Genomic DNA, 72,089 nt, shown 5'->3' on the forward strand with positions numbered 1-72,089 from the left:
TCGGGTTTTTTGCTTTTCAAGGAAAAGCGCCCACAGGGAACCTCTAGGGCTCTAGTACCATAGGCAATACATGTGAGTGAAGTACCAAATCAAGCTGAGATTTCTCTTCCAGCTTAAGATTTTACAGTGTGGCACTTTGATTTTTTGTTTGTTCATTTTCAGCATTTTAATTTTGTAACTTTGGGGGGTCATATAACACTGATACACCTCCCCAGGCTCATCACACTAGTAAACTCCTTTTATAATACTTAAGCTAAAGGTCAATAGGGTCAAGCCCACTAGAAATCCCTAGTACATTTCACACAATGCTGCCTAAATCGGATTAAGAACCTAAGTAACCATTGATTATTAGGAAGGTATTCCCCATGGTATTAAGAGAAGATCTCTAACACCTAACTTGGTCAAACTAGCTTAGTTGGACTGCTTGATTTTTAAACCTAGACAAGTGATTATCACAAAAAATTACATTGAATTAAATGTTTGTTACTAAGTAAATGTGATGGATATTATCCTACCAATCACAATTAAGGCAGACAATCATAGATGCAAAAAAGATAAGGGGCAATGCTAATGGACAAGAAACACCTGTTTTTGTCGATGGTCGCGCTTGATTTGAAGAGTGAGTCGAGATAAAGATTCCATGAAGGTCCAAATCCTATCAATAACAACACGCTCCTGTACACACGAGGAAACAAAAGGAATACGTCCAGGAGGCACATTAGTGGGAAAAGGTACCAACACTTATTGAACACAACAAAAAACATAAGGAACCCTAACCTAATTATTTGCACTCCCCTAGAGAGTCAAGGGAATAGGATATTGTAGAGGTTGCGGGGGAAAACCCTAAGGCTAAACCCCTATCCTCGTCGTCGAGATAAACAAAGTCATCATCCATGAGACCATATGTGCCATCCGTGTAGTCCTGTAAATTTTCTTCTTCATCATAGGTGCCCATGTTTACTAAGAAGGTCACTAGACGCCTATAGTCATCTTGGTCAAAAGGGTAGGCTTGTGCAATGGGAGAAACACTCTCTACTAAGTATGGATCAGACGTGGTCAAGAGACGTATCAGCCATTCTAACTCCTCAAAATTCCTCTCACATGCTAGCGTACCTATCAAATCCCATTCACATGCAAGCACTGGAAAGACCATGTGAAATATTTGTGAAAAGTAATGAGGGTACCTCTCACCCAAGACAAGAGTGGATGACTCTAGCGTACTAGCCATATCTGTACACGCAAATAGATGATGGTTAGAGTGAAAATATTACAAGGGTCGTGTTCTTGTGCATAATTTGTTTTTATGAGTTGTGTTATGGCTCTTGCTCTTTTACTTTTTTATCTTGTTTTTGTGAGTATAAGGCTTTATATATACATTCCCTAAGATTGGAAGGTCAGGGATAAAGGTTGAGAGGGAAGCAAGTGAATGATGGATGTCCACAAACACTCCCCCCTTCCTTGGGTAGATCATACCGTTTGAAATGATGTCGTCACCCCTTTGAAACCAATTGTTCCAGTTGGTAATAGGTGAGGATTTTTGCCAGTAGTTTTCTATTACCCTAGGTGCCTCGTCAAGTTGCAAGGGTGGTAAGGTACTCTCCCAGGATCGAACTTGAAGTGGTTCATCAGGTGATTCTTGAACACTGGGAGGTGTGGATTCTTTTGTAGCTTCATGGAGGTCCACTACTATAGATGGAGGCTGTGTAGAAGCTTTTACCTCTATGGATGTATTACATGAGGAGCTAGAAGCTTCATGGAACTCCCCCCTTCCTGAGCTAGGTGGAATAAATTGGTTTTGCCTTGGAGCCCAAACTAGCTCTGGACTAGGTGTCTAGCATTCTGTGATCTTTCCCTTTCCACGGTCTGCCATTGGCTTTAGCGTTACACTGTTTGACTCATATGGGTTTGTTGTCGATAGGGAAGGACACATTTTACGTTTAGGTACCCAAATTTGCTCATTTCCATCATAGTAGCCTTGGGCTTCTAATAGTTGTTTTGGAATCCATCGTGATTTGGTCTTGACTCTCCTAGGGCGCGCTCTTGGTTTTCCGGGGAAATTTTTTCTTGGAATGGATAGGAGGGTTGAGGTAGTTGGAAGTAAGGCCTTGGGGACCCATTGATATGTACTCTTAGGTCGTGCAGGTTGAGTACTTGCAATATTACTGCTTGTTGCAACTACAAGTGTTGAAGTGCTAGGTTCATGGGTAGCTGGCAAAGACGAGTTAACCACCTTGGCTTGTGAATGTTGGCTATCCTTCAACTTTGCTAGAGTTTGCAACGTAGGTGACTTTGCTTGAATGATAGGGTTAAGAGTCGGTGGTCGCGTCGTGACACTACCAGTATCCCAATCAATAGTGCATTTGGTTGCCAACATCCACATGCGTCCCAAGTTTACGTTGCCTTCCATAGCTCCCGCGGGCATGACTAGAAACCTCTGCACTATGCTTCCATTGTCATAGACAACAGGGGTCTGAAGGACTCCAAGAATAGCAGTTTTCTTTTTATTAATTTCCTTGACTTGCATTGTACTCGGGGATAGGGTCGGTTTCCCTAATTGACACCAAACTCCATAGGACAACAAATTGTGTTTAGCTCCCGTATCTAATAAGGCATTGTATAGTACTTTCCCATAGGGGCTACTTAGCTCAATTGGGTATCGTAGGGGTGGCTCAGATTCTAATGAGTCGTCATCTGTGTCCTCGAAAAATGCTTGCGTGATTCCCATATTAGCCTCTCGTTGGCGTTTAAGACGTTGTTGTCGTTCTCGAGCCTCAACTCTTGCTTGGATTTTTTTAAGCTCTGCTTGTTCCTTGGCAGCCTTCTTTTGATGGATGGCTTGCAACTCTTCCTGGCTTAGAGGATCATAATATCTTTTGAATTTACTCCCATTAAGGAATCCAATGGTTTCAACTCCATCTAGAGTCTCCACACGAATGGTCCCTTGCGGGGTAATTTCACAAACTCGATATGGTCCCTTACCAGCGTATTTCAATTTCTTCTTTTCATTACGTACCCCGTACATAAGAACTTTATCACCAACCTTGATGTCTTTATCCTTTAAATGGCTATCAAACCACTTCTTTCTCCTATCCTTCTCCACTAGAGCATTTCGCACAGCTAATTGCCTTTCTTCATCTAGCCTTTCCAGGATATATAATCGCTCCACTAAGGGGTTACCATCCCAACCTTCTTGAGAAGCTACTCGAAGACTAGGAATGACAAACTCCCATGGCATAACTGCTTCTTGGCCATACACCATCTTAAACGGTGTGCAATTAATAGCAACTTTATACGCAGTACGATAAGCCCATAAAGCTGATGTAAGCTTTAGGTCCCAATCAGTGCGATGAGCCTCAACTGTCTTTGTCAAAATGGAGATGAGAGTTTTGTTGGTACTCTCAGCTTGGCCATTTGCTTGGGGATAATAGGGTGTAGACTTGTGGTGAGATATCATGAAGTTTGATGTGAGTTCTTTTATTACTTCATTTATAAAATGAGTTCCATTGTCACTCACAAGTTCAAAGGGGCATCCAAAACGTGTGATAATGTTCTCAAAGAGGAACTTAGCTGTTGTTTTTGCATCCGCCTTTCGTGTTGCTTTTGCTTCAGCCCATTTGGTTACATAGTCGGTAGCCACAATGATATATCGTGATTGCGTGTTACGTGCAGCCGGACTAATCGGTCCTACAAAGTCTAAGCCCCACTTTTCAAATGGTTGGGTTACCTTGATGGGATGTAGAGGCATCCTATCACTTCTTTGTGGCTTCTTGAAGTGTTGGCATTCATCACATCCCTTTGCAAAAAGTGATGCATCCTTAAACAGAGTGGGCCACCAATAGCCTGACTGTAAGATCTTTCAGGCAGTCAAGTTTCCTGAAAAGTGACCACCAGCTACGTCCATGTGTGCCTCTTGTAGAATATATAAATACTCATCCTCGCGGGCACAGTGTCTAAGAACATCATCTTTTCCTCTCTTATAGAGAGTTCCAGCCAGTAAGCAATAGGGTTCGCATTCCTTGATTAATTTTCGAGCTATATCTTTTCGCAGTTCTTTGGGTGGAAAACCATTAACTAAGAAGTTAACAATCTTTTCACTCCATTCAGGCATTGTCTCAACAATGAACAAAGGAGTATCAGGCAATTCATCATCAACCCCCGTAGGAGCTTCGCCATTAGGGATACGAGATAAATGATCCGCCATGACATGTTTCCTCCCAGGCCTCACAACAACGGTGAAGTCAAACTCAAGAAGAATTAACAACCATCGTGTAATTCGACCTGTGGAACACGGCTTGTTTACCAAATATAGCAATGCTTGATGATCAACATAAAACACAAACTTGGTAGCAAGAAGGTAATAGCGAAATTTCTTTACTGCGTAAATCATAGCTAGACCTTCGCGCTCTGTAGTAGTGTAGTTCATCTCGGCATCATTTAATTGGCGACTTGCAAAGCTAATAGGGTAGTCCAATTTATGTTCTCCTGGTTGAGTTATAACACACCCAATAGCAAAATTTGATGCATCAATATGCACATGAAAAGGTACATTCCAATCTGGTTTTCAATCTCCTCTTGTACAATTCTGGCGTACTTAGGATTCATCGGATAGGGTCGTTGCTGGACGGGTTTAGCAGTGTTGATCATGGGAATTGTATGTTGCACCACAGAAGGTGGAACGCCCTTGATGTCATGATATGTCCAAGCAAAGATATCCTTGTATTCCTTGAGGAGATCCTTAAGTACAGCCTCTTCAGTTTTGGTAAGGTCTTGAGCAATAAAGACTGGTTTAGACTCCTCACCTGGTTCTGCTAATTCTATCTCTTTAACTACCGTTGGACCATCATAGACTCCACTGCTTCCATTAGTAGGTATTCGTTGAAGGAGTACGAGCGAAAGTGCGACGCGAGAGAGAGTGCGAGAAGAAGAGCACGACGATATGGTGAACTCGCTCTACTGTAATGTGTAGAGCATAGTGAGTTCTTATTAGGTTTTTACAAAAGAATATGTGTACATACCTGGCAGCCCGCCCACTTACCTGGGTGACCACATTGGGCTTTATACCCCAACAACCTCCCACTTAAAGTCCAATGTGATACTTTAAGTGTGAGAGAAGCTACTATACAAGCTAATATACAAGAGATGTAGAGAAGTGATGTACTACCCTACACCTAACTGCTTGCAAAAATGCGCAAACCTCTCTAAGGGAAGTCCTTTTGTAAGTAGATCAGTAGGATCTTCTGTGGTGTGAACTTTGACAAGCTGAAGTTGCTTATCCTCAAGCATTTCCCTGATGAAATGATACTTCACATCCACATGCTTTGTTTTTGAGTGATAAACTGGATTGTGATCCAATTGTATAGCACTTTGACTATCACAATATAACACAGGCATCTCTTCTTTGATTCCCCAATCTGTTACTAGTCGATTAAGCCAAATTGATTCTTTGCATGCCTCTGATGCTGCAACATATTCAGCCTCTGTAGTAGACTGAGTAACACAATCTTGTAATCTAGAACGCAATGATACTGCTCCACCAGCCAATGTAAAGACATACCCTGACGTAGACCTTCGGTTGTCTAAGTCACCTGCATAATCTGAGTCTGTAAAACCCTTTACACTTAGCTCCTGACTCCCATAGCATATACGCATACTCTTTGTAGCTTTCAGGTATCTCAATATTCCTTTCACTGCCTCCCAATGTTTCTTGCCTGGGTTTGACATGTATCGACTTACTACTCCCACTGCAAATGCAATGTCTGGGCGAGTAGCAATCATTGCATGCATCAAACTACCCACTGCAGACGCATATGGAATCTTATCCATTTCAACCTGTTCTTCCTCAGACAGAGGACAATCTTGTTTGCTAAGTTTCACATATGGTGGCAATGGAACACTCAGTGCCTTTCCCTTCTCCATATTGAAACGTTGCAAAACCTTGTCAATATACTCTGTTTGAGATAACCAAATCAACTTCTTTGATCTGTCTCTCTCAATGCGCATACCAAGTATATGACTTGCCTCACCCATGTCTTTCATGTCAAACGATTTTGCCATCTTTGACTTCAAAGCTGAAATTTCTTCCAAGTGCTTGCCAGCAATCAACATGTCATCCACATACAAAATAAGGATCAGCCAACTACCATCCTTAGCCTTCTTTGTATATAGACAGTGATCGAACTCACTATGTTTGTAGCCTTGAGAAAGCATAAACTTGTGGAATTTATGGTACCATGCCCTCGGTGATTGTTTTAAGCCATAAAGACTCTTTAACAACTGGCATACCCAATCTTCCTTGCCTTTCTCAACAAACCCTTCTGGCTGCTGCATGTAAATTTCCACATCTAAATCACCATGCAAGAACGTTGTCTTGACATCCATTTGGTGCAACACCAAATCTAATATGGCAACCAATGCAAGAAAGCATCTCAATGTAGTCATCTTGACCACCGGAGAGAAGACTTCATCAAAGTCAATGCCTTGTTCTTGCTTAAAGCCCTTGGAAACAAGCCTTGCTTTGTACTTTGGCTGACTATCATGAGCGGTGATCTTATACCTGTAAACCCATTTACAGGGTAGAGCCTTTTTGCCCCGTGGTAATTTAACTAGCTTCCATGTCTGGTTTTTATGAAGAGCTGTCATCTCTGACTGCATGGCCAATTGCCAATTCCCGGAGTCCTTCATTTGCACTGCTTCCTTGTAACATGAAGGCTCATTGCAATCAGTCAACATGACATAATTCATAGATGGAACAAACCTATTAGGAGGTCACGTGACACGTCCAGATCTACGCACAATAGGTGGCTCAGGCTCAGCCACAACCTGTGGTTCCACTCTATCCTGTCCTTGCTCCTCCTGAGCCCTGACATTTTGTCTTGCACGTGCAGGTCCATCTTCTTGGAAGACAACTCTTCTAATCTCCTCAACCCTCTCTGGTTTAGAATGATATTTGGATTCATTAAAGTGAACATCATTGTTGCGGACAACCTTTCTGGATTCGGGATCCCAAAGTCTGTACCCCATCTCACCAGAATTACCATAGCCTAGAAAGATTCACTTTCTACTCTTTGGCTCAAGTTTGTTCCTAAATTCCTTTGGAACGTGAGTATATGCCTCACAGCCAAAGACTCTGAGATGCTTGTATGAGGGAATTTTGCCTGACCATACCATCTCTGGCACTGAATCCTTCTACAAAACCTTGCTAGGAGATCTATTTACAAGATGAACAGCTGTTGATACAGCTTCACCCCAAAACCCATTTGGCAGTTGTGCATTAGACAACATACTTCTGACCTTCTCTTGTATGGTCCTATTCATCCTCTCAGCAACACCATTTTGAGGAGGATTGTAAGGAGCAGTAAGTTCACGTTTTATACCTTTTGACTCACAAAAGTCCTGAAAGGCCTTTGAAACATACTCTCCACCATTGTCAGTCCGTAAGCATTTAAGCTTCTTGCCACTCTGATTCTCCACAAGTGTCACAAACATTTTGAAAACACTAAACGCTTCATCCTTGTGCTTGAGAAAGTAAACCCATACTTTCCTCGAGTAATCATCTATAAATGTCATAAAGTAAGAAGCTCCCCCTAGAGATAGGTTAGGCATAGGTCCACACAAATCACTATGAACAAGTGCCAATTGTGTATCTCTTCTATTGCTTCTATGCTTATGTGGCTGCTGTGTTTGCTTACCATACAGACAATGTTCACAGAATTCAAAATCATTAAATGAAAAGCCAGGCAACTGACCAGAACAAGACAAGATTTCCATTCCCTTCTTCGACATATGTCCTAACCGGCTATGCCACAAAGAAACGTTCGGCTGCTCGATTACATTGATTACATTTTTAGAGACATTTGATACATAAATCATGTAAAGTCCTCCAGACTTTACTCCATGTGCTACTGTCATAGAACCCTTGGATATCTTCAACATGTTCTGTCCAAAAGTGGTGACGTAGCTAGCATCATCAAGTAAACCTGTGTTGATCAAGCTCTTTGTAATTGCGGGAACATGTCTCACATTCTTCAGCGTGAAAGAAGAGCCATTATGAAACTTCAATTGAACATCTCCAACACCTAAGATCTCACATGTCTGCCCATTGCCTAGTCGAACATGATCTTTAGTGGTCACATAAGAAGTAAACGACTCCTTGCTTGGAGACACATGAAGTGATGCCCCTGAGTCTATAATCCAGTCACTCAGTGCATTTCCATCAGATGTTGTAAGAAGAGCTGAGTCCATTGTATTCTTCAAGAAGTAGATGTCTCCTGACACTAGACTGTCATCCTCTGCAACAATGTTTGTCACATTTATTTCTTGAATCTTCATTGAGGACTTGTTCTTCTCACCATGGTCTTCAGCTTTCTCTTTGGCTTTTTCTACTTTCCATTCTCTGCAGTCTCTTTTCATGTGACCCTTTTTGCCACAATGGTAGCATTCTATGTCACTCTTGCCTTTAGCACTGCGGGACTTGCTACGAGACTGATTCCTCTTTCCACCTTTGTACTTTTCTTTGGTCCTTCCCCTTACAACTAAGGCTGTTCCTTTGCCTTTGTCCATTGTCTTTCTATTGGTTTCTTCAGTAAGCAGACTTCCTTCTACACCTGCTATGTTCAAACCATCTGGAGGTGCAGAATTACTCAAAGCTGTGCGAAAAGTGTCCCAACTTTGCGGCAATGTGATCAACAGGAACATAGCTCTAACAGGTTCATCAAACTTGACACCTTGAGCTGACAACTGACTATAGATTGTGTTGAATTCATTCAGATGATTGGACATAGGTGTCCCTTCTTTCATCTTCAAGTCAACAAGCTTCTTAATCTAGTATATACACCTGTGAAGCTGCACTCTGCTTCTCATAAAGATCACTCAACTTTAACCATGCTTGATAAGCCGACATCTCGTCTGCTACATTGAAGTAAACGCTTTCTGCCAAAGTCAGCATAATGGTAGAAAGTGCCAATTCATCCATTTCGCTCCATTCATCTTCGTCCATATCTTCTGGTTTTATCCCCTTGAGCTTTATAGGTTTTATCTGCTTCTTTTGTACCAACACGTGCCAAATCTGCTTCTTCCACAATGGGAAATTGGTTCCATCCAGCTTCTTGATACTGTAAAGAGCAGTGTCCTGTGATCCAGCCATAGCTACGCTTCATAGTAGTTTACTTTCCTGGGAAAAATTCGACAGAGTTTCCCCTGTAAACTGACCTCTGAACCAATATCAACCTGTCAAATGAACCAAGAAAGCTTCAGATTCTGCATAAATTTTGGCAGAGTCTCCTTTGTAAAATGGCTCTGGTGTACTAAAAACAAACCAAAAAACAGCTTAAAAAACCACTGTCTCTCTAACACTGTAAGCTGTGGGTAAACCTGTCCTGCACCTGTATTGTCTGTGACTGTCCTGTCACTGTCCTGTAAGCATAGACTGCGATAATGCCTCAATGGTAGTAAAGCAAAGATGCAATCCCAACTGTCTAACTCACAGTCAATACATCCTAGTTGCCTATCTAAGGGTGCTCGAGGGATCGCTCCAAGACCTGTATCACCAAAAGGATCTCAACATTCGAGAATCCCCCAGCTCAATAAACCTCACTCGACCCTCAACAAAGGCTGCAGTAAATCTAACAGTACATAGACTTCCCACAAAGTCATACATCCACAAATTTCCCACTGTATGTTGTAACCGCTGCGGCGGTTGTTTGCTGCGTCACTCACAGCCATCAAACCCTCAACAGACATACATCATCTCTGACAATACATCCTATGTGGAAGTACCTGCAATGTCAAGATGAAATTTGGAATATCAAGCAGCAAACACAAGCTACCTGATGAACTAGTGGATGTCGCCTACAGTCTGTGTGTAGATGCGCCCGTGTCGTATGTGACACGCCTCCAAGAACTGTGAGCCGTCCTTCGATGTGTAGACAGCGACAAATCAACACTCTGGGAGTGTCGATATCCTCAGCACCTGCAGTCGTAGGCCGAAAACCCCAAATTTGCAGAGTCGGATCTGCACCCGCTGAGACCACGTAGTCGAAAATGGCCTGCGCAGAACTTTGTCGAAGCCAAACGGTGACCGAGATGACCTCAGAATGAAATTCTGAGGACACCAAGCTCTACGGGTCCTCCCACAAGATTTGGGGCCGTGTCTTCGCCTGTCGAATTTCACTCCAATCTGAGTTGGTGACTCTAGCCTCCTGCAGTGCTGCCCCGAGCCTCGATCTGAGCTATGATACCAGTTGAAGGAGTACGAGCGGAAGTGCGACGCGAGAGAGAGTGCGAGAAGAAGAGCACGACGATATGGTGAACTCGCTCTACTGTAATGTGTAGAGCATAGTGAGTTCTTATTAGGTTTTTACAAAAGAATACGTGTACATACCTGGCGGCCCGCCCACTTACCTGGGCGACCACATTGGGCTTTATACCCCAACATTCGTTGGGCTTTGGCATACACAACCTTTCGCTCCCCCGTGGTATAAGATTTAAAATGTTCAGGAGCCGTATGTAAGTCAGCAGGCTCTTGTCCTGACAGAGACCTTTCTTTTAGTTCTGCCTCCTTTTGTTGTTGAGCTAACTCTCGGTTTTGACGTCTTCTTATAGTTCGACTCAATTTCGGCTCTGTAACCTCCAATTGAGCGAGGTCAATGGGTCGCGGGCTGCACCACATGACACTCTGGAGATGTTCACCCCAATTGTCTACTAGCTTTCGATGAGCATCACATGCCCCTAGATAGCTAAGCCATTCTGCAGTAGATCTTTCCTTGTTTATCCTAGCTCTCACATTTACTCGATATCGTCGTCTCTTATATGACCTTTGTTTCTTGTTAAGGTTTTGATTTTGGTAAATGTTTGAACTCGACTCGCCTGATAGGTCTTCGCTTGTATCTTCTTCATTCTCATATGAATTACCATAGATGGTCGTACTAGGCCTTGAGTGTTCAGTTTCTATACTTGGTTCACTCGATGTTTCTTCAGGTTCTGAATCCATTTCTTCCTGAGATTCCGTTTCCGATGTGTATTGGCCTGAAGCCTTTGAGGAATCATCAATTTCACTCTCAGGTAGGTGTGCCTCTTTCTTATCATCGGATGTTACATGCGTTACACCTAACATGTTTACTAGTGCAATGTGTGGTATCTCTTCCCCATCTGGTGTTACCCAGGTTGTTCCTCTAGCTCCCCATGTATCTATAGTTGCCGCTAGGTGCACCCAATCGACATTGTCTGACTCAGCCATCCCGGGTAGGATATCCATATAAGGAGAGTTCTCCCCAATATCCGTGTCTTCGTTACATGTGTAACAATACTGTAATGGAGCTGAGTGAATTGTTGTGTGTGATCGATTATCAATGATGAATTTATTTCCTAGAGGATGCATTCAACCACTTAAAAGATCAACTCGAATGACAGAGTCTTGGAACTGTAAGTAGACGTGGTTTTTGGACCACTCATGCACCATTTTTGCTTCCCTCATGAATGGACGCCCTAAGATCATCTCAAATGACATAGGATGCTTGGAAAAATCCATAACAATGAAAGTCTGCCTTACCTTGTGTCCCAAGACCTTGATCCTGAGATCCTTTAGCATTCCAATAGGCGTAACAATAGATCCATTAGCCATTTTTACCACTACGCTTGTGGCTTCAAGGTGAGGTCGCCCCATAGACTCCCAACAACTCTTTGTCACCATGCTGACTCCCGCACCACCGTCAAGGACCCCCTTTACAGTTAATCCTTTAGTAGTGATTGGTAGAGTAGCATTAGATTCATCACCTTCAAAGTATTTCCCCAACTTGTTAACGTGTACTTCAATTACAGATGCATGTCCCACTACGTCAGATGGTGGTGCTAAATGTTCTTCATCATTCATTACCGAGTCAGGTTTGTTCATATGTGCAAACTGTGGTAATCCGGCCTGTAATTCTCCATTGAGGAAGGCTCGAAGAGCTGAGACTAGCTCGGGGTCTTTATATAGTTTGGACATGATGGTGGTTCTAACTTCTGAAGACATGAAATCCATCAATTTGGCAACATTTAATGGCATCTTGTGGGACGTAGGACCCTGACAAGAGAATGGTGAAGATGGAATCTCCACTTCCTCAAGGGGGTCGGGAATTCCCTCACCAAACATTCTCTCTAGTAGGAAAGGTGTGTGTCCACTTTCAGATGTCCTACCCTCACTCTCTTCCCGAATGATACTGGGTATAGCTAACGGCTTGTAGTTCTTGTGAGGTTGAACTTGTGTGGGAAACACTGTGTCCGACATCTGGATATGTTTGGGTTCAGGTTCTAATGTTCGTTGAGTTTCTTCCACCAAACCCCTCAGTTATTGGACTCGTTCAGTTTCCACTGTTGGGTTTGGATAGGTTTCAATATTTCTCTTGCAATCCTCATTTTTTGTCTCTCGTGGCTTATCTTGGGGGTTCGCAACTGGGTGGTTTAACTTTGAATACTCTTTTGGTGTCCGTCGTAATTCCCTCTCGTGATCCTCCTCACTGGATTTTTCCTTTGTAGTAACAGTTTTGGTCTCCGTGGTCTCTATCGAATCTGAGTCATCCTCAGGGTCATTCATATACACGGGATCCTCTCCTGTCCCTATGTTAGTCTTTGAACTAGGTTTTGAGCTAGAAGCATTAAGGGATTTCTTTCTTCGTGTTTTCTTCTTTCTCGCTCGGCCAATGGATGCAGCATCTCTCTCTTCGAGGATGTAATTTTGCTTTTGGAGCATCGACCGTGTGAGTGCATTCACTGGTGCTATGTTTATAGTTGGTGGTGTCCCATCAACAATCTCTATTAAGTTCAATGGTGTGATTTTCGGTGCATTTGGATTGTTAGGAAACTGTGCGATCAAATGATCTATGCCACAACGATTACAAGTGAGTATTGGCATTGCCAATGCACTCCCTTGACTTATTTGCATTAGTGCAGCATTATTTTGCATTCTAATGGGGCACTCAGCTACTCGATGTGGTCCACCACATTCGTAGCACTGAAGAGGTGGTCTCCTGGCAAAACTATTAATGTTTTGGCCTCTTGCTGCTAGCGCAGTAGCTTGATATACCGGTTTGATTTGTCCCCAATGGTCTTCCATATAGTACATGGGACACTCCTCAAGCATGTCGACTCCATAGGTGATACTAGAGTCTATGTTCTCTTCGCAATCTACATAAGTACTAGATGACTCGCAACCTATTTGGTTCATAGGTGTAACTCTTGGATGAGGGGGTTGCGGTCCTAGCACTGGAGGTGGCAACGGTGTGGTTTGGACCACATTTTGGGTTCTAGGGACCATGTGCTGTAATGGAAACTATTGCTCCATGGGTGGGGTAGGCATCAATGCAGGAACTCGAGGTGAGTCTTCCCAAGCTATAGGCGGTCTATTTTCCATGATGCGTTTAAGCATTAGGCAATCCTTCGCTTGATGGCCATACCTACCACACGCGTTACAAGTCCCGTTAAACTTTACTCTGAAAGTCGGACATTCACTCGTAGTATGTGGGCCCAAGCAAATTGAGCACCATTGTTGCTCCCTTCTTGGATACATATGAGTGTTTTGTGGAGCACGATTACCCCTAAGGCTTTCTCGGATGGCCTTGGTGAGATCTGCCAAAGTCGTCTCAGATATCGTTTGCTCTTTCACGATTGGCTTTATCTTCATTGGCTCATGCCCTGACGCTTGCGAGCTACTAGACTTCGGCTCGGCGGACACTCTTTCTCGTGCAATCATTAAATTATCCTCCAATTGGATTGCATTCATGGTGACTGCTTCCCAAGTAGTGATACCTCTAATGACTAGGCCATTATAGATACTTTCATGTCGTAGTCCCCTAATGAATCTATCGAGCAATTGGTTGTTGTTGAATCGCTCGTTTGGATTGCATCGAGAATTCAAATTCTTTAGGCGACTAATGAAGTCTCTCACGGATTCACCTTCTTCTCGTTGGGCTTTCTGTAGCTGAGAGGCTACACCCCAAAGTACTCCCTCTCGTATGTGCTCTTTCAAGAACAATCTCCTAAGAGTAGAGTAGATCGTTTTCTCTTCTACTCTTAAGGTTCTATACCAATCTCCAGCCTTTCCGCTTAGGGTCAAACTCAAAGCCTTACACTTATGTAGCTCATTGTGCTCTTCCAAGGAATCGCACACATGTTCAAAGACTTCCATATGCTTTCTAGCATCTCCGTCTCCACTGAATTTCTGTGTGAGCTTAGCTACTTGAACTGCCTTGCTCCTAGGCTCTCTATCAGGTGCACTACGCATGTTTTCTGCAATAGAGCGACCGATAGTTTGAGAAAATGCTGCCAAATCTCTTATTTGAGCAGGTATAATGGGTGTATGTGCTCTTGGAACCACATGTGAGATGGGAGTTGGCCTTGGCCTTGGCGTACGCGCGGCTCTTGGGTCCCATATTTCGTATGGTGGTGTACCAGACTGTGGTCCAGACTGTGGTCCAAAGTTTACAGGCGTGGCCCTAGGTATAGGGGGTGCCTGATATGGCATGTTATTATTAAATGGCATGGCTCCACTTGTATAAGAGCTTGGATAATTCCATTGTGGATTGTAGCTCTTGGAATAATCGGAGGTGTAGGAGCTACATGAGATTGAGGTACGACAGGTGCACATGATTGATACATACATGTAGGTATAGTTGGGGGCACTGTGCTACTAGGCATCGGCGCAGTATTAACAAATGAACTCCATGGTGTACTTCTTGTCATGCTCACTACTGGGATATGCATGGTAGCCGTAGTGTCATTAAGAGAAAGATGAGCTAGATCTGGGAAGATAAAGCTGCCACTTGTGGGCTCAGATTGTACTGAGGGTCCTGGAGAAACAACATATGGAGGATCAATGGGGCTCACTGAGGGAGTCTCCATTTGTGATAGGGTTGGGTGGTTGGCCTTTCCCGTATCCAAGAATCTCATTAGGCCTGTTGAAGGCATGTTGATCCGTGTGTTCTGTCTTTCTAACTCGACAATCCTATGGAGGACATCACAGACTTTCTGTTGTTGCTCATCTATGCTAGTAGCACCCGATGTGGATTGTAGAACATCTAACCAACCCACATGATAGGTGTGTCATGTGTACCGATCAGTTAAAGCTTCTGCTTGTAGGTCATACTCCCAATTTTCGTTTAGGAATATCCCATCTAGGCCTGGCGTGCTGGAGGTTTCCCTCGAAGTGGAAGAATGCTCCCAATCGCTTGCCCCTCCGTGACTGCTACCTTGGGAGCACTCGGTTGCTCGGCTGGCATGATTGTTGTCATAGGAGCCTTTGCTTTCAGGGCTCGACTTTGTTCTAGCCTTTGTAGGTTCTCAATTTCCCTCTCCCTTGTTGCTTGCATATAGCGTTCGATCTCTTGTACTTCAGCAAGACTCCTACCATCGGGTAGTAAAACCTCAGAGGGAGATAGTCCTAAAGGATCAGGAGATGCAATGGATGGAACATTCACATGCACACTCTCAAGAAGCATAGGGTCTATTTTAGGCATGAATGACGAATTTACTTCCCCACTCCCTTCATTTGTTTCATTAACCGCATGTTCGGAGCGAGTAGCTCTACTAAGGGTCTCTTTTAAGCGGTTAAACACGCTGGACCCAGGCCGTGGGCCCATGGCATGCATGTCTTGACTTGAACAATCAGGGTTTGGTGTAGGATACCCCTCCATGACTTCGTAGTCAGAGGAAGAATCACTAGACGCGATATGAGGATCTTGGGTTGCGCTAGCTTGAGTCCCGGCCGAAGGTCCAGAACCTAAGGTGGAGGAATAATGGGTGCCCGCGTAAATGGAGGCACTACCAATATGCTCATGCTCTAACACTCGTCCAGAGCGTAAGTTCATATGACTTCCACACTCTAAACGCGTTGGTGAGTGCCCGTGAAGGCCGCTCACTTTAATTTTTTTATTTTATTTTTTAAAGATTTTTTTTATTTTTATTTTTTGTTAAAGTCGCCGCGGCCGCGCCGCGCGCGCGCACACACACACTTAACCTACACCTAACTTATCTACTTATAGCTAATAGAGATACTGCCACACACACTCTAACACTGTTTACACAGTACTACAGTAGCTAACAGATCTACAAAACTAACCTTACAGAACTAACATTCCATAGCTAATACCTTAATTCTAACAATACATTGCAACAAAATTGTAACTCCTTCTTTACAGAAAACAAAAAAGACAGTACAGTGTAACAAAAATCTTCTCCACACAACCACACACCTTCCTTCTTCACAAATCCTTCAATTGAAATTGCATTACAAGAAAGCGTAAAGTGCTTAACCAAGCTTAGTGTAGGGCATTTCCCCGGCAACGGCGCCAAAAATGTGCGCTCCTTGCCGCACTGTCGAAGCAAGAGACTTGCCGATACACTGTGTGCGAGCCACAAATGGCTCCAAGCACACAACAAGCCTAAACTAGCAAGCTCAAGAGAGCAAAGGGTGTGTCACTCACCGCTCTACGCTCGCCTTCGTGGTGGATTCCTCGACGCAATGAAGAAGAAGCTGCAGTCGTGCCGCGCTCAACCGCTTCACCGCCGTCGTGCCTTCGTAATGTTCGATCGCACACACACACACTCTACCTCTCTCTCTCTCACACACATACACACACACACACAAGGAGGTGAAGAAGAAGAAGATGCAGATGGAGATGGAGCAAGAGCACTCTTCTATTGCACAAATGAGAGAATGAGTGAATTTTAGGTTTAGTTTGCTTTTATATGAGCTCACCCCATTCACACTTGGGCGCCCATGCTTAGCCAACTAATCCCTTGAATGTCCCAGTTAGAGTACGCCTCTCATCGGCAATCACTCTTACCCTTTTCCTATTGGTCCGACAAGCCCCGTCCTGACTCTACCAAATACATAATACACATCCGTCGTAGGTGATGGGGTGTCCGTGAAGCGTGAGGGTTAACAGGTGAACTGGGCAAAGTTAAAAAAAAGGCACGTACGAGTCCTATACAGAACGTACAGATCATTTTCTACATCGTAAAATCCTGCTCAAAAGCTACACATAATTTATGCCACATGTAACGTTGGACAAAGGATGGTATGCACACTGAGCTGCAAAGAACAACTCAACATAGGGTTCTCACACAATTATTGGTGATTATTCTCTCTTTGCAAGAGGTCTCTTACTCAAGTGAAAATCTTATGATTTTTATCAACACTTTGCCAAGTAACTATTCAACATTGCCAAGTGTTGATCAAAATCTTAGATTATTGCATGCATCACACAAATGTTGTCAAGTTATACTTCAAAATAAGGCTTATTCTAACCATATCTTGATTGCATGAATTGGTGCTAATTTTACTTAACTAATTGTACAATTCAGAGGGCTTAAAGCCGTAACGTGTTTATCATTCATATCGCAAAGAATTTAGTGTAAGAGATTATGCATAACATGTGGTTCATCCTACATGCATGTTAAGTTGCTCATTTAATTGTTTTATGCAATTCGAATATGCCTTACGATTTTCTTCATGTTTCTAAACAGTTAAAGAGAGAAATAAATACGATGACAGGTAATATTGTGATGTGCACGAGTGAGAGAGTAGATAATACCAAATGAGCGTGCCATTCCCAAGAGAGAGCACCTCCTTATATTATGCCATGAGGGTTACATTCCAAGATAGACACTAGCCAAGAAGGTAGGCCTTTCCGGCCAAGCACCCACACACACCACAATATACATCCAAGCAAAAATAAATGATAATTCATGTTTGTTAATCATTTCAGCCGTTTTTCGACTTTGATAACTTTAACTAGTTGAGAGGAAGTAAAAGAGGACTCTAAGAAGCCTTTGGCAAGGTTTTGAAATTTTGAGTATAATTGGAAGACATGTTGAGCTAGGAGTGAATGAAGGAATAAGCACAATACAAAAATGTCAAAAATGCTATTTCATGTTGCATGGAGTCGGATGCTCATATGATTGCCTTCCTTGATGGCAGCTTCCCTTCAATCTTTCTACCCGATTCCATTGCAAGAAATCAACCCACTTACACTCTCAAACGCTAGGTTTCTACGAAAAGTGTTTTGGAATAAAGTTCCTTATCCTAGTATACATACTAGGAGAATTTCAACTTAGTTTGTAGCTTTGTATTTCTTGCTACATTAAGGAAGTAGTGTCTTCCAAGATTAAATTTTCTCAAGTTCTTTATAGGTACGTGGCCACATGTCTACTTCGAGACAGGGTGTTTGCACCTTGCTTGCACCCTAGCATACACTTGATAGATTTCAAGTCCCCACCTCAATGCCAATAGTCATGATATAAGAAGACAACTTGTCCTTCAATTCCATGTCAATAGCCTCGGTGGACCTTATCTCCAAATCAAATCAACAAGTTTTTCTGTTCAATGAAGCACCTTCATTACATTATCATCAGCATGGGACATACAAAAATAAGTCAATCAATAGTACTACCCAAAAAGAAATTGCTTGAAGAAATTCATGAAGCCACGTTTCATTTGTATAATGTACACTGGTTTTTATCCATTACGAAGGAAAATCAACGTTCTACACCCGCAAGCAAAGGAATGATGCTCTAGTTTTCTTTCATTTCCTCTTAAGATGGCTGGGACAGAGACAAATTAAGCCATAACCTTCGGTGTATGGACTGCAAATTTTATTACTCTCATATATAAGAAGCAAAAACCATTCTTCAGAGGAAATTTGGCAGTTGGAAGATGATTGAACCAAAGAACTTTGTTAGCAGACCCTGCAACTTGCTCGACACGCACCGGGATTATTCTCACTTCCAACCATGTAAGAAGGATTCTTTTCACATTCACCCATGGCAGCCCATTCAGCACAACTCACATTCTCGTCCTCACAGCCGCCTGCCTTTCGTTGTTTGTCGAAAGAATCTACATGTATCCACTTGGTGGCTGACCATTTCTCCCCTGCAACCACTGGGCAGCTCCCATGAAGACTAGACGTGTCTGTCTTGGCTTCAGTAGTAAGGCTGAAGAAGAGAAGCGCGTCCCCTTGTATTGGCTTCACTGTAATCAAAAGTTTAAATCACATCAAGGTTATTCACTACTTACATAGTGCAAGGACACTCTAAAGAGAAGAAAACTCTGAAGGGAAACAAGCAAAGAAAAACACAAATGTATCAAAGTGCACTCGACCATCTCTATTTATATGCACACAAAAAGTCTTTTGACTTTCCACTTCCATGGGTCTTTTCATTTCCTAAACTCACACTTCACTTATGCACTCAAGATGTTTTGAAAGGCTTTTTAATTTTCCAAGATTGGAGAGAACTAATGGTTAAAAATAATAAGTTCAAGACACACTGCAAACTCTAAGGAGGAGAAACTTGGGAGAGGTTGAAAGAAAAAAGTTATAATGCATACAAGACATGCATATCGCATGCACACACGGCCACCTCTTTATATATAGAATGCAAAGTCTTTTGACTTTCCACTTTCAAGAAACTTTTCATTTCCTGCGCTTGGTACCCTTCACTTTTGCAGTTCTTTTTTTTTTTGACGTTGTGGAGACCTAATATGTTGATCAAAGATAAAGGTTCATATAAGCTACGTACCTAGAGATATTTCAAGAAAGCCTACAATGATGCTATTAGACTATAAAAAATAACCTGAAAGAGTAAAAGTATGGTTCTGCTGCCTCATCTTTTTAAATTATAGAAAACATCTTGTGTGAGGCAAATTGATCAGTAGAATAAGTACAATACTTATACTACGTATGGTACGGAAACAAGGGGTTAGGTATGCCAATGGATGCAACCATGAATCACATTTTTGTCACATGCCTCAAATGACATCCATCTACATTTAAAATTCCTAGCTGCCAATAACCAGAATCATCCATAGGGAGAATTACCTGAAAGACCTCGTTTTGCACACTCAGACCAAGTGTCATCCTTTACTCGATAGTCCTGCATGCGCAACTAGACTGTCAGTATAAACTGCTCAACCAGAAAATTTGAGAGAGAATTGCTGCTAAAGATCTGCAAGTCCATGAAGAAATATAAAACATGTGTACTCTCATGTTTTTGAAGGTAAACACATTTGTATATCCTTCAAAAAGTTCAGTAACGTCTGAACCTCCAGACTAAAAGAGGGGCTAGGATACTTGCACAAAATACAAAATTAGGCACATGATAATGGAGCAAGACTAAATCAAAATGCATCTTATTTGTTTAAAATCAAACAAAAAGAGGAAAACAATACAACAGTTAGTTTAAACAGAGCTGAGCACAATTAATGAAAACAGATTACTTCATTGCAACTCTGAATAAGAACTAAATTTTAAAGACATATACAATAAGGAAGGGGCAAACACCTGTTTTCTACATTCAAACTTGTATAATAATACAGGTATAAAACAGAAGCTTAAATCTTCATACAAGCTAAAGAATAAAATGATGAGATTCTATAACGTTTTACCCTGGAATAAAGCAATAGACGACCAAATTAAAGAGTAAAATGATGAGACTCTATAATGTTTTAACCTGGAATAAAGCAATAGACGACCAAATTAAACACAATCTGGAAATCTTGGCAAACATGCGATCCCAACTTCATTGCTTATCCAAACAGGAAGAAGAAGCTCTATACTTTTATCATGCATAGCTTGGACACAGCCATGACATCCCTTCATGCACACTTCAAAAGACTCGTGAAAACGCGGCTATTTCTAGTGCCAATGAAAAAAAATATAGCATACCGGTGCGTTTGGGAAGATCGTCTCTCCACCTTTTGTGACATTCGATAGGTACATCAAGACTGTTGCAATCCTGTGACCACCCATTTGAATATTGTAATTGTCCTGGAAAAAATCATAATGTGGCTCATACTTTTCCCCGTGCTCATATTTCAAGACTTGTAATGCTTCCCCATTCTCTGCAGAGTATCACCATGTTAAAAGCAATGTGTGTCCTTTACAATTTTCCATCAAATTCAGCAACAAACAGTTAATGGCACTGTATGCACTCTCAGATACCTTCAGGCAAGAAAGTCCAAGTTGCCATTCTGTTTTCAATGCGTCTCACTACCTCATCCTGCAAACAATTTTATGATTAATAGAAGACCATTAAGTCCTCCACAAGTGCTACTACGTAGGCAGTATTTCACTAGCCGCTCGGATGAAGTCTAGGACTCGGACCTCCACAAATTTCAGTACATTGGCCAGCATTGTTGGGAAGCACAGCTCTTGCATGATGGCAAATGACCCTTACCCAACCATGGTATATTGCTAAAATTTGGAAGCAGATCAGCATCCCTTAGTGGGATCCTAAAATGGCTCAGAAAACAAAAAATTTACTTCCTTTCACAGCATGACATTCCTATCTGTGGTGTTAGACCAGAAAATGAATTTTCATTTGAGAGTCCTCTTGCTAACTTGTTAAATGGCCTGCACTGTATTAGACAGATCCAAAAACCGTCTACATAAGATTGTACATTCTCATTTCTACTTTGCCTGACATCCCATTGTCTACATGCTTTGGATTCGGATTGTGCATGAAAAATTTGCCATTTGAAGAGCTTTATACATTCCTCGTGCAAGGACACCTACTATGTTGCTTCATGGCATTCCACCAGAGAGCAGCATTACCAGTGAGGTGGTTAGCAGCACCATGTCATGCTTTTGTCACTCTCATATGCACAAGATCTAATTTCCCACCCCAAAGAGTGTTCCTCATACATCTTTACAAATTCAGGGAGGAGCACGGTTGTCGCTGGCATTAAAGACTGCCTATTTGATTATTCCCCCCTCCCATTTTGTGATCTAGCCAATGTGTGTTCTTTGCTCTCATTTGGGAGAGTCTCCCCTCTTTGTGCAATGTTACCCTCATGGTAGGGGGAATGTAGCCCATCACACAGAGCTTTAACTAATTTAAGGATCTTTTCTGCTGCAAAAGAAAGCGTCTTTACAAAGGACTTTCTCTATCACCACAAATCATCCACATTATGTTAGAAGCATGCTCACATTCGGTAAAATACTGGGAGAATACATTAAAAATCCTTTTAAAAATGTTACATTTCAGTGATCTTGTGGGCACGAAACGAAAAAAAATTTGCGTTATTTGAAAAGCCGAGGGTAGAAAGAAAATTTACATGGCCCTTATCAATAAACATTCCTGAGCTTGTACGAATATCGCTCAGGACACCCTTTCCCGATTCATTGTCAGCCACCATTGATTTTTCAAGTTTGTTACGTGCCTACAAGAAAGTTATATAGCATTTGTCAGGTTTGATGGGGAAAGTGAAATGAGCACATAGTAGTACAAAACACATACTAGCGCGCACGCACACACAAGCACAGTAACACAAGCCTCATTTTACCAATTGCTTGAGGTGTTCACATTCTTTGTCTGATAGAAATCCCTTATATAAGAACGCCCTGATGAGAAGAAAAACTAAACAGCCGGAATAAGAAGAAATTAGAAGCTAAAAATAAGACTCTGCAGAAATGCACCTTGGCTTCCATGCAAGCTGAATGATCCTGGTAGGGTCAATTATCTGAGCTTTTTGTGAAAGGATTTCAGCTTCGGTCTTCTTAGAGTTTCTGTACCAGCACAAAAGACAAAGAAACTTAAAATGATTAAACTCCAAACTTCCCTGTGCTGAATAACATGCCATCAAAATATTGACATATGACGAGAGCTTATCATTGGTATCATGTATTATGGGTGATGAGTTATTTCATGAACCAAAGGGTATTTGTAATATTTTAAGCTGAGACTATAAATGAATAAAAATGATTTTTTTGCACACAGAACTACTTTATAAATTTATTGGTACCAATTAATAACTTAGCAGACCCGTGAATTTTTCTGTGCCATGTGCAATCTGGGAAATTTATCGGTGTCCGGAAAGTATGAGTGGAACAGTAGCCAGATTCAGTGTAGAACGGATCAGGACAAACACATGAACAGGAGAGTTCCCAATTTGTTCAGAGGTCGGGCCAGTTTGAAAGAAGTCGAATGTTATAACATTAAAATAAGTCTAAAAATCAGTATGTAGCGTGGGATTTTGGGAAACAAGTCAGCGTAGGAAATTACCAGCCCTCTTTCTCTCTCATGCGCCATTTGGCAAAAATTTCCACCCGCTTGGCCATAAAAATTGAAGCGCTACCTATCTGTGGGCTTCTTCAGCAGAATACACACACACAGAATTCTCTTTCAGCTCTCAACTTCAGCCCCCTCTCTGTTCCTGCTCTCAAGAAGGCCGTGCAGAGGCTACGAAGCGCACTCAAGAGGTGAAAGGCAGCCAAAAATCTTGTGAGCGTCCCTTTGTGGATCGCCACACTCAAACAAGTGCTCTACCGGCTGTCCAGACAGTTTTTCAGCTCTCTAACGAGTGACTGACGCCAAATTTCAGCAAAGGCAACCTCGCTTTGGCACTCCGTAAGCAGATATGTAACAGAAGTGATCGCTTCCTCATAGAGGAACACAGAACCAGGCAGACATAGCCATTTCCGGCTACAAGCTTATGAAATTTCAGCCATTGGGCTAATGATTAACATGCATTTTCTTGCATTAAAATAGTTTCAGGAGGGAGAACAATGCAAGCTACTCCGGTTCATGTGTTTGTAAGAATCCGTTGATAAACTAATAGAAAAGAGGGGGACTAGCCCATCTTCAGGTCCCAGTGTCGTGTCCTTCCCTCTGAATTACTTTGTGTGGATTCTTAAACGATATAATTAAATAATTTCATAAGTCTTGAAGTGCTCACTTCCATTTCTGTGACAGTATTAGCAAATTATCTCTTTGCAAATCTAGATGGCTTGGCCCATGTGTAGAGTTTACAAAGCACAAAGTTCGAGAGAGCCTCCAGCCAGCTAATTAGCTACGTTGGAAGATAATATGTATCTGTAGTATTTTATATGCCAATCCCACCCATCAAAGCACTGATGTGATCACAGATCGCCTTGTTAGAATGCCTCGTTGGCCCCTTAACATATGTCCAATCCATTTTGTTCACAAGTTGGAGGCCGGTAAGTGCCTTAAGGGCAGGCCGCCCATCGGTATCCTTGAGCACCATGGTGGTTGAGATTAAGGCTGTAACATGAACACCACCAAGAAAGTCCAGTTGCCCGCAAGAACTCTACCCACTGGCACAAAACCACTTGGAGCATTGTGAAGAATTTTAAAAGAATGGTTTAGCTGGACACATGATAGTCAACGCTACGCACTAAGGAGAAGTGCCGATCGACCAAACTGAAAGATGTAAGACTAATCAACATATCACCACAAAACTTGTGGCTTTGTACCCTTGCGTAGGCTTTGTGTTACCCTTTTTTTCATTGAGAACATTCATTTCTTGCATTCTGGGATGCTTTTCTTTTTCCTTCACCATTTTTAAGGTTTTCTGTGATTTTCCCACAGCATATATTCAGATCTCAGTGCTAAATGTGATATTTAAGGTGCTCTTAAGGGAGGACATACAGTACAGGAATTGAAAGAAAGAAAAGAGGATCGATAGAGCCCTAGCCGAATCATATTATAGCCACCCATTATAGAATTGGCTGGCACATTGAAGTTTTGAACCATACAACATGAGAGCCTGACATTAGAGAATCTTACCGGAATAAACAGGTAAAGTGGCGAAGTGTGATGTGCAAATCTGTTTTAAATTTTAGTGTTTGTGGTATAAGCAAGCACCAAATCTGCTACCATAATGTTACTCTTTGCATGCACATGCAGAGTGTTGGTGCATTACTCACATTTCACCCATCCATCCAGGCAGATCATCCACTGACATTGCTTGTATTGAGCTTCCCAAGACTAGAAAGATCAGGAGAAAAAACCCCAAGGCCATGGCTGATCCAGTTATAAAAAACTGCAATTCCACCAAAACAAAACACCTCAGGATCCTCTCTCTCTCTCTCTCTCTCTCTCTCTCTCTCTCTCTCTCTCTCTCTCTAGGGTTTTGGACCCCTAGATAGAGTCATGAGGTATCAGGACCAGAGATGCCTTGGCTTATATCTACTTGAGCTACACCGACATAGAGACAGTCTGTTGGGGAGACAGGAGTACGACAGTCGCAGAGACAGATCACAGATTTCTTTGGATCGCAGATCACAGATTTCTTTGGATCGAGGGAGCCAAGAGACCAACCACCAGCACAGGGTTGTACCCGCATTCATACCAGAGGCACCCTCATTGACAGGGCGATTGAGCCCGGGAGATCGAGACGACCACGACCGAGACACAGGAGCACACTACATCGACGGAGACTCCAGCAGAGGATCAGAGGCATTCTAGCACGACACCTAGATTGTCATTGAGGGCCTATTCTACATTTTCACATCTCACATTTCACACTTCATTTCAGTTTTCATTTTTACTTTCAGTACTTTTTGTACTTGTACTTCAGACATTGTATTAGATTCACCACTTTGTATCTGATGGTCTCATAGGTCATTTTGGCCTTTTGAAGACGTTAATATATCATTTCATTTCATTTCTCTCTCTCTCTCACACACACACACATTGTGTTGTATTAGCCCCCAGTCACTACTTTCAACCCCCTACTCATATCCTACACAGTTCAAGCTAGCTGCTTAGTTCACATATAGCAGTTAAGATTTTAGTTTTTCACTTTGTACCCAGACATTGTATTAGATCCACCAAGATTGTATCAGTTTGATCTCATAGGTCATTTTGGCCTTTTGCAGACGTTTAATATAATATTTCATTTCACTTGGATGCTTTGCATAGCTTTGCCCATGAAAGTGGTTTGTCTGTCAACCTTGGTAAAACCAAGGTCATGGTATTTAATACGACCCCACAGTGGATCAGGAGGTCAGCGCCCGCATTCACATACGGCCAGGAGACGGTGGAGTATACAGATGCTTACACCTACCTTGGAGTGGTTTTTAGTGGACCAGCATTTTCGTTGAGAAGAGCAGCAAAGACTAGATTGACCAGAGCCCATGCAGCATTGGGTAGATTGGAGAGGATGTGTTCACATGTTCAGTTTCAGGAGCCTCGGACGAAGCTCTGGCTCTCTGACACCCTGGTGGCTTCTGCATTGCTCTATGGAGCTGAGATTTGGGGACCTTCATTGGACCATCATGGGAGGACAGGTCGCACTGATGGATGGGGGGACATGGAGAAGCCACTAGTTTCTATGATCTCACGACTCATTAGAGCCAAGGCTTCAGTACCACGTGCCATTATACGAGCAGAGCTAGCTGCCCCTCCACTAGTGGTTGAGGTGCTCACCAGATCCGTCTCCTTCATACACCGCATCTGGGAACTTCCCAGAAACAGATATGCCCGCTTTGCACTTGAGTCCTCTCGACAGTTAGCCATGCAGGGAGATACAGCATGCTGGTATGGGGAGATGACATAATGGTTTCAAGCGCATGGGTTCAGCATAGACAGACTGCCACCCTTCCAATACTCACTGGATGCACCCTCTCTGACTCTCACACAGTCCAAGATTACCAGGCTCATCCGCCAGGACCTGACTCAGCTAGACATCAGGAGGACATGCATACAGCCAGCACAGGAGCTGGGCACGAAGATTGCTTTCTACAGAGAGCATCTTCTCCAGCTTACAGAGGATGGTTTTGTGACGAGACCTAGAAACATGGACACCCACTTGTCTCATGGGATACGATGTGCTATTGGCCAGATACGCACATCTTCACACCAGCTGCGGATCGAGACTGGGAGATACAGCAGAGTACCAACAGAGGCCAGGCCATGTCTCCTATGTGACCTGGAGCCTGAGACAGAGCTGCACTACACATGCCATTGCCCCGTCTACTACGAGATACGTGGCCGCTTCCACTGCTTGTTCATAGAGGGCTTCGGACCACTCTCCAGAGTCATGCGGTACGAGGATCAGAGATGCTTGGGTCTGGTTTTGCTCGAGCTGCGCAGACACAGAGAGAGCCTGATGAGAGGAGAGCCAAAGTCATGCGGTACGAGGATCAGAGATGCTTGGGTCTGGTTTTGCTCGAGCTGCGCAGACACAGAGAGAGCCTTATGAGAGGAGAGGTCAGCCAGTCTCAGAGACGGATCACAGACTTCTTTAGAGCAGACACTGGACACCCAGAGGAGCTACTACCACAAGAGAGCTCGCTGCCTCACACTGGAGGCACACTAATCGAGCGAGCGACCGAGCTAGGGAGATCCAGACCCCACGACTACGAAGGACTACACAGCATCGATGGAGGTTGCATCAGAGGATTCGGATCACTTTGGCCCAGCATGCACGACGCCCGGTCAGGCTATTGACCATGGAGGAGATTGATGAGATTCGCTAGCGACAGATGCTGGATCTGTTGCGATCTGTGATTTAGCTATCCCACCTAGCTAGATCTTTTGTGATCTGTGATTTAGCTATCCCACCTATCTGCTTAGATCACACCTAGCTGTTTCAGATTCCATAGCATTTTATTCTGTCATTTTATTTTGTCATTTTTGTTACTCTGACTTTGTATCAGATCCACCACATTGTAACTTTTTGGTCTCATAGGTCATTCTCGCCTTCTGAAGACGTTAATATAACATTTCATTTCATTTTCATTTCATTTCTCTCTCTCTCTCTCTCTCTCTCTCTCTCTCTCTCTCTCTCTCTCTCTCTCTCTCTCTCTCTCTTTTTCATTTCATTTCTCTCACACACACAACTATTCTTGAGTCGGGACTCGGGTGAGGCATGGCGACTCTCTCATGAGCACTCCCCCCCTCCTGCCATTACTTCTACAGAGGCCTGGGGCCAGAATGCATCATCTTTGTACGCGCTGATGTGTCACGTGATGGGGTGAAGGAAGCATCGAAAAGGGAATATTTCATTGGTCTGGCACGAAACCCGAACTGGAAAGAGGAATACGCGTAAAGACGCAAGCACAAGAATAAAGATGGGTTCTGTGAAGCTTTTCCTAAAAAGCGGAATATTTTAACATGTTTTCCGGGAAAAGCAGACGCTTTCCCGCGAGGAATTTGTGTTCGCATTGCATTTGTGCCTAAGAACTACACCCAGGGACGCCTGAATGCGCATGTGTAGCATCAATTTTCAATTCACTGAGTTTTATTGAGTTTTGTCCAGGTTCCCATCTTCAAAAGTGACCGGCCGCCCACTTAATAAGTGGACAGGCCATTAAAAATAAAGCAAGAGCTCATAAAAAAAGACCAGCGATCTCTGTATGGCTGCGAAAAAACAACCAGCGTAAGTTTTCTCTCTCCTCTCTCTAGTTGCCCAACGGCAACGATCACTCTCCCCTCTCTCTAGAATCTGTCGCCAGCTCTCTCTGCTATCTTTGGTCGGGTTCGGACAGGCTATTCCTAACGGTCCTCAAAACCAATAAAAGCAACATTCGCCCCCTTTTGTCAGGTGCAGCGAAAAAGAATAAGGAATTTTCTCGGATCTAGTACTCCGCACACAAACACAAGGATTGCTTTACTTCAGTTGAAAGAACTGAATTGAATTGAAAGAAAGAGAGAGAAAAGAGACGACACAGGATGTCGGGTCCCAACCCTCAAGGGCCCCCTTGCTCTGTTGCCAGAGCGAGTACTTTCTTTATTCTTGCACAATGTTGATACAATGACTAAATGCTGAGATGCTGATGCTAATGGATACTGATGTTGGGTATTGGGTATTGAGGTACTGAAGGGGTACAGAGGTATTGAGGTTCTATGTCAAAGACCATGATGTCGACGACGGGTACTGGTGTTCTATGTCGAAGACGATGATGTCGATGACGAGGACGATGCTAACGGCGACGACGACAGTCCACGGACACGACAATGTCGCCGTGACAACGACGACAACACGAGGCTAGGGCTGAAATCTGAAAACGCTAGGGCTGAAAACTAAGATCATTGGGAATCTGCTGCCATCGGGTACTGTGCCGACGACGACGACGACTGCTGTTCTAAGGGCTGAAAACTGAAAACACTGGCTAATCTGTAAGACTGAGAACTGGCGCTGATGTAAGGACTGAAAAATGCGGTACTGTGTCGTGGCGATGACGATGACGACCATGGGTCTATGACGATGACGACCATGGGTCATCGTCAAGTCCGAGACCTGCGATAATGATGATGATGTCGACGACGACTGCATCAAGGCTGAAAACTGAAATCTGTAGTGATGGATGGCTTTCCGGCGAGGATCTGGTGCCAGGAATGGAATCGGGGATGCGACAAGGCTAAAGGGATGGTACTGTTGCAAAAACGTTGATGGCTGAAATCTGCTCCAAAAACGCTAGTGCTGTTGGAGTACTGCTGAGAGAGAGACCACCTGTCGGGTGCAACACTTGGTGCACCACCTTCTGCTTCTACTGAGTGCCCAATGGGTTTCTTTTATAGTTTCTTAAAAATTTGCCCTACCTACTTTTCCAACAAAAGTCACTTATTAATAAATAAGTGAAAATTGTGTAAAAAGGGTTCTATGCCCTGGAAAATGCTCATGCTGAAATGACTATATTGTGCAAGAGAGGGTATGCAACTATGACCGGCCTAGACATGCATGTCCTGCTAGAGGCTCAGAAGGTGCCAGGCTAGGTCCTACGCTAAGACTGACGCTAGACTATGGCAGAAGCATGTCCACATGGAGCAAGTGAAGTGCGCACGTGACACCCTCTCTGGGAGAAAAAATTTACCAACGCTAGCTTGGGAAGAAACTCCGCCGGAGAGAAGAAGAAAGTCATCGCGAGACTACGGAGCATGGAAGTCGCTTTTCCGTGCAAAGAGCAACAGGTATCAATTGTGGATTCGCCATACCAATTGTTGTTCCGTGTTTGTGTGTGTTTGCAACTACTTCATCGCTAAGGAGAAGCGAGAAGCATAGTTACCAGGAACGGGAAAACGAGGAACGCGGAACGGCAACTGCCATAAAACGCCATTCCCTGTTACGAGTACTCACATTTGAAACACGAAACGGGGATTCAGAACGGGAACTTAGAATGGAAACAAGGAACGGAGACCTAAAAACGGTCATTCCCTGTTACTATGGTGAGAAGGCCTCAACCTACGCTTGGGAATTCCGGGAACGGGATTCGGAAATTGTCTGGGGAGCCTCGACTCCGAGTACACACGGGAAAAGGATTGAGAGCTCATCTCTCGGATTTCCCTCACGGGAAGGAACGACCATCGAGTCTGAGAATAGAACGGAGGGGTTTTCTCCGATTCTCGTGCTTGTAAAAAGATTCTCCCTAGTAAAGATTCTCTTTAAGGGGGGGAGACAGCCCATCTTCTGGTCCCAACTACTATGTCGAACTTCTCCCTCAACTCTGTTTAGTTGAAAGATTATTTATTTTCAGCTTGTTGATTATTCGTGTACGCTCAACTGTCAAAGATCCAACTGGCAATGGAGAAAGTCGAGACTTGGTGTATGAAGTGTTGCCAATGCACATACTGCAACGCATTCAGACACCTATGGAACAATTGTAAGATTCGAATGCATCATTTCCAGAAAGGCAAGGATGTCTCTATAATAGCACTAACAAACCCAGAAGCAACAAATCAAGATGGAATGTCAAGCGCTAGGAAGAATGAGGCCAGTACCAATGGGCCAGGAGGAGGTAGGTGTCACAAAGTGATGACGTGGCGGACAGCAGAAACCCTAATTTCTGCCAGAAACCCTGATTTCCGAAAATCGCGGAGGCTATAAATATTTTTTTTGGGGCTCTGCTTTTGGGCATCCCTTGTACCTTTAAATAAGTGGTGAGGGCTTCACTTCTCAGAGCATCTAGACGCAGAGTCTAAGAGTGAAACCCTAACCGCTCTCTTGTACTTTGATGATTGATTAATACAAAAAGAAATACCGAAAGGGGCGCGAGTCTTTGGGGCCAATATCTCTAGGCACGGAACTCCGCCGGGCCAGTGCAAATCTTTTGTGATCTGTGAATTGTTTTGAAGTGGTTATTTGGTGCTGTCGCGGTTGATTCTTGACTTGGAGTGTCCAAGTCTATTACAGTGGTATCAGAGCACGGCCGATTTCTCTTCTACGGGAAATCCGATCCCCGAATTTTTTTTCCGCGGCACCTATGGCTTCACGCAAGGATCAGTCGACTCCCTCTGCATTTGGAGATGCGGGCAGGGATCACAACGAAGATTCCGGCAGAGAGTATGGCCCGCTTTGGCCTACTCAGGCGGAGCGGCGAGAGATGGAACGTCGCCAGTTGATCGGCGATGCAACAAAGATGATGCTCAATTTTGCCAAGGACCCGAAGATGGCAAAATATATGAACCAGACCTCTTTGGAAGAGGTACAGATGGAGTGGCAAAGAACCACAACACTCCCGAAACCCGCTCTCAAGAAACCTTCTGCCTCCAAGAAAATATACGGAGAAGGAACTGGAGAACGTGGTTGATGCACGGATTGCTCAGCTTTTTGACGCGCAAAAGAAAGGCAAAAAGCACGGCAAAAAGCAGAAGAAAGGCACTGAGTTCCCGGGATATTTGGGTCGTCGGTCGACTTTTTGACAAGGCAAAAAAAAACAGAAGCAGCGTGTTCGATTTGAAGCAGTACCCAGTAGTTCTTCTTCTTCTTCTTCTTCTGACAGTTCTTCTAGCTCCTCGGATTTGAGCGAAGAAGACAGAAAAGGTAAAAAGCGAAGCAAGAAGCAACGCTTTGGAAAGGGCAAGAGAAAGGCAAAGAAGGCTAAATCTCGCCCAAAGACTGATAGTTCTACTGAGGACTCGTCTACAGACAGCTCAGATACCGATGACGGAAAGTTTTATGCGAACAAGAAGAATTTTTACAAAGCCAACCAGTATGACTTTCTCGAAGATAAAAGCAAGAAAGTTTGAGAGTTTAAGGAAGGTGGCCACTCGATCAAGTTTGATACTTTTTCAGGATACTCAGATGCTTCGAAGGCTTTGTCTTTTATACAGTAGTTTGACATCGCTTTCGCGGGAGGACGCTATTCAGAGCACTCCAAGATTCGAAGAGCTACCTCTTACCTTGAGGGGAATGCTCGTACTTGGTGGTTCACGCTTCTTTTAAACAAGACTACGCCAGTTAAATGGCTGAAATTTAAAAAGCTTTTTATTTCTTCTTGGTTGACGCGAGAATATGAACGAGATATACGAGCTGCTTGGAACCATCTTCGGATGACCAAGAAAGACACAATCAATGCTTATTGTGAAAGATTATGGAGCTCTTTTCTACCCGCCTCTTCATTCAAGAAGATCTCGTTCAGAGAACAGATTGAGCGGTTTACCTTGGGTCTACCTACAAAGATCCGAGATCACTGCTTGGAACAAAAGTCAGCTTCTATTCAGGAGTTGATGAGTCATGCAAAGCGGGGCTTTGCCATTCACTCTAGCAGTCTGACCTACCCCACATATGAGGCCATGACTCAACGAGCTGAACAGACTTCTAGGAATGAAAGTAGAAAGAAAAAGAGCAACCCAGGGAAAAAAAGATGCACGACCCAAGCTTACTCCTGAGGAGAGAGCTCGCTTCATCAGAGAGGGGAAGTGCTTTGGATGCGGGGAACATGGACATATCTCCGCGAAGTGCCCTAATAAGTCACAGAAAGAACAGAATGATAAAGATGATGACAGGTCTGAGAGTTCGAGAGCAGCTAAGGAATGTGGCAGAAAAGGCAGATAGAAAAGCAGAACTGGTACCACATGGCGTGGGACCTGCACCGAATCTAACAAATGAAAGTACAAACTTTGCCGCTTTTGGGGCAAAGTGAGCCAAGGAGCCAAGGCCAACTTCTTTTCACTTGGAATTGGCGGCTCGATTTGGAATTACGCCCGATAGACTGACGCCACAGGCAGAGGTAGTTCGACTGGCACCCGGATGGGATGTTGCCATTACACCGAGCATTGGCAAACTTTGTTTGCAATGACAGGGGTGTGCAGGGCACGCGAGTGACGTTCTACTCAGGATCCCTTGGTACCACAAGAACTACGCCGTGGTTGACTACCGGGCCGAGAAAGCGACTTTGATAAATGAAGGGCTTAGAGATTGTACTTAATGAACTTCAGTTTCTTAATCATTCTTTTGGGAGAGAACTGAACGTTGGATAAAGGTTGAATATGTTTTGACCTGATCAAAACAACGCCAAGATTTTTCTCCACACTCATGCCGATTGCTTTTCAGAGGGCCTGAAGATCAAACCATTGATCTGATACCTGGAAGCACGCCACCGAATCGGCCACCTTATCGTGTGAGCCGAGTACAAAATGAAAAGATTATGAACCAAGTGAAAGACCTCTTGGAAAAGGGTCTTGTCCAACCTAGTACTTCACCGTATTGCTCTCCAATGTTGTTGGTTTTGAAGAAAGACGGATCTTTGAGAATGTGCATCAATTATAGAGCTCTCAACAAAATCACCATCAAGAACAGATTTCCGATTCCTAGGATCGATGATATACTCGACAGGTTACAGGGATCCTCGTGCTTTAGCAGGATTGACTTGAAGAGTAGATATCATCAGATCAAGATCGCGCCAGGAGATGTCTACAAGACAGCTTTTCGGACGACTTTTGGGTTATTTGAGTTTTTGGTGATGCCTTTTGGCTTAACCAATGCTCCTGCGACATTTAACCGGATGATGGACAGGATTTTTCGAGAGTACAGGCTATTTGTTGGCACTTTCTTTGACGACATCATTGTTTTCTCCAAGAATGAGGCAGAACACAGAGATTATCTGCTTCAAGTCTTTCAAGCATTACGAGATCACACATTAGTGATTAATGCAAAGAAAAGTGAATTTTTCCTACCAGAGATACACTTTTTGGGACACAGTGTGTCAGCAGGAGTGCAAATGGACCCGGCCAAGATAGAGACTATCCGTGATTGGCCCGATTTGAGGAATGTCCATGAAGTTAGAAGCTTCTTGGGACTGTGTTCGTACTACAGGCGGTTCATACGAAAGTTTGCAGAGGTTGCTTCCCCTTTGCATACCTTGACACAGAAAGAAGTACCTTTTTCGTGGGGACCCACAGAGGTGACTGCCTTTCGGACATTGAAAGAGAAATTGACTACGGGACCTATTTTGACTTTGCCGGACTTGCAGAAGTCATTTGGAGTATATTGTGATGCTTGTGGTCGTAGTCTGGGTGTGGTCTTGATGCAAGAAGGCCATGTCATAGCTTACGAGAGCCGTTTGTTCTCTAGGCCGGAGATGACAGCACAGATCTATGAGAAGGAGCTTTTGGCGGTTATCCATGCTCTTACTCAGTGGCGGCACTACCTACTCGGAGCGGATTTTACTGTCTTTACAGACCATCAGAGTTTGCGCTACTTCTTGTCACAGAAGTAGCTTTCGGAAAAGCAGATGCGGTGGGCGAACATCTTGTCACAGTTCCACTTCCAGATTGTCCATGTGCAGGGACAAAAGAATGTGGTGGCAGATGCTTTGTCTCGGAAACCGTTGGTTCTGGCTGTTTCCGCGATACATCATAGGAGCTTCGAGGATATGGTCAATCAGTATGCCACAGATACAGATTTTGCAGATATTTTCACACGGATACGGGATGGGGAGACAGTAGCTGTATACTCCCTTCGGGAAGGCTACTTGATGAAAAAGACTATGTTGTGCGTTACACAGCCGTTGAGGGATAAGGTTATGACTAAATGCCACTGTCCACCTTTTACGGGTCACCACGGCATTGCTACCACCATGAAGGGGGTAGAGAGATACTTCTTTGGGCCGAGACTCAAAAAGGATGTGGAAAAGTTTGTGCGCAGTTGCTTGGTATGCCAGAAGGTCAAGTTTGACAGGCATAAGGCACAGAGATTGTTACAGCCTTTACCCACCCACCCACCCCTGGGAAAGTATTGCAATGGATTTCATTTTTGATCTCCCGAGAACACAGAATGATCACGATGATTTTCTGATTACATGGCACGTCTAAGACGATTGTCTCCGACAGAGACCCCAGATTTATGAGTTTGTTTTGGAAGGCAATTTGGGAGAACATTGGCCCGCAGTTGCAATTCTCGTCATCGTTCCACTTGCAGACTGACGAGCAATTTGAGATTGCCAATTCAGTGATTTTAGATTTATTGAAGTCTTGTATCTCGGATTAGAAGACTCAATGGGAAAAGAACTTACCTTTGGTGGAATTTACCTACAATAACACGATACACTCTTCGACAGGGAAGACGCCATGTGAGATTGTTGAAAGTGCTGCGAAGGTTCCATCCTTCCTCAGCACGAAGATTAGATATTTGAAGCGGATGAATATTCGCAATATTTGGATACGGCTTTTGCCAAGGTTCGCGAGACTTTGCAGGAGTCTCAAGAAAGACAGAAAAAGGCAGCGGATCGCCATCGTTGCGACTTGAAATTGAAGGAGGATGATTGGGTGCTCTTATGTTTTGAGAAGGCACGCCTACAAAAGAAAAAGGGAAAGGAGAGGCTTTTTTCAAAGCTTAGTATGCGATACTACGGACCTTTCCAGATCACTGACAAGATAAATGATGTCTCCTTCCGATTGAAACTGCCAGATACTTGGAGGATTCACAATGCATTGCATGTGAGTCTCTTGAAACCTGTTAAGGGTGATGTGCCTGATGATGGGGAGCCTGATGAGCAACCCGAAGTGAAAGAAAACGAGGAGATCCTTGTTCCTGAACAGATTTTGGCACATAATGATTCAAAGAAAGGTAAAGTCCGAAGGCGGTTCTTGGTTTAGTTCATGAACTTTCCTGCATTTGATGCGAAGTGGATGGAGGAGGAGGACCTAGCAGATACTCCTCGGATTGTGAAACTTTACCTTGATGTTTTGGTTTAGCATAGTCTACTCCAAACAGAACCCAGAATTCAGCTTGGCCGGAGATCTGGTGCAGTGGGATGCACAAAAGGGGAGTCACTCCGCTCCCTTGTCAAAAGATGCCTCGATTTTGATACTAAAGTCACTGATGTCTCTTTGAGCTTCAGGGATACTGAGAGCTGACAGTATTCTGCTGGATGACTTTATGAAATGGAATTCCTGATAATGATACTGATTTGTTCTTGACTTCTTATGAGTGCAGGAACTGATAGCCGAAATGACTGCAGCATTTTGGTCTGATTGATAGATCAATAGACATGGTTGCAATAGGGCTTAGTCAATCGGACCTCGATGAGGTCCCGATTGGACCTAGATGTGATTGCTAGCTACATTGCCGATAAATCATGGTCTAAGATCCGAATGAATGTTGAATGTCATGTGATGTCTGGTGATGTCCTGTGATGTGACTGTCGATTTTGTACATGTGCTAGATGTGTGTTCCTAGTAAGTAGGTACTAACAGTCAGTGTCTGCTAAGACGGTTTATGGCTTTTGTCGGTTTTGCAACCGTAATCGCGGTCGATTACAATGCTTTCAAGAGGGGGGTATGTCACAAAGTGATGACGTGGCGGACAGCAGAAACCCTAATTTCTGCCAAAAACCCTAAAATTCCTGCAAACCCTAATTTCTGCCAGAAACCCTCATTTTCGGAAATCGCGGAAGCTATAAAAATAATAATAATAATAATATTGAAAATGATGAGCGACGTGAATTTTGCTTTTTTTTTATAAAAAAAAAAGAAAAGACTCTCTAAGAGAGAGAGAGAACTGATGCTTTTTATTCTAAAAGCTTTTGGGGCTCTGCTTTTGGGCATCCCTTGTACCTTTAAATAAGTGGTGAGGGCTTCACTTCTCAAAGCATCTGGACGCAGAGTCTGAGAGTGAAACCCTAACCGCTCTCTTGTACTTTGATGATTGATTAATACAAAAAGAAATACCGAAAGGGGCGCAAGTCTTTGGGGCCAATATCTCTAGGCACGGAACTCCGCCGGGCCAGTGCAAATCTATTGTGATCTGTGAATTGTTTTGAAGTGGTTATTTGGTGCTGTCGCGGTTGATTCTTGACTTGGAGTGTCCAAGTCTGTTACAGTAGGTATCAGATTGTTGCTTGTAGAGGGCGAGGCGAGGCAGAGCTGACTTTGCAAAGAGAAATTTCAGCTGCTACATATGTGGAAAATATGGACACTTTGCAGCCCAACATCTTGAAAATGTTAAAGTTGATGCGTTTGAAGAGAAAGAGGCAGACCCAATTCCGGTACGTATGATCACCAGGAGTGCTGGAGTCGTTGTTGAAGAGTTACCGCAGACCCGGTTAAGGAAACGAAGCAAACTGAAGAGGCTCAAAGATGGGAGAAGCAAAGGGCCATTTAGAAGGCCAAGGAGGTAAACGAGTAGCAAGAGCAGAGAGCTTTGGCAGCCAAGATCACAAAGTATCTCGCTTAAAAGATGCCAGAGCAGCCTGAATGCTCGGAGGCCAGGACCATCCGCCAAAGCTTCCAGAGAATTTGAAGACGGAGCTCCCAAAGAGTGAATCTAGTAAGGTAGAAGCTGAAAGGAAAGCCGAGGAACTAGTTAAGGCCTTGGAGGAGTGCCTAGAAGAGGTTCGGCAAGTCAGGGCAAAACTTAACCGAGGCTGATAAAACGAATCTGAGGACAGAACATGATCAGCAACAACAATCTGATTCCTCACCGAAGGATCCATCAGCCCAGGAGATGCAGGAGGAGAGCAGAGGCATGGCATTGTGAAGACAGCTATCCGAAAAGGAAATCCTCCAATTAAGACAGCAGCTTTGGAAATGAACAAGATGAAATCTATATAAAAGAATTCAAAAGATTCTATAGAATTGGATGACATCATACGAACCTTACCAAAGGCTGCTAAGTTTTATCAAAAAGCAGAGGAAGAAGGCATTAGAAGCTATGGCTGTGGATTTGTCTGAAATTAAGGATGATGAAGTGCCACTCATTCAGATCGATTACAAGCTAAGGAAATAGTGGGAGCCACTGTCAGGAGCAATACTGGATGGCCGAGCTGACGTAAACATCCTCGGAGAGCATGTCAGACAGAAGCTAGGGATTCAAGAGATGAACCAGCTCCATTCAGAATTAGAATGGCAGATCAGAGAGTGGTCCATGCCAATGGCTTAGTCGAGAACCTACAGATCAGAGTGGGAAGGGAGAAATTCAAAACCAGCTTTCTTTCTGGTACTCGATATACAAGGAGCTTACAGTATGCTATTGGGATGGCCTTTGCTCAGAAGTGTAGGAGCCATTCATGATTTAGCCCAGGTGTTGACAATTCGAGGACCCAATAGGAGAATCGATGTAAAAACAAATAACACCAGAAGCTGAAAGAAGGCAATGAGACTAGAGGAATTGTTTAGGAAATATGGCACGAAAAAGACCAAACGAATGTTGGCGTCAATGAATATATTTCCTATTGCAGAGATAGACCTCAATGAGGTGCTGCTCGATTGAGAGACAACAGAACATCAAAGGCAACAATATCCAGAGAATTTCACTGAGTTTAACCCAAGAAAAGACCAGTGAATTTGGACGGAAGGTCTCCAAAAGAATCAAGTTAGACAGTTGAAGACTTCAGACCAGATGAGGGCCATAGGCAAACCAATGCAAACACGTTTGATCGAGGCAGTGGACAAAGTAGAGTTGACAAGACTGGGAAAATTGAAATCCCTTTAACTAATATGCAGCAGGGATAAGCACAAATAAGGAAGTAGAATCGATGGCAAAGAGAAAAGGTGGTAGACCAAATTGGTTGTTGCCAAATGATTAAGAAGTTAAAGAGTAGAATCTTGGTTCAGAGAATAATCCAAAGATGGTCAAAATCAACAAACATATGAAACCAAAGATAAAGAAGAAAGCCAGGCAGCTGTTCCAAAAGTATAAGGATGTTTTCGCCTGGGAGCATACAAGCCTGAAAGGTGTGGATCCAGAGGTATGCCAACATAGGATACCACTAAAACCAGCTACATGATCGATAAGGCTCCAGATTTATAGAATGAATCTAAATTACGCCAAGAAGAGATGGACAATTTGTTGAAAGCGGGATTCATTACTGAAGTGGCAAGCAGTGAGTGGTTGTTTCCGATAGTGGTTGTCCTGAAGAAGAATGGGAAGCTAAGCGTCGGTGTTGATTATCGGAAGTTAAATGCTCAGACCATCAAGGACCCCTTTTGGTTTCCATTCACTGATATGAGATTGTTGGCCACGAGATGTACAATTTCATGGATGGATATAGTGGCTAATTGGCATGACAATAAGCTGAAGGTCAGATGTTTAAGAAAGGGGACTTGGTCTTGCTATGTTAATCAAAATTAGTCTCAAAGAAACCTAATTGAAAATAGCATGGTCAAGGCCATATGAAGTGGATTGAGTATTCTCGAATGGCACAGTTCGACTGAAGGATTTATCTGGACTGATGCTACCTGGGGTCTATAACAGAGCAAAGATCAAGTTATACTACTCCATAGGTTAGATGAACCTCCTGCACCACGAGGGCAAGACAAAGATGAACCTGATTCTGAATGCCAACTATTGGATTTGTTCATGATTAGTCCAAAAGAAGTCGGGACATCTGAAGGACGGGATGCAAATGATGATTTGAGGATTACCAGAGTCCAAACCAGAGAGTCAATAATCAGAAGGCATTTGAACCTCCTAACGGTCAGTGGCTGTGCATTAAAGACCGAATCTTCCGCCAGTCACATCAACTTACTCATCGTACGCTTTGCCATCATCATCCAGCAAGTTCTCCTTTTCTGCACAAGGCTTGTCGCAAGGCTTCGCGATGGTGAGAAGAGGAGCATTGATCTTTCAAGACAACAAGGCAATTATTGACGAGAAATTGAAGAATTACAACAAGTTGTGGCATCAGCCAAAGCCCAATGTTTTTGTGCCTCATCAGAACAATTAGCAAGCATGTATTTCAACAGAACAAGCGAGCACTGTTAAAGAAATGGGGTATGGAGGTGGTAGTCGAAGCTACCAGAGTACCATTTGATGCCACCATCATCCGGCAAGTTATTCATATTGATACTAGCACAGTCATCATTAATGGCAGCCATTCCAGAGCTCAAGGAACTGATCAACTTGGAACACTTAAGATTCCACCCCAAACGGTTCAGAAGACAACACTGAAAAAACTCAAGATAAGCGGAAGTGCTAACATTAGTTCAATATTTAGAATTTTAGAAATACAACAAAATTCAAAGAAAGGGAAGGAGGAATGTAGACGGTGGGAACGGATCTTATTCAAGCACTTGTACATAGTCGGGTCTGGTATTTACAATTAGTGATTACTACAGTAACTGTAACAAGTGTAGTAAGTCGGAACCCACTACGGGTATCTATACTTAGGACCCGCTACTCTCATTTTGGCATCGCTAGTCTTTAGTCATATTACTCCATTAGGCAGTCTTGAGTCATTGTACTTGTCGAGTTGTTGTTCACAAGGCAAAGGTTTTTCATCTGTTTGAAATTCCGTCACATGACGATTGTATGTTACATTATGGCATTGAGAGCCAGTTTATGGAGCAGGTTGGTTCGACTTGTTCCCGAAGGAAGCACACCTGATTCCTACCTAGGTCCTAGAGAAAAGCATGCCTGCTCTTTCTCTCTCCCTCTCTCCAACTAGGAGAGAAAATCAGTTTAGAGAAACAAAATTTTAGGGAAAAAAAAAACAGCAGTTCTAAAGACAGGTTTTTTGCCAGGAGAAAGAACATTGCTTGCCACTCCTATAGAGAGAGAAAACAATTTTAGAAAGAGAAAATCTATGCTATGTTTTTCACTCCTCTTTCCCTCTTTCACACAGATCAGAGACACAAAGTAGTTGCTTTACAATAGCACCGTTGTTTCATACGTTGTTTGTCTTACCTTGAATTTTCATTCAAAAACCATGCCCCCACAGTCATGACAGTTGTTTGGTAGACAGCAGGGAACCCTAGGAGAGAGCATCTTGTTTGTCCTAAGGCCACTGTCTTGCTTTGGGGCAGCTAAAACACAAAGATAAATGTAACCATAAAAATGACCAGCATAATGTCATCTTTGCTTTTCACCTTTCACTGGGTTGTCTAGCCACTGAACACAACACAAAGTAACTACTATGGGCATGCTAAAGAGAGGCATCTCATAAAATTGCGCTCTCTCTCTCTCTCTCTCTCTCTCTCTCTCTCTCTCTCTCTCGTTCAAGACATTGCTTCTATGACGTTAAAACACCTCTTCTTCTTCTTCTTCTCTCTCTCTCTCTCAAAAAGAAGCCCAACTGACCTGCAAGATGTAGCGAAGCGCTCTGAACTCCTGCAATGGTGTTTCTGGCTCTCTGCGTCGCACTAGAAACACCAGAAGTCAGCGCCTGTCGGTTCTTTATCGTGCAGTCAACTTCCGAGTCGGCCTCTAGGCTAAAAGGTCCACCTTCTATTTTTACCCGCAAGGAAAGCAAATCCATGATATTCTCAAAGCAAAAAAACCCAGAGGAATAGACATTCTCCAAACTAGTACGCGAAGGCGGCCTCTCTCTCTCCCCCTCTCTCCCTCTTTATCGCGTGCGAACAGACTTTTTTTAGTTTTGGACTTTAGCTTTCAGGTTGCAGATTGTGACACGTGTAAAGGGATCCCTCTTTCGCCATATTATGTTAATAGATTGGGACTAGAAAGTAAGAAAAGACAAAGCACGTACTCTAATTTTTATTCGTTAGGTTCAAAAGAGAGCTATTAGAGTCGAGTCCCACATTTATATGTATTCTATAATGGCAAAGGGAGTGCTCTTTACACGTGTCGAAAACTGCGAGATGAAAGCTAAAGTCCAAAAAAAAGACAATCCCCTTTGCGCATGATAAAGAGGGGGGCCGTACTATATCATAATAATAACATTCGTGGTTTCAATTTCATTTGGTTAAGCAATGCAGTTTAATTTGGATATTAACAAGGTTATGAAGACAAGGGCCCCCAAGCATTTTGCTCTATATTACGAAGGAAAAGGAGAGGATAACCAATGAAAAAGCAAGGGATTGTTTGCACGATCTTGAAGATTGACTTTGAGTCACTAAGAAGGACTTCCCGCTTTACTTCATGATCCAAAATTGGTAGCCACCAAAAGATTTTGATTCTCTTTGTTTGCAGTATAAGTGTGTGACCGTTCATTAAGAGTTGATATTATTAATATCCTTAGTGCATGGGGCACTGAGCTCTTAGTACTTGAAAAAAAGGTATGATTTTAAAGGATGTTGTGCCCTTCATACTTTTAAACTCACTAAAAGATTGAGTAATTATAGTTTTCTGTTTGCAAGTCATGTAAGAGACTACAATCATAGCAATAATACCATAGTACTATATACTCCTACTGGGTCTATAGTCCCTATTAAGGCGAATCTACACGGATGCCGCTATGTCCACGTAGGCTTTTGCTCTCAAAAAAAAAAAAGGCAACACAATTTCATCGCAGGGCCATGGCTGCCTCTGCATTCGCGATGCCACAGGGTACACCCCCAACCTCGTCCTTGCTTCTGCTCCTTTCCATCGCACGGCCATGGCCACCTTTGCTTTTGCGACGCCAGAGGGTACACCCCTCTTGCTCACACCTCACCTCCCTTCCTTACTGCGCCTCATACCCCCCTGCAGCCCGTCCGCTCACTATCGCCCTCACTCGACGCGTTCCTGCAACCACACACACACACACACACAGAGAGAACCTCCATCTCTCTCAGTGCCTCCAGCATTATCCACCATCTCGCTTGCAGACGAACCCTGGAATCGTCGGACCAATTGCTCACGCGAAGCTCTTGCTGACACAACGTGGAGATATATAAAAAAGTCTTTATTTCTCTCTCTCCCTCTCTCTCTCTCTCTCTCTCTCTCTCTCTACACGCTTCCCCTCAACGTGTCTGTTCCTTGCTTTTCCACTTGAAATGTATGAAAAAGATCTCCCCAGATTCCTTCTAACTAACCAGCTTCCAAAATTGGGCACCCCTACTCCCGAGTGATAAAGGCAAGTTGAGAAAAGCCTGCTACATTATCTTCATGGAACCTTTAAGAAGTAAAATGAAATAAACATTTAATTATGACTTCCAAGTTCTTGTTGTGATAGGTTAATTCATAATAATCCATATAGACAAGTTGATAAAACTTACAACATATGCAACAAGGACTTCAACAATGCTACAAGATAACCTTCAAAAAACCTTACGCAACCAGATACATGTAGAAGCTTAGGGGCTACAACATGACTCGAGGAGACCTTCACAAAAAGATAAAAACAGACATGATTTGAATTACAATTGGATTTCCTTGTAAATGATAAAGGCCAGCGATAGCCTGGTAGGTTCTTGAATATAGTTTGAGATGCAAATTGTATGCTACCCTATGCAATTTGTATTGGGGTATGCTACCTCTATACAAAATGTAAAGTAAAGAACACAATTGTGGTACTCTTCATGTCTATCGCTTATGACAATAACTAGCATAATTAAGTTCCTTATATCAAAGCAATTGACCAAGTATTATTTGCATTACTTGGCAATCAATTTTGCCACCTCCACTCAACAGTGCTCCTTGGGAATACGTATGTTGGGGAAGGACAGTGCCAACTCCCCACAATACTTACATTTGGTCTTTTCTTTTTCTTGAGATTGACACACACATGGATGGAGTGCAAATATGTGGCCAAATGCCTTCTCCCTCACCCATAGCACTCCCCCTTCAACAATGGATAAAAAATGGTAATTGCCTTAAAAGAGAAAAGATAATTCTTTGCTCTAGTAGGTCCCCAAAACGTCGTTTTTAAGGAAACCCATTAATTAGTTTAGGGGGGGAAGAAAGGAAAAGGGAAGGGTGAGGAGAAAGAAAGGAAGAGAAAGAAAAGGGGGGGGGGTGTGGTGGTGGTGGGGGGTGTGGTGGTGGTTAGGGTAGGGGGGAGTATTGTTTTTTTTTAATGCTTAAAGGGACCTCAAAGAGCAGCGTAGACATATAGCCTAGTGGTTAAGCTTGAGGCCTATTCTCCTACGTGATGAGGTCAAATCCTACCCATTAGGAATGGTTTTAAATCGTCGATGCATTGGAGATGAGTAGGAACCCATAATGCCCATCTTAGTATAGCTCATGCATGCCTTCTAGATAATGTCTTCATTTTTGTGGCACACTCAAAGGAAAAGCATGCTCTTTAGACTCGTTATTGCAAATATACACAACTGACTAGGGTTGGTCAATAAACAAATATCTAATACATCTTGTACATTCAAAAACGACAACGTTGCAACGCCATCCAACATATCGATAAAAACCTTTGAAATTCAAAATTGGCCCTTCAGTAGGGCACTTGAAGCATGAGTTTTAGGTATTTTTTGTAAAAAAAACACGTATCTCCTATTTTGAACAAATTTAAGTTTCTTGTTCTATAGGATGTTTAATTCATATAACAACATTGGTGACTTGATTTTAACTCTATTATTTCTCAATCATGCTCACACCAAAAAGTAGAAGACAATCACATGAGCTCAAAAATTATTGGCATGGAAACGGGTGAATGTGCTACTTTGTGATCCATGGCACTAAAGGGCACGGGTAGAAAGAGATGGGATCGGCGGTCGAGGTTGAAAGGGGGGATCTCGAGGAAGATTGAGGGTGGAAAAAAATGGACGACCGTTGCAAGCACGGAGACTTGAACCCTCTCCACCCCCATGAGAGCCCAATGCACTAACCGCTACGCCCGACAGGGAAGTTGACATATGGGCAAACTATATAATGATAAATAAACTTGGACAGGTCCCGCTGCTTGTCCAAGTTTACTTTTCCATGTCTTAATTTACTCCGGCATCCTACGGCTGTGCGCATCTCGATCTTCGCATTTGAACTTCGCTGTCGTGGATCCCACCGTCTGGCTTCATTAAATGGCCCGTGCCCTTTAGTGCTGAGGCTTTGCCATAGTGCAAGGTTCCAAGGGTGTTCATGCAACGTTGACGGTGGGTTTAACAAAGCTATGAAGTACTTTCCTTGTCCAATGAGAACACCCCTAGTCAACCAAGGCACATTTTCTTTGATCTCCCTTTGACTCTTCTAAGTCCAACCTTAATGGGATCTTTGCTCTCTCTCTCTCTCTCTCTCTCTCTCTCTCTCTCTCTCTCTCTCACACACACACACACACACACGTGCACACGCACGCACACACAACATGCATCCAATTGTCTTTATATCCCCAAAAACTAAGCTTGCATATTTTTGAGCAGGATGAAGCTCACTTAGGTGCACAATTTGAGCCACTTCATATCAATGTTTCTCTATTAATATGGCACCTCTCCCTCCCTCCCTCCCTCCCTCTCTCCCTCTCTCTCTCTCTCTCTCTCTCACGCACACACACACACACACGCGCGCGTGCGCACAGCCAACAATTCTTACTTTCTTGGCACAATCTACACCCATTTACATGTTTTCTTGTGTTTCTTGGCACATGTTGTACATGTTTTGTGATTTTCATGGTTCACATGGAAAGATGGAGCTCCTGATCAATAAAGCAATCAGAAAAGTGAAGAAAGGGTAGGCAATGGTTAAAAATTAGCCAATTCAATGTGATGAAGGAGAAATATATACTCCTACTAATAGAGACACAAAAAAGTATAGAGTAAGGATTACCTTGGTTGGAGGCGTAAGAGTGAGAGTCCACTTGTAGGAGGACCATGAGATAGAGAAAGGATCTCCAGAAGATGGGAAGGGAAGGCGGGGCGGGGGGGGGGGAGGTGTGGCAATGGTATTTTCATGAGCTATACAAGTGACTCAGGATCGAGAGTTTTATGGTCACCTTGTAACTTTCCTAGGCCAGAATGATATACATCACATTAGTCTACTTCTCATCCTATCACTAAAAAGGAGGTTATGGGACCATCATGAGGTAGTGATGTGTGTGAACACACTTAGGACCACCTTGGCATTTTTTCCCTCACTAGGAGGTTTTTTTTTCCCCGTGCTTGTATATACGCCCATCATTCTAGGGCTATATTATTGTGCACTAAGCAATACATACTCTCTGTTCTGTGCCTTGAGCATCTTCGTCTTCTTCAAGTTGTGTGTGTTTCCATGCAACCCTATTTCCAACAATTGGTATTAGAGCACGTTGCATCCTCTCGGGTATAATTGCCACCATCGCCAGCACATGGATGCTCACTTTCTCCGATTTGGGTGAGCGTTAGTAGGTCTACAAATGCTTCAGGAATTGGTCTACTCATAATTTCGATTCAGGCTCATTTCGACCTCCGTTTCCACTTTAGGTAAAATTGCACTAGCAATTTTGTCCTTTTGTGCAAAATTTTTGTAAGTGTCGTTTTTTGCATAACAAGTCCCATATAGTGTTCTACGGGTTGTGCTACATAGCATGTGTTGGTCTCGCTTCATTTCTCTTCTTTTTGAGCAGTTTCACATTAGGTGCAGGCACTCGCCATGGCTGACAACAACACAGATGTGTTCAAGTTGTTTGATGCTGAGGATATATTAGATGGGGACAATTGCCCAATGTGGGCTTACATGAGGCAATTGGTTTTTGTCTTAAAGGGCATTTGGAATGATGTGCACGGCATTGATGTACGTCCTGGTTCTTGAGGATACAAGCAATGTTGAGGATGTTGTAGGTTTTGGTGGCAGGGTTGCTGGTACCAAAGTTGTTTTGCCTACGGCTGAGCAAGCTCATTGGGATGTTAGAGATGTGCAACCTCGTGCATTGATTGCATTATCCGTGAAGCACACTATTACTTCTCGCATTCGTACAACTAAACTTGCAAAACACGCTTGGAATATTTTGGATGGTCTTTATGCAAGTCGCAATGAGGCTAAAATTGCATTGCTACATAAAGAGTTGGTGTGTTGCCATTATTGTAAAGCTAATGATCACTTGATCAAGCATTGTCCAAAATTGAAGGCAAAAGAGGCCAAGAAGAAAGAGGCTGGTTCCATTACAAGTGCAACTAGTGTAGAATTTTTTGTGAAAGGAGATTGTGATGTTGATGTAGATGCAAAGTGGGCATTTAGTGTAGAGTGCACTTATGATCCTTCTGTCCATGATGCATGTATGCCAGTTGCTGGTGCTACAAATCACATTACCTCTCATCGTGACTTGTTTACCTCTCTCAAGGCTGTCCTCATGGGAATATAGTCACTTGTGCTAAGAATGCCTCTTATCCGGTTGGAAAGATTGTACTTATTGCTGCAAATGGCCGTTCTCTCACACTTGTTGATGCACTTTATGTACCTCCGATAGAGAAGAACCTTTTGTCCGTATCTACACTTGTTAGACTTGGGTTTTGTTGTGAAATTTATGGATGAAATGATCTCAGTTTTGGTAATGAAATTGTTGCATCTGGCATTTTATGATGTGGGCTATATAAGCTCACTTTGTATAACAAGTGTGGGCAGCATTTTGCAAATGCCGTTGTGGATTAAAATTTTGTTTCATATGCAAAACTTTGGCATGCATATTTTGGGCATCTAAATTTTGCCAATTTGCTGTGTTTGCAAAAATCTAATATGGTTGCTTCTTTGCCGCCTCTTGAAGCACCTGTGAAGCATGTTTGTGAAGGCTGTATTTTGGGTAAGATGCAGCATTTCCAAAGGATGGTTCAGCATGGGCTACATGCAAATTACAACTCATGCATAGTGATGTTTGTGGGCCCATGCAAACTTCGTCCTTGGGCAATTACCTTTACTTTGTGACTTTCATTGATGATCACTCTAGGCATGCATGGACGTATCCTCTTAAAGCTAAGTCCGAAGCATTTATGTGCTTTAAGCAATTTTTGGCTATGGCTAAAAATGTCTCTAAATGTATTATGGGCACCCTCCGTTCGAGGGGGGGAGTATATGTCTCATGAGTTTAATGCATTTTCGGCTAGTTGTGGGATAAAACACCAAAGTACAGTGTCGTGTACACCTCTGTAAAATGTTGTTGTTGAAAGGAAAAATAGGTCGCTTGCAGAGATGGCATGATGTATGGTCAAGAGTCAAGCTTTGCCACATTTGTTTTGGCATGAGACCATAATGTGTTCTACTTATGTACTCAACAGGCGTCCTACAAAAGCTTTGCAGTCTATGACTCCATATTAAGCATGTCATGATAGAAAGCCATCTATTGATCACATGCGCATTTTTTATTGTTTGGATTATGCTTTGGTGTCACAAACGCGATGCAAAAATTGGATGATAAGGCTATCAAATACAATTTTTTTTGTTACAGTACTGAGAGCAAAGGTTACAAGTTATACCATTCACAGACAAAGTGTATCTCGGTGTCACGAGATGTTGTGTTTGGTGGTGGAAGTTCGAATGTAAATTCAAATGAGGCAAAATAGCTGGTGCATACTTTATGTGACAGTAACTTGGATGCACCTTTGTCTAGTCATACTCGTTTAGGTCCTTGCCATGCATCTTATGCATCCGATTGTTATGCTTTGGTTGTTTCTAGTTTATGTGATGTAGAGGAACCTTTGTCTTTTGACACAGAATTCAAAAATTTGGATGATTGCCATGCAATCAGAATATGATGCACTTATAGAAAATGACACATGGACTGTATGTGATTTGCCTCCTGGAAAAAAGGCCATTGGTGTGAAGTGGGTTTACAAGTTGAAACACAAGGCAGATGATGAAGTTGATCGTTATGAAGCTCCACTTGTTGCAAAAGTCTATGCACAACAAAAAAGCATAGATTATAAAGAGAGTTTTGCTCCCACTTTTTGTATGACTACTGTGTGTTTTTTCTGTGCATTGGCAGCTCATTTTGGATTGGACATACATCAATCGGATATTGTTATTATTTTCTTGAATGGTGATACATTTGAGGAAGTTTATGTAACATAGCTTTGTGGTTTTATCAAGAAAGGATAAGAGGATAAAGTGTGCAAATGTAAGAAAGCTTTGTATGGGTTGAAGCACTCTCCTTGTGCTTGGTATGAGAAAGTTGATACTCATTTGGTTAAACGAGTCTTTCGTAATCCCACAGAAAGCACTTTGTATGTAAAATGTGAGGGTGATGTACTTCTCATTGTTGTTCTACATGTGATGACCTGCTAATCATTGGTCCAAATGAGACACATATTGGTGAGTTTAAGGCTGATTTGAATGCTTGGGATTGTTGCATCATTACTTGGGCATACAGTTTAACCAGCATGATGGTGGTATTGCCTTGTGTCAAACAGCTACATAGAATCATTACTATATAAGTTTGGACTTGGGTATTGCAAGCCTATAGCTTCTCCCATGAACGGAGACTTTTGTACAATACAATCTTTGTGTTCCTTGATAAAACTAGTTGGTACAATGAAGATGAAAGCTTCATGCACCAAATTATTCTTGAAAAACACACCTAGTGTCCCTAGCCTCAGTCCCAAGACCTCACACACCTTCAAAAATGGTGAGATATAGCATGGAATGAGGATAGATTCAGAGGAAGAAGATGTGTCTTACAAGAAAGAAGTATTCTCCTCACATAATCACTTTAATAGCATAGATTAGTTTAGTAATTAGCATGGTAGAGGAGATGAGCATGCCATTGAAGCTTGGCTCTTGGATGAATTTGCATTCCATAGCCAAGAGTTGTTGGTGTAGGCCTCTACTTCTCAATTCTTGGAGAAGGAGATGGAGTTTTTCTTGCACACATGATTTGTGTGTGTGTGTGTGTGTGTGTGTGTGTGTGTGTGTGTGTAGCATTGTGTTAGAGTAAAATGCAGCCCTCTCTCTCATCTTGGTCGACCCCTCTTGCTATTTGCTCATGATGGCCTCCCATTGGCTCCTGTAAAGCTTAGCCAATCACAAATTAGAAGCATAATTGATAGCCTTTTGACAAGTGTCCCCCTTTCCCCTTTTGTGAGAGCTTTAGGTAATTAAATAATTCAACTAAACTCTCATTAGACCTCTTAGTCTTCTGGCCAATAGGAATTAGGCAAGCCATTGGGCTGTTGAATGCTCATTGGACCCCTTGGTAGACTGTCCAATAGTCTTCTAGGGAGCTTAAATTCTATTGGTTCTTTTATCAAGAATTTTTAAATTGATTAGACTAAATTTACTCTAGCCTAATTCTCATTGGTCCACCTCTATGGTCATCCAATAGGATTTGAGGAGAGATTGGGAGCAACTGGCATAGGAGCCTAACATGTGTCTAGTATTCTCTTTGTGTAAAGGGGGAGCCTTGGAGTGTGTGTGTGTGTGCGCGTGCGTGCGTGTGTGTGTTTCTCTCTCATCCCCTACAATAAGGGTTGCCCCCTCCTTCCTAGGGATGTGGGAAGGCTTTTTAGTCTTCCCATGACCATCCAATTTTCCCCTTGCTTTGGCCATTGGATAAATGAGTTAATTTTTGGAACCTTAGTCTATGGAACTTTTAATGGAGCTGAACCTTAGGTCTTTTAAGCCCCATTGAAGCACATTGCTCTTTTGCAGATTGTCCGCCTTTGGATCCCTATTTTCCCTCCATTGATAGAGAGCGGTCTGGCAGCCTTACCAATATTCTAGTTTTTACGCCCCTGGTACTTCCCCATAGTAAATGATCGGTTTAACATGAGAAAATCATTTGGGAGTATTAGATATTAGTTTCTATGACACTCCCCCCCTTGATTGGAACGGAGGGTGCCCATAGTACATTTTGAGACATTTTTAGCAATAGCCAGAAATTGTTTGAAGCACATACAAACTTTGGACTTTGCTTTAAGAGGAAATACCCATGCATGCCTGAATAATCATCAATGAAAGTCACAAAGTAAAGGTAATTTCCCAAGGACGGAGTTTGCATGGACCCACAAACATCACTATGCATAAACTTTCACAAACATGTTTGACAAGTGCTTCAAGAGGCGGCAAAGAAGCAATCATATCAGATTTTTGCAAACACAGCAAACTAGCAAAATTCAGATGCCGAAAACGTGCATGCCACAGTTTTGCATCTAAAACACCCCTTGAATCTACAATTTTGTTTGCAAAATTTTTCCACACTTGTCATACAAATTGAGCTTATACAACCCATGACACAAAAGGCCAGATGCAACAATTTCATCGCCAAAACTGAGATCATGAACTGTATATTAGTCATCCACAAATTTGACTACAAGTCCAAGTCTAGCAAGTGCATACAGACAAAAGATTCTTCTTGATCCCAGGTACATAAAGTGCATTAACAAGTGTGAAAGAACTGCCATTTGCAACAATAAGCACAATCTTTCCAACTTCCTGAATCGGATAAGAGGCATTGTTGGCACAAGTGATTGAATTCCCATGAGGGACAGACTCGAGAGAGGTGAACAATTCACGATGTGAGGTAATGTGCTTTGTAGCAACACTGTCAAAAATACCACACATGTGAATCCGCAGCAACTAACACGCATGCATGGACAACAGGATTGTAAGTGCATTTTGCACTAAAAGCCCATTCTGCATCAACATCAGCATCACAGACTCCTTTCACAAAAGACTCAACAATGGCTGCATTTGTAGTGGAACCAACATTTGCAGTGGAACCACCCTCTTTCTTCTTAGCCTCTTTGGCCTTCAACTTAGGACACTGCTTGATCAAGTAATCATTAGATTTACGATAATGGCAATGCATCTTCTTTTTTCCCTTATCACCAGAATTTCCAGACGAATTGTTGCCAGCAGAAGCATTAGGAACAGGTGATTTTCCACTCGCATAAGAACCATAAGAAGTGGTTGCATTGATGTTACCACCCTTTCTTTGAGCAGCAATAAAAGCATGTTCAACTGCACGTTGTCTAGTCCTTTTTTTTTTTGGAAAGCAACTCTTGCAACAGCAATGTGCATAATGCATCAAACTTGACAACTTCGGGATTTCCTTGGCTCATAAGTCTCCAAGTACTAGCAAAAGTATGGCAAGAATCTAGTAAGGCATCAAGGACAGTCTGCACAAGGGAACTCTTTAAAATGACTCCACCTGCAGAAATAAGTTGCTCATTGATATCCTTGACACGAGCAAGGAAAATATCCATATCATCTTCCTCATGCATAATCTTCGACTCCAGCTCTTTACGCAGCAATGCAATTTTTGCCTCATTGCGGCTTGCATAAAGACTAGCCAGAATATCCCAAGCCTGTTTTGCAGATTTCGTTGAACAAATGTGAGGTGTAATGGTGCGCTTCACAGACAATGCAATCAACACATGAGCCTATGCATCCTTTATATCCCAACGAGCTTGTTCTGCCATAGGCAAAACAACTCTAACAACAGCAATTCTTGCAGCAAGACCTGCAACATCATCAACATAGCCTACATCCTTTGAACCAGGATGTACATCAATGCCCTGCACAATATTCTAGACTCCCTTTGACACAAGAACATGTTGCATCATGTAAGCCCACATAGGGTAATTGTCCCCATCCAATCTGTCCTCAGCAGTAGCAAACATCTTGAACACATCTGTGTTGTTGTCAGCCATGGTAAATGCTGCACCTGATGTGAAAACTGCCCGAAAAGAGGTGAAACAGAGCGGGAACAACACATGCTATATAGCACAAACCATAGAAGACTGTAAGGGACCAGTTATGCAGAAAATAGAACTGACAAAAATTTTACACAAAATGACGAAATAGTCTATGCATTACTGCCTGTAGTGGAAATGGAGGCCAAAATGAGCTCGAATCAAAAATCTGAGCAAACTATGCTCTATGAGCTCTCCCAAAAAATTTGTTGACCTACGAACGATCGCCAAAGCTCACAAAAATCGAAGAAAGTGAGCAAGCGTGTGTTAGAGCTGCTGGCGACTAAGTGCAGGAGGACGCAACCTGCTTTGATACCAATTGTTGGAATTAGGGTTGCAGGGAAACGCACACAACTTGGAGAAGATGAAGGAAGCTCAAGGCACACAACAGAGAGTATATTACTTAGTGTGCAATGGAAAGATAGATAGCCCTAGAATGAATGGGGGGGAAAACCTCCTAAAGAGGGAAAAAATGCCCCGACGGTCTTAAGTGTGTTCACACACATCACTACCACATGTATATGGTAACAACTATGCTTTATCCACAATATTATCAGCTTCCTCTATTGCCACATGCCAACTGTGTCACTCAATGTCATGACAAGGATTATGTGGGTCACGATCCCTAGGCCAAGGCGGATAAGGCCGGCTACAATTAGTGCTTATTAAAGGGGTCTTTTAAAGATAGCGGCTAGGAGCCCTACAAGAGGAAGTGGTTGGATTCAAAAGAGCAAATTCAAAGTCCCAAATTTTCACAATAGGATCAAAGGTCCATCGGTCCTTCTTTGTGCATACGAAATGTGAGACCACGGGAGATCTGAATGCCAACTCTCCACCCCCCCAAGACGCATTCAGACTGGCCCTTGGCTTGACATTACTCCCCCCTTGGAGAAGCATTTTTGTCGTCAAAAACAAAAGTGGAAAATTTCTTCTTATGAACACTAATGTTTTCCCAAGTGGCAACTTCCTTAGGTTTGTCTTTCTAGTTGACTAATGCTTGTCGATGTACATGATGACACGTACATAGATCATAGCAGTCAAGAAAACACTCAACTTCATATGGCTACATAGGAGGCTCAATGAAATCAAACACAATCTGTTGATGGATAAAATTGTCATCCTTATGTAAGCGTTTATGTAAACGACTTACATGGAATGCTGGGTGAATGCGAGAGTGTGCAGGTAATGAGAGTTTGTAGGCCATATCAACAAGTTGCTTAAGTATCTTAAAAGGCCCACAATACCTCAAAGATAATTAAATCCTTGGCCCCGTCTTTAGGCTTTTTGAATGCTCTAGCTCACACAAAATTATCTCGTCCCCTTTCGTGAAGGTAACTTGCCGACGTTGCTCATCAGCATAGTTTTTATATTGATCTTGTGCTTGTTGAACATTTTGACAAGCTAGTCTCATCATTTCCATGTGTTCTTGGAGAAAATCCAAGTCCTACTCAAGCTTTTCAGTCGCCAACCCCATCGTAACTGGTGATCTAGGTTGAAATTCATACATAAGCATGAAAGGACTTAAACAAGTTGTCACATTCTTAGCACTATTATAAGCAAACTTGAGAATAGGGAGATAATTTTCTCAATCCGACTGCTTGCTAATGTATGCTCCTAACATATCCTCTTGTGCTTGGGTTGACCTGTTCACTCTGACCATCCATTTCAAGATGATATGTAGTACTTATGTTAAGTTGTGTACTCAATTGTTAAACACAACCCTCCAAACATGACTATTAAACTTGGGACCATGATCACTCACAATGTTACTTGGCAACCCATACAACCTACACAGATTTTCCACAAATAACTTAGCTAACTCTGGAGACTTAACTGTAGATTTAATTGGAACAAGCTTGCAAATTTTAGTCAATTGGTCTACAACCACCCATATTGAGCCATGACCTTGTATAGTGGTTGGCAAAGCCAAAATGAAATCCATAGAGATACTTTCCCATTTACCATTAGGAATCTCCAATGGATATAAGAGACCTCCTACCTTTTGACACTCTACTTTATTTACTTTACATTTTTGGCATTGCAAGGCATGGTCTTGAACATAGCTGTGTAAACCTGGCTAGTAAAATTGTCGTCATACGAATGCATAAGTTCTCTTTATGCTTGGGCTCCTTGCACTTGGATTGTCGTGACATTCATAAAGAATTTGGTGCCGAATATCTGTGTCCGTCGGTACAAAAACCCTCTCCTTGTGGAGTAGGTACCCATTATCTAGGGATAAATTCTTCCATCTCTAAAGTTCATCGCTCCAAAGAGGAGAATCGGGTATGGAGGTTAAAGACACACTACCAGCATTGGAGTGAGAACTATCCCTCATTTTCACACGGTTCCACACTTTGGAGTATGCATCATCATGCTAACATCTACCTATGAGAGATTCCAAAAACTCACTTCAAAGCTTGGTAAAGAGAAGAGAGTTTATCTCAGGCATAAGACTAAAAGCATCTGTTACCACATTGTATCGTCCTTTATGATATCGAATCTTTGCATCATAGTCCTGAAGAATCTCAATCTACCTAGCCTTTGAAACCTTCAAATCTCTTTGTTGTGTAAACCATTTTACGCTTTCATGATCAAACACAATCTCAAACTGAGCTTCGTACAAATAATGTTGCCACATTTTCAAAGGCGACACTATTGCATAAAGTTCTCTTTTGTAAGCAAATAATTCTACTATGTAGAGCTTCTTTCTTTCAAATGTGATTGACCTTCCCTCCCGCAGAATGATTGCTTCAATAGCACGGTTAATAGCAGCTTTCTCTCTTGCAAAAGGATTGCTCCAGTAGCACGTTTACTAGTAGCCATTTCTAAAACAAATGATTTCGAAGGATCCACAATAGCCAAAATAGAAGCTGCATCCTTGAGAGCATCAAAACTTTGTTGTTGAGCTTGTCTCCACTGAAAGGTTTTCAGTTGGTGGTCTGTCATTGGAATAGCAATATGAGCATACTTTTTAACGATCATTTGCGATAAAAACTGCAAATCCCAAGAAAATCTATAACTCTTCCAGATTTCTGGGAGAAGGCCAGCTCCTAATGGAATTTACTTTGGATTGATCCTTATGTATCCCATCAACTGAAATAACATGCCCTAAATAGTGAATTTCCTCCTTGAGAAAATCACACTTGGATTCTGTGGCATATAAGTTATTTTCTCTTAACAATTCAAACACCTCCTTCACATGGTGTAAGTGCTCTTTCTCATAGGCAATATACACTAGAATGTCATTAAAAAAAATGATAACAAACTTGCCCAAATATGGTTTCAAGACATTGTCCATAAGTGTCCTGAAAGTTGCAGGTATATTGGGTAACCCAAGGGCATAACCAAAAACTCAGAGTGTCCAAGGTTACCCAAGGGCATAACCAAAAACTCATAGTGTCCAAACCTTGGTTGGAATGCAGTTTTGGGTATATCAGCAAGCCTAATGTGTACTTGATGATACCATGACCACAAGTCTATCTTCGTAAAGATATACCATGACCACAAGTCTATCTTCATGAAGATACGTGCATGGGTGATCTTATCAAATAAGTCATCTACTCTCGACAATTGCTACTTGTTCTTAAGTGCAACTGCATTCAACCCATGATAATTGATGCAAGTACGCATACTATCATATTTTTTCTTCACCAACAAGATGGAAGAGACCCATGGTGAATAATTAAACCCTTAACAACCTCCAAATGACTCATTCTATAGGGTTTTTTACTTACGTGCTTACTACCTGCAGCCACGTCTATGCCATGTTGCACACCCCATGCCAGTGGTAACCATGGTGGCAAATATCCTGGGAATACATATTTGTATTTCATTAATAAATATCTATTGATCTATTAGCAAGATTTTCTTGTTCTGGAGAGAGATATAAGTAGCCACAGGTGGAAGAGAATAGAGAGAAGCATGCGGTGTTAAGGAACTGTTATTCAAAGCATTATTAGCATTTGACAAAAAATGACACATGGAGTAGCACAAAAAGAGTTCTTCTATTTCATCTTGAGAAGAGAGCCTCATAAGCTTGGCTATACAAATGAGTGGCAAGGAAGGAACATCCTTGTCTCCCAATGGCAACACGTGCATGCCATTGGATTCGAACATCCAAACGTTGTGCTCATAGCTATGTTTAAGTGTCGATCCTAGACTATGTAGCCACTTCCAACTAAGGACCACATTTGCTTGATCTATATTCAGAACTTGAAAATTCAAGGACGTGTGATACCCTTGAATCTCTAATGGTACATCTTTCACTTGAGTATCCCACACTTTGGCGTCATGGCCATTAATGATCGCTACCGTGTAATGGTGGGAACTCAGAGTCTGGGGCAACTTGAGCCGTTTCACTAACTTATAGTTAATGAAATTGCGTGAAGCACCATCTCCCACCAAGATTCTCACCTTGTGACCTTGGATAGACCCATGCATGCACACCAACTCATGTGGACCAAAAGTCTACTGCCACATTGAAGTCGTGATATAATTCTCATGCACCACTTTGGTATGTGGTACCTCCACATTGGATAAACAAGAGGAGGACTCAAGAGGGAGTAGCTGCACCATGTGCACTACTTTATCCTTACCCTAGGTAGTAGATTTCCCCATGGGGCAATTATTTTTTTTGTGTCCACTCCCTAAACATGTAAAACATAATTTTTATTTTTTAGCCTTCTCAAACTCTTCACTGGTGGACAGAGGGCCCCTAGACCCTTCGCTGCATTCATGGAGACCATCATGTATATGCGCTTGCGCTATGGCTCCATGAGCGTCTTGGGGTCCTGGGGTTTGACATGCTTCTTAAGCTTCTCTACCAACCAATGGATAAACCCATGCACTTGAGAATTACATCACAATTATGTAAGATATACTCCAATAATGTCTTATGTTGACGCATAAAGCACTTATCCCAAGTAGACCAATTTTTGTCCGCTTCATTTATGGGAAGAAATTCCTTTCTGAACACAGTCTCAAAGGTTGCCCAAGTCTATGGTATGATGCCCTTTTCCTTGAGAGAAATCCACCATTTTTTGTAGGCCTTGCCTTCTAGTGAAACTCGTTTACAATGCCTTAATTGCATCTGGAGTGCGTTTAAGATCGTGAATCCCATCCATTTGCTTAGGTTAAATTCACAGTGTTGTTGTTGTGTTCCCTTTCCTCACCCCTGACAATCGGTGGCTTGGTATTCTTTATGTCATAATAATCAATATCTAATTCTCCTAAATGATTTTCTCATATTAAACTAATCATTTAATGTGGGGAAGTGCCAAGGGAGAAAAAGCTAGAATATTGGTTAAGCTAGCAAACCGGCCACAGTAGGGATCCAAAGGAGGAAAAATAGGGATCCAAAGGGGGGGCCATCTGCAAAAGAGCCATGTGCAACAATGGGCTAAAAAGACCCTAAGGTTCAGCCCATTAAGACTTCCAAAATGCTAAGGTTCCAAAATTCAAAGGTTGTGTCCAAAGGTCAACCCTAGGGAAAATTGGATGCTTTGTGTGTGCCCTAAAAGTCTTTGCACATCCCTACATGGGAGGGGGTGAGCCCCAAAGGTAGGGGATGAGAGAGAAAGCCACACACACACACACAGGCTCCCTTTACACAAAGGGAATGAGGGACACATGTCAGCTCCCTAGGCCAGATGCCCACAAGGTGTGCCCAATTCCTATTGGAAGACCCTTGAAGTGGACCAATGAGAATTAAGCTAGAGTAAATGTAGTTTAATTAATTTAAAAACATTTAATAAAAGAAACCAATGAGAATTAAGTCTCCTAGAAGACTATTGGGCAGTCTCCAAAAGGGGCCAATGAGCATTCAGAAGCCCTATGGCTTGCCTGATTTCTATTGGCCAGGAGACAAAGGGGTCCAATGAGAGTTTAGTTTAATTATTTAATTACCTAAAGCTCTCACAAAAGGGGAAAGGGGGACACATGTCAGAAGGCTATCACTTATGCTGCTTAATAACTATTGGCTTGACTTGGGGAGGTCCAATGAGGCAAAAGCCAGACCAAATTAGCAGCTAGGGCTCGCCCAAGAGAGAGAGGGGGCTGATTTTTGCTTGGCATGGACACACACACACTCACACTTGACCATGTGTGAAGGAAGAATACTCTATCTCCTCCCAAGCTTTAATGGAGAGCTCATCACCTACTCCAAGCTTGTGAGATAGAAGCCTACATCAACACTCTCTTGGCATGTGGATGCAAATCCAACCAAGAGCCAAGCTTCAATGCATGCTCATCTCCTCTACCAAGCTAATTACTAAGCTAAGCTATGCTAATATGAGTGATTATGTGAGGAGATGCACATCTTTCTCGTAAGATACTCCTTCTTCCTCTCAATCTACTCTCATACCCTGCTAGCTCTCACCATCTTCGAAGGTGTGTGAGGTCTTGGGTCTGAGAACGGGGATAATTCAAGTTGTGTTTGATTAAGTGTTTTGCTTGGTGTATGAAGCTTCCATCTTCATTACACTAGCTAGTCTTGAAGGAACACAAAGAATTGTATTGTACAATGTCTCTCTTGATGGGAGAAACCATAATACAAAGCCTTTTGGAGGGGGGACCGGCTCCATGCAAATCCGGTCCTCAACTGTTGTCAATAGCTTAATTTCTCTCTCTTTTGAAAGTATTGTCGATGCTATCTAACTAGGTGTTATGCTTTTTGTTTCTCTCTCCACCCAAGCACTCTTGTAATTCTCATTAGGAATCTATTCTAATGAAATGCCCACTATGTTCATGCTAATTTCCGCTACACATAAGTTATTAGGCCATTAAATGTTACACTTTAACAAGTTATCCACCTCTTTTTGAGAGAGAAGGTGCAACTCCTCCAGATTGGAGCCTTGCTCATATAGACTAGGTGTGCTTTCACCAGGCCCGAAGGACGTAAAAACCTGAGTTTTCAAGTAAAGGTAAACACGCATTCCTCCTTTCCTAGAGTAGCCTTAGGCTTGGATACCAGTGTGAGACAAAAAGGGGATTGGACCATGCAACTCTCCACCTGATCATGCAATATATAGGCCCTGCCTAGCTATTCCTAGGGCCCCCTTGACCGCATGTCCATCATGGCCCTTAGTGTGCCACCCAATCTTACCCTAGGCCTGACATGGACATTAGTTTTGCCTTTTGGTATAACCAACACTCCAACTACTTTCATGACAATTATGGATAGTGTTTTGAAACTGTATCTAAACAAGTTTCTGATTGTTTTCCTCGATGACATTCTAGTCTATAGTGCATATGAAGAGGAGCACTCACTAACATCTGAAGCAAGTGTTTGATTTCCTAGGGTAGCACAAATTATATGCTAAGGATTCCACGTGTGATTTTTTGAAGATTGAAATTCACTATTTGGAGCATATAATTTTTGTTGCATGCCTTCATATGGATTACTCCAAAATGGAAACCATCCATAAATGGTCTCCTCCTCAATCCAGATTCTCTTAGGATTTGTAGGTTTCTGTCGCAAGTTTGTTAAAAACTATGCAATTTCTCTGACCGACCAAGGGTAAAGCATTTCATTGGGAAGAGGATCAGTGGTGAGTTTTGACTCACTTAAGGTTTTTCTCACTCTGATGCACCCATGTTGGTTATTGTGGATCCCATGAAGACTTTTGTGCTTGAGACAGATGCTAGCAATTGAGTTATTGGGGTGATTCTTCTTCAAGGGAAAGGCCAATTGATTCTAAAAGCAAGAAACTTGATTCTGAATGAAAGTATCAAATGATTTACATAACATACTAATTTGAAGGGTCGAAAGGCAAGGTGAGCTAAGATTATTCAGGAGTATGACACAAAGCTCCAGTATTGTAAAGGATGATATAATGTGGTCAGCAATGCTCTCAATTGTATGCTTGAGGTCAACTCGCTTCTATTCATGGAACTTAAAAGCGAGTTTTTGGAATCTCTTAAGGGAGAATGTGAACATGATGATGCATAATCTAAGGTGTGAAGTCATGTTAAAAAGAGGGATCTTTCTCACTCCAATGTTAGTAGTGTGTCTATTTCCTTCACACTTAATTCTCCTCTTTTTGAGTGAAGAACTGACTCGATGGAATAATTTTCCATTGAAGATGGGAACCTAGTCCACAAAGGGAGAGTTTGTTTATCGACAAACGTAGACATTTAGTGCAAAATTCTTTATGAATGTCATGATAGTCCAATTGTATAGCACCTAGCCATAAAGAAGGCTTATAGATGAGGCTTATGCACTCATCCAACGATAATCTTACTAGCCAAGTTTACATGGGCATGTTCAAGACTATGTCCTAAATTGTCAAAAATGTCAACTTAACAAAGGAGAGTGCCTAAACGTAGGAGGTCTCTTAGTTCCTTTGAAGATTTTCAATGGCAAATGGAAAAGTATCACTATGGATTTTATTGTTGGTCTGCTAACTATTGTATGAGGTAATGACTTGCTGTAGGTGATTGTAGATTGGTTGACTAAACTTTGTTAGTATATTCCAACCAACTCCACCATTAAAACTCTAGTGTTAGCCAAGTTACTTGTTGATAATCTCTATAGACTATATGGATTGCTTAGAAATATTTGGCGATCATGATCCTAAGTTTAATAGTCAATTCTGGAGGTTGTGAACACTTCTAGTTGTCTTTAAACACTCAAGAACACAACTCAATCTCAGTAGTGCAAATCATCTAGAGAAGGATGGTCAAATTGAACAAGTGAACCACATGGTAGAGGATATGTTACGAGCATTGTTAGTAAAAAGCAATCTGGTTGGAAAGATTATCTTTGTATTCTAGAATTTTCTTATAATAGCGTAAAGCATGTTTCTACTCGATTTAGTCCCTTCATGTTTATGTATGGTTTTCAACCTAGGTCACTAGTTACGCTGGGATTGGCTATCAAAAAAATTTAGCAAGTCAAGGAATTTGTCCAAGATCATATGGATATACTAAAATTTGCTCATCAAAATGTTTGAGATAGATACAAGACGTATGCTAATGGGAAACATCTGCAAGTCACTTTCACACAAGGTGAAAATGGTCCTAAACCTAAGTCATATCCTAGATATTGTGACCCATTCAAAATGCTCAAGCAAGTTGGAAATATGTTCTAAAAACTTTCTTTACTTGCGTACTTTCGTAGTCATCCAGTTTTTCATGTAAGCCATTTAAGTAAAACGCTCGCATCGAGACAAGAATGTAGTTGATCAACATGTTTTGATTGATTTCATTGAACCTCCCACCTAGCCGAATGAAATCGAGCGCATTCTTGACTATTATGATTCATGTACTCATCATCATGTGCATCACCAAGCATTAGTTAAGTGGAAAGATAGACCTAAAGAAGGTGCCACTTAGAATAATAGTAGTGTTCTTAAGAAGAAATATCCCACTTTTGTTTTCAGGGAAGAAAACAGTACTCCAAGGAGGGAGTAATGTGAGGCCAAGGACCCGAGCATAGCCCAATGGGAACTGGGACATAAGCCCTTCTATAAATAGAGAAGGGAATGGCTAGGTGGAGTAAGGAGTTTCCAAGCTCCTTACCTCATAGTAACCAAATCAAATAATTCCAAAACCTACCGACATAGGCCTGAACACCTTCATTTTTATCATTTTGTATGAGATCCCATTACCTAGGTGCCTTTGATTTATAATGTGCAGGTAAAAATTGAGGCGAGTATAGTTTTTGTAATGGAGATCATGTATGTTGATGTTCACCATGTTGCTTGATAGCATTCCACCATAATGCAGCACTTTAGTAAGATAACTAGATGCACATTTGAATTTATCACACTAAAAAAAAGCATCATGAAAATAATCATCTAATTGATCGATCCATGCCAACAGTATGCTTTCATCTTTTGTACCATAAAAATCCTTTATGCTAAATGTTTTGGCGCTAATTTTACTCTTTTTGGACATTGGTACAGTTTCAGTGCATGCAAAATTAAATAAATTATCTTCTAGTTCAATGTGTTGCATGAGCTCATATGTAACACTATGTTGTAGGTTTACTAATTTCTGAGTGCTAGTGGGTGCTTTTGGGTAAGTGCATCATGAGTGTATAATTTAATTAATGAAATATACACTCAAACATAGTATTATGGAACAACAAAAATACTTAGTTGTGGCATAGCGAGCTATTGTCAAAATTCTTGGCTGATTATTGAACAAAAAGTGGTAAGTGCATCATGAGTGTATAATTTAATTAATAAAATATGCACTCAAACTTAGTATTGTGAAACAAAAAAAATACTTAGTTGTGGCAAAGCGAGCTATTGTCCAAATTCTTAACCGATTATTGAACAAAAAGTAGCATTTCAAAACTAATGCATGAAGAGCCTAGAGAAAAGCTATTTTCTTACTTTCGATAGGTCCCAGCTTTTTGACTTTTTTGGTAACAATGTGATTGCTCTCAAAATTAACTTAAACCATATATAAAATGCTAATAAGTACATTGATCATCTCAACTTTGCAAATCCTTCTTCAAGTTTGAGAATTCTAATGTACATGGACATCAATGTTGCATTAGGTAGTCGCTCTTAAAATAAGACAACAATATAGTAATTAACCATAAAAGCCCAAAAATCCCATACACGTTAATGCTAACCACATGCACCACAAAAATTCAGAGGGCAAACAATATTATAACATAACTCTAAGCCTCTTATAGTTTAAGAGTTTGCAAAATGTCATGGGAAGACAATCTACAAAAAGAAATTATTGATCAAGAAGTAATCGTCTCCATAATTCTTGAATTAGTTTTTAGGCTAAGACTTGCACAAAATAAGGTCATAAATTTCTTCACTTTCCTCAACGGTCTTAAATGCTCTTGTGCATCTTGTGACCACATAAATCCCCCCTAGTAATTTTGGAGTCCCTTTCTTGGGCATGGTTCACTATCTAGAAAGCTTGCCTTTTAAACAAGTGTCTTCTTTGGAGGACGAGGTTACCTCTAATGAGTTGCTGCTTCATCATGCCCCCCTTTTTGTCCCCTATGATGATAAGGCACATAGGGAGGTCTTGAGGCATGCATAGCTCTTCCTATGTTTGTAGATTTTTATTCACGTTGCTTTTTCACCTATGCAGGCATATACATGTAGATTGTAAAATAGCCATGCAATAATCAATCATGCATGAATTGCTGCTAACACGTAGTGATACCGGAGACTTTAAAATCTTCAAAACTAACTAATAATGCTTGTATGACTCAAAGGATCTTCAATAATAGCGGCACAACACTCCTACAAACACCTTTTTCTAGCTAGCACATTGCTCAAGTATCCATGCTTCATCCATCAGCTAGTCACCTAGTGACATGCAAATCCAAGTTGATTGCTTGTTGATTAACCTTGAATTCATATCATGGATCTCTCACAAGGGAATAGGCCCATTAGCACCTTCTCTCACAACGAAATAGGCTCAATCTATTTAAAGCTCCCTTGGAGACTAGTGGTAAGTATACTTGCATCATGGTGCTTCATGAGTCATTCTTTCCTCCACTCAAGTTAGAATGTGATGGACTTGAGTACCATGATGCCCTGTCACATGGGAGATAGCATGTATTTGGCTCTAAGATGCTCTAGGTTGTTTGCTTCTCAATTAGCCCATTCCTTCAATTCAACATTGATGAGGTATTGGGGAGGTTCAATGGTTGATGGAGACGTTGGAACTTTGCAGTAAATGTAATTTTCATCGTGGTGCTTCTTGAATTATTCTTTCCTCTACTTGGGCTAGAATTTGATGGACTTGAGTGAATGATGCCCCTTCAAGTGGGAGGTAGCTTGTAGCTGGCTCGAAGATGCTCTAGGCATCAAAGATCATGCATGTTTTTTTGATGTATAATGGCCACTCTTTTTAATATGCTTTGGGCTACAAAAATTCTTATGTAAAAGCATAGGCCATCTCTTGTACAATTAGGGGTAGATAAATAGTCACCAAACTCCTCCGAGCCTAGTCCATCTACAGTAATGGTAGAAGGAGATTGGTATAATTCATATCCACCACCAATGGAAGAAACCGTGACTTATGCTCCACTAGAGCTTGCACCAATGTATTATGTAGCTAATCAAGGTGTCATACCTCCCATGATAAGACTCATGATTAAGCCAAGAACAGAAAATTGTCACAACTGTGGTGCAAATGATCATTGGAAAAATGAATGTCCAAAGCCTGACAAAAACCTCAAGCCAGTTGAAGCCTATTGCATACAATGTTGCAAAAAGGGAAGACACTTTCCGGAATATTGTCCTAAAAAACTTTTAAACAAGGGTAAAACAGTAGTAAACGTAGTCCAAGTGATACCTAGTAGCTCATCAGAGAGTGAACCGATTGTTCCAATCAAGGTAATCACCAGAGCCCAGGCTAAGAAAAAGAAACACGACTCCTCTGATGATTCAAAAAATACGTAAGTTTCCTCTCAAAGGATCAAAAGAAGCAGAAGCAAAAGATATGAGATGAGAAAACAAAAACAACGGGTTGAAATAAAAAAGAAAGCAAAAAAGCTATTCCAAAAAAAGGTGAAAGAAACTGGAAGTCAAATCAAGGAAACAACCGTGAAATCTGGAGGATCCATTTTGGTTAATAAAATTTTTGAGCCTATTAATGCATCCTTGGAAGCCTACCAAGCAGGACTTAAAGCAGGCCAAATTATGAAAAACAAATGGAAAAACTATCCTTCTCTAGACATGGAAGCAGCTAGGCTGGAAGCTTATCAAAATTTGGTAAGAATCATGCAAGAAATGCTGGAAAAACAAAAACCCAAGCTTGAAAGTATTGCAAAACCTGAAGAGCTTGTGGTAAGAGACACTAAAGAAAAACCCAATGTAGTGGTAGAACCCCACCTTGAAACAAAAGAACCAGAACTTATAGTGCCGAACAACGAAGATGCCTTAGACGGAATTCCATTCGTAGAGGAAGACTGGCCAAGACACTTATGGGAAAAAGTTAGAGATCAATGATGGGAGCATAACTCTAAAGTCAGCTCCTATAGAGGAAGTTTGGTTGGGTAACCTACCTTCTGATATGAATATAGATGTGCAATCCTTGTATGGGGATTGCAGATCTGAAGCTTCGGGAATGTTGAAACCATTGACCTTGAAAACATTACCCTCTTACTTGGGAGATAACAAAGATGAATCCATAGTGTGTAAGACCACTCAAGTAATAAGAGTTGACCAGACCCTAGAAGTAGACAACATTCATTCAATCATGTCTGCACCCATCCAATGCACTCTTACCTTGGGAGAACTGTTAAAACTCAGACCATATTTATGGAATGATCTACAGAAAACCCTAGAGAAGGTGGGGATAACTGGGCTAATCTCAAAAAAATTGAAAAAATTGAAAAACGAAATGGACAACAAAGAGATTTGATATGTTCCAATAAAAAAAGTCGGAGAATATTATGAAGGGGAAGAAGGAAACACCACCCTTCCAGTGAAATATAATGACATTGAAACCATGGCAATACTAGATAGTGGAGCAAGCATAGCCATAGCCATGAAAGCAGTATGGGAATCCTGGCGACAACTAGCCATTAGACAAACTCGAATGACCATCAATTGGCTGACGGAAACATTGAGAGACCATTACGGCTGCTTGAAAAAGTAATAGTCAATTCCTATGGAATTGAATATCAACACACTTTTGCCATAGTAGACTTTGGGAAAAAAACTCAATTATGAAATCATATTGGGAAGACCTTTCATGCGATAGGTACAACTTATCCAAGATTATGGAAACAACTATCTGTACTTGAAGCAAGTGGGATCTATAACAAGGGTAAATCTAAAAGATCACACTTATAGAGATGTCTTGAAAACATCCATACAAGAGTTTGATTTAGTCTCTTCGACTGAACTAAGCTTCCATCCTGATTAAACAAAGACACTCCTATTTGGATGTATGGAGCTTCAAAAAATGGGAGTTTAAAATGAGAAGAATGTATTCTAGAAAGGGATTGTACAGACAAAGCCTATGCACCTAAATCCTTTCCAGAGCATTTTTTTGAGCCATTCGAGTGGACTCAAATTTTAGCGACAATGGATGTATGTGTGAATACGTTTATGCCTACTCAATTTTGTAATGAGGATGGCTACGACATAATTCCCATCCAAATGATTTCAACCCTCAACATTGAAGATGAAGATGAGTAACCCAAGGACTTGATGAAAGTTGAACAAATCTTTTCAGACCTCTACTACGATGCAATAGATGAGTTAGATGAACACTCAGCTACCTTAGAAGATTCGAGGTCAGAAAAAGAACATGTGAGAGCTAAGCTACTCTTGAAAGGAGAGGAGGAAAAGTTTTTTGACTTTCCTAACCAGAAAACAAGAAGACAAAAATGGTATAGGCAAAAAAGAGACACCAAAAACGTGAAAACACGACCTATGCCATCAGTCTCCAGTAGAACACAATTCTTGATGCAGATAGATGCAAATGATTGTGTCAAGGAAAAAATCACTAACAGATATCCTTCAAACAAAAATCCAGAAATGTCTAAAACATCGAGAAAAACAAGGAAGGATACTCAAGCAAACAAACAGGATAAGAAGCCAATCATGACACAAGTTGAGCGGAAAAAAAAAACATCAAGAGTTGAAAAAAGATCTAAAGGAGATATATACGACTGAAATGGAAACCATGGAAGAGGATGATAAGGATGTAATGAGGTTCTACGCTTTATCAACTTGACATTTTTTATAATGCAAGCCATATAGCCTTGAATATGTCTATGTAAACATGGCCAATAAATTGCTGCCATATGAGTGCATAAGTCTTGGAGGAAAATTTAATGGAAAATTTCTTCCATCAACGCAGCTCAACACTCAATAGAGGAGTATTGTGTGTGGAGGAGCTTGAAATATTATTTGCATTGGAGTGAAAAGGATCCACCATTTTAAGATGTGTCCACACCTTAGAGTATGCCTTGCCAAGCTCACAGCTACCTTTTAAGGATACCAAAAAACTCACTTGGTATCTCTGTGAACAAAAGAGGGTTTATCTCTAGCATTCCCTTGAGAGCATCTACTCCAACAATATATAGACCCTTGCAATACCATAGTTGGAGCATCATACTCTCAAAAAATATAATCCCACTAGGAATTTGACCCTTCAAATATGTTTGATTTGTGAACCATTACATACTCTCACGATCAAACACAATCTCAAACTAAGCTTCATACAAATAATGGCTCCATCTTTTCAAAGCGTACACTATAACATAGAGTTCTCTCTTATAGGTAAATTAATGTCATGTAGTATCAAATTTCTCACTCTGAAAGTCACTAGTCTTCCCTCTTGGAGTGAAAGTGCACTGACAGCTCTAAAACTAGCATTGCTTTCCAAAACAAATGGTTTATGTGGATCAACTATAGCAAGTATAGGTTCTGATGCTCAAGCTACCTTGAGCTTGTCAAATTATGCTATTGATCTACTCCCCAAGAAGAAATCATTGCCTTTGTTTTTCAATCAATACTTATTCTAATTAGTATTTAAGTTTAACTCATGATAATATACACAAATACACATAGTGCCATCTTTTTTTTCACGAATAAAATGGAAGAACTCTAAGGTGAAGAATTGGGTTGAATAAAACCCATGCTAAGGTAATCAATAAGATGCTATTCTACCTTCGTTGCTTCTTCATGGCTAAGCCAATAAGGTGGCTTGATTCTAGGTTTACTTATCAACACTACATCTATGTCATGTTGCACATCATCTATAGCAGGTGACTTCAACAACAAGTAGATCGTTATTCATTAAGCAACTCCTTCACTTGTTGTATAACTTGTGCCATATCTTCAAAGGACTGTGTAGTTTGGTGATAAGGTAAGCTCATAATGTAGTGTGAGTTATTAACCATTAAATATGAAAAGGAAAGATTATCATGCGGTGTTGAGAAAACTTCATTTACATGAGACAAAAGTAGGCAAAACACGTCGACAAGTATTAAAGAAAGATTTACTCTATTTCATTAGGAGAACCAAGTTGGAAAAGCTATACGAATAAGTGGTGAGGGAGGGATGTTCTTTTCTCCCATCATAACCATGTGCGAACCATTGGCTTAAAACACTAGAATATTGTGCATAGCTACAATGTAATGAAGGAACCAAACCATGCAACCACTCTTGACTTAGAACCACATCCACCATATTCGTGTTCATAACTTGGAATTTTTATGGCATAATATGCCCTTACACTTTGAGGGGGACATCTTTAACTCGAGTATCTCACACCTTGGGGTCATGCCCATTGATCAAGCATCAAAGTATGCATAGTGTCCATGACACTCCACATGCATCATTTCATACTAGTCATAAGAAACAGTCTCTTCTTGTAGCTAGTGAACAATCTAAGAGACCTATGGGGCCTTGATGACCTCTATTCAATGAGGAATTTGAGAAAGGTAAGAGGGAAAGGCTTTGTTTTAATTGCTTATCAGGGAATCATCATAAAAAGGTTTATCCCAAGGGGAAGTTGGCAAGGGCAAGAAAGGAAAAGGCAGTGCACATGGTGCCACTCCTTCCTCTTAAATCTTCATCCAAATGTGCCAATGTGTAAGTATCTCACATAAAAGAGATTTATGAATGTTGGTTGACTACTTTATGTAGCAACCAGCTTTTCTACTTTATGAGTTAGTGAAAATGCATGGTACTAATGAGGGGACAAGAGGTGAGAATCCTATTAGATGATGGTGCTTATCACAACTTTCTAAACTACCAATTAGTCAAGAAGTTATGTCTACCACAACTCTCAACTCCCACCTCTACAAGGTAGCTATGATTAGTGGGAAAGATACTGAGATCTAGGATACTCTTCAAGAATGTTTCCCTTGAGGTACAATGGCACCACATGAAAGTGGATTTTAAAGCCGTGAACCTGGATAAGGCAGATGTGAGAGTGCCTGCATGTGTGGGACCAACATTACACACGACTATGAGCACAATAGTTTAATGTTTGAAGCCACTGAGTTATACATGTTATTACTGGGAGAAAATAATGTCCCTCCCTCTCCAGTTCTATTCTAATAATGCAATAGAACGGATTTTCCTTTGTTAGTCATTGTCTCATGCTTTCTCTAATTCAAGTTCAAATTTGACTTTATTAGATGATGTTCCTCTCTTCTGTGATCAGTCCTCATGCTACATGCTTCTTTATCTTTTATTCTTCAATGGCTAAGGAATCGTAGGAACATAATGCTAAGCTCACACAAAAATATAAGTAAAGCTAGGAGCTTACATGGCAATAAAGTTAAGATATCATGTGATGATAAAACCAAAGTTCATGATGCATGTGGCTAGCATTAACATGTGTAGGGAATAGGTGGGCTTTGTAATAATTATAATTACTTTGTTGCTTTTGCTATAAATTAGTGGTTAGCTAATTGTGAGATTGATGTTTGTGTAGATTGGAATTCAAGAAGTTGAGTAGGAGCTTGCAGAGTTGATTATGTCAGCTCACTAATTAAGTTATAGCCGCTTAGAGTTCACTAGTATTTAATTCTATACATCAATAAAGCCAAGATGGGCTCAGTTGTATCTACTAGGCTAGAAATATGTGAGGTCTCCACCTCGTTACCATATCCATTTGGCAAAAGGAGAGTACCTGACAGGTCGCTAGGCCCTCATCAATTGAGAAAATCATAGTCAGATAGATAAGATTTCTAATGGACACTCTCATCACCAAGTAACTTGAGTCCGAGTCATTGAAAAGGGGTCCTAGCCCTGTCTTGCAGGGAAAGCATGAACTAACACAATAATCTGACGTTCCTAATTCTCACCTTCCAAAAGATAGAAACCCCAGATGCCTTTTTCCCCATAATTTTCAGAGACACGTACAATTGGGACTTCTCAACTCTTGGCACAATGAGTCTCTAGTTTCGCTTCTTCTATCAATGAGGAGCGGAGAGTTTCTCGACTAATTGAGACCACCCATCCTTGACTGGCAACCTGAGCCAGTCCCCACTTTCCACCCCCACACTCACACTTTGTTTTGCTTGTTTTCTAATTACTAGAACATGATTGTTCAAGCACAAAGTTCCTTTTTATGATTTCCATTACAAGTTCGTTAAGACAGCCCTTCAACCATTATCAAATCGGCACCAACACAATCTTTCTTGGACGTAACAACATACGACTCTTCTTCATTTAAATATCCAAACCCGAAAAGTTCACTCCTCTTGGCGAGAGTTTATTGCTCCCGGTGTCTTTAGTTGCCCATACAATTAAATTGCCCTGCAACGTGGGTACAAACCCCTAGTGACTAACTTGCAACTTGGACACCAACCCGCAAGTATTATCTTGCATTCCGAGCACCAACCCGTAAGATGTGTGCAACCATATGCAATACTTTAGCGTTCATTCCTCTAAGCTCTCCTTCCTTGATATCAAAGGGAGTTTTGACTATATCAGTATAAGATTTTTGAATGAAGAAGATTCGAGAGTTCTTCTACTAGGCAAATATTTATTTCCTATGAGCAAACAAACTACTTTCCAAACAATCTTTCCCTATTAATACAATTTAAAAAAATTAACAAGTTCAATTGATGTGGTTTTGAATTGGGAATGACCCCATGTTTAGGTAGTTTTCCCCTTCCTATTTACTCATGATGCAAAGAAAGAAAAGAAATTTCGTACCTGTTCATGAGCAATAACGTCACTTCGTGGGATAAGTGGCATATCCTCATTCATCGGTGCCTTTCCTCTGTCTTTACCATCACTGGTTCCGGCTTCGTGATCGTGTGATCCACCATAGCGAGTTCTCTTAGGTGCTATTCCCACTACTAGATACTTAACTTAACTTGAGAAGTTGTAAGCTAAAGTATAAAAATACAATGGAAGTAGCGTAAATGGTTATAAGTATTTTAATTCCAAAACATATATGGTTACTCTACACATCAACTCAAAACATATGCTTGCTTGATCTTGCCATAATATTATGATACTATGCGTCATAACTTATACACTAATCACATGATTAATCACTTATATATACTTGCAAGAACAATCCATCATTTTAGTTGGACCATTTCTTGAATATGACTAGCTAATACATGCAAACATCTAGGTTACAATGGAGAAGAATTGTGCATGCAATCAACACAACTGATTATGTAATTAAGCAGTGAGACCTTCGTTAAGTTATAATGTAGAGAATTTACCATAAAGTAGGTATATTGATGGTTGATATCCAATTGAGGATATGTAAATAAGAGTATAGTGGTTCCTTGTTGCCCAAATCGGTCCCATACCTCCCTAGCTCGCCCCCTCTTGGTAAAATAATGAGTAGATGTGTCACAAGCTCCTACATAGCCACCATTTTGGCTATTACACCTCATGTAGTGCCCCCATGCTCATAATCAATTATTCTATAAGAGATGGGTCCATGGATATGGGTCATTTATGGGCATACATAGACATACATAAACATGCACACCATACATACACATGCACATGCATGCCCATGCACATGCATACATATGCATACCTTAGACTTAGGAATTAATTTATTAACATTAGGATGAAAATTAATTGTCTAGAGTGAGCTTGGCTTATCAGAATTTAATTTTGAAAGTTGCTATTAAAAGACAATCTTGAGGATGACAATCTAAGGTGTCAGATGCACACACTTGCTATATTTAGCAATTTTTGGACCAGGTAGCTATTTTTATGGAAATTTAGGACGGGGTAGATTTTGACGAGACGGCCGCGTCTAGGTGGGTTAGGCACCTCGAAACTTTCTATTTTTGGACGAAAATGACAAAAAGGTAAAAATTTTATTTTTTAAAATCTTACAACAATATGTTTATCATTAGCTCATCAGAGGTGGAAAAACTATAAAAAATAGTAACTTTTTGTATATGGCTAGGATGGCCAGATATGTATTCCTTTACATGGGAATCTCCTCTCCAAGGG

General features: G+C 41.7%; 1 protein-coding gene across 3 annotated transcripts; it reads right to left on the reverse strand.

Moving 5' to 3' along the window:
* Positions 1-18,343: 18,343 nt before the first annotated feature.
* On the reverse strand, positions 18,344-41,261 carry LOC147434815 (putative prolyl 4-hydroxylase 6). Of its 3 annotated transcripts, none has more exons than XM_086491228.1 (9): positions 41,012-41,261; positions 24,696-24,811; positions 22,446-22,535; positions 22,313-22,370; positions 22,085-22,189; positions 20,970-21,027; positions 20,694-20,869; positions 19,848-19,902; positions 18,344-19,000 (listed from the first exon to the last, which is right to left on the reverse strand). In XM_086491228.1, the coding sequence occupies exons 2-9, from the start codon at positions 24,788-24,790 to the stop codon at positions 18,708-18,710; spliced, it is 930 nt and encodes a 309-aa protein (XP_086347354.1). In that variant the 5' UTR covers positions 24,791-24,811; positions 41,012-41,261; the 3' UTR covers positions 18,344-18,707. The 3 variants fall into 3 exon arrangements, with proteins under 3 accessions (XP_086347354.1, XP_086347355.1, XP_086347356.1); XM_086491229.1 differs by lacking the exon at positions 41,012-41,261 and adding an exon at positions 40,619-40,784; XM_086491230.1 differs by lacking the exon at positions 20,970-21,027 and having other exon boundaries at positions 20,694-20,795; positions 41,012-41,259.
* Positions 41,262-72,089: the final 30,828 nt, after the last annotated feature.

This window comes from Adiantum capillus-veneris, chromosome 19 (genome assembly GCF_014529385.1).
Source record: "Adiantum capillus-veneris isolate H3 chromosome 19, ASM1452938v2, whole genome shotgun sequence".
NCBI classification, from domain to species: Eukaryota; Viridiplantae; Streptophyta; class Polypodiopsida; order Polypodiales; family Pteridaceae; genus Adiantum; species Adiantum capillus-veneris.

What these genes read in the sequence shown, in the direction of transcription:
- LOC147434815 (XM_086491228.1), bottom strand. Translation starts at nt 24,790, where the DNA reads ATGGCCTTGGGGTTTTTTCTCCTGATCTTTCTAGTCTTGGGAAGCTCA. An exon ending in CAGCTTGCATGGAAGCCAAG is followed by an intron (nt 22,371 to 22,445) that starts GTGCATTTCTGC and finishes TCTTCTCATCAG; the next exon opens with GGCGTTCTTATATAAGGGAT. An exon ending in TGTTTATTGATAAGGGCCAT is followed by an intron (nt 21,028 to 22,084) that starts GTAAATTTTCTT and finishes AATTGTTTGCAG; the next exon opens with GATGAGGTAGTGAGACGCAT.